We start from the raw sequence: 72,089 nt of genomic DNA, 5'->3' as shown, positions 1-72,089 counted from the left end.
TCCGGGAGGGCATCTCCTGGTTTGGGGTGAATCCCTCTGAGTAATGGGCTCACACTCTGGTATGCTTAGCTCAGATGCCAGAACAACCACTGTCTGCTCCCATGTATTGGCCCCAGTGAGTCAGTTACCCAAGGAATAAAAGCTTTGACCTCCCTGACTTTCCTCCCAAGAGACTGGATGCTTTGATGTGGACTGAAATTGCAGGCATTTCATAACGGACAAAGGCAAAAGAGTGATGAAAGAATATGGAGGCTAAACACGAACATTTAAGTATCCAGAGCCCGTATTTATAACAAAGATGGTATCAGCTCATGGTCTGCGCGTATGCTGCGGGCGTGGGGGAGGTCAGTGCCTTTCCTTAGTAGGACAAGATTTGAATAGTGCTATCATTATTCTGTGACCTGAGGCAACAAGTATTCATCGGAGAAATATTAAGACACAGGCAAGGGAGAGGCTGAAGAAAGAAATGGATATCACCAGTCGGTGCCAACCCCCAATTCCCCAGCTTGTTGATGGAAAAATCAGTCAAATGACTCTCTGTTGACCTCGTATTTGAGAGGGAGGTATTAGGTGGTAGTTATTCCTGAAAAGAGGTCACTATTAAAGACGACGAAAGGCAGCTGCTTGAGTCATTAACTACTGTGGTTTCAAAGCCTTGGTATTAATATAAAGCCTGGTGCTTCTTTCAAATGTAACCCAGCGTTCTAGAAAAGACAAAACAGTCTCTGTAGACATAAGAAGGTCCTGGTTGAAGAGACACGTAATCACAAATAAAGGGGATAGCATTTACCTATTACAACTGTCAGCCAAGAAGCTCATAGACTATGTTTCCAAATCATTTTCCTTGAGCACTTGAAGCAGTTGACAGCGGACATGTCTGATTATTACTCGGTGGCAGAGAGAAACTTGTAGACCATACCTCTAAAATAACTGTTTCTGGACTTCCCTGTGACAAAAGGATGCTTCTGGAGGTGGACACTATATGATACACTAGGGCCTGTGGCATCTATGAGAAGCGATCTTGATTTTGAACATGAAGATAACTTAAAGGAAAATGTGTTCTTTTGCAGAACATGCAGTAATCTTTGAACTCATTTTATATGTTGTACAGCCCCTGAGAGATACTTCCAGGGAAGGAGCCGAATGGGACAGACTTGTCACTTTGTTACATACAGTCCCCCAGTTCTCCAGCACTGACCATATCAAGCACCAGCAGATCTTAGCTTTTTCCCCAGATTCCTGATAATCAGTAATATCATAAGGGGAATGTACATCAAGATCAGTAAATAAGAAGGAAAGGAAATTAGTGACTTCTGGGTCTGGAAAGGACACCCATGTGTTCATGAGGAGGAAGAGACCAAGAGAAGGGAGCCCTCAGTCCCTATAGTTCATTAATGACAGACGCAGTGGCCCTGTTTGCTGATGGCCCTGTTGGCTGCTCCCCCAGCCAAACAGTCTCCAACTTCCCCTCTGTTGGTTGCTTCTGAAGCTTTTCTAGGGAAGAAAATCCATGAAGGGACCCAGGATGCATCCTGCCTGGGTGGTAGGACATTACTGTCTCCACACCCCCTCGGGTCTCAGCCTGTGAACAAACAATTTTCATTTCTCTGTCTACCCCTCCTCAAACCACCAGATCGGATTCTGGCTACAAGTGGAGCAGTTCCTTGTGCTTGGCCTGAGAGCTCCGGGGCCTCTCAGAAGCCTCTCCAGGCCCCCCGGGAGGGACATGGCCACGGGAGGCAGTGCGGAAGGCACATCTCCTGGGAGCGCCTGTGGACTCAAGGTTTACAACTTGTTTTCTCTGTTTGTTTTTTTTTTTTATTGTTGCTGTTTCAAAGTCCTAACTCTTAGACCACTGGCTCACTGACGGATCCTTGCTGAGCAGTGCTTGCCAAAACACAGTCCCTGTGGCCAGAAAGGGAGGGGCTGCCCAAAGTGGAATGTTGGAGGTTTTTAACATTTTATCTCTTCCCTCTCTGCTGTCATCTCCATCTAACCACAAAAATGCAGGAGCTTTGATCCTCTGATGCTATCTTTCTCCATCTTTCTCACTCTTTCTCAAAGGAGCCATCAGTTCCCCAGACTGTAAACTGGCTGGTTGACACGGTTGGGTTTCGGGCCCTTTCTGCTCCGCACAAACACCCTGAAGCTGAGACCCGGTTCAAAGGATTTCTACACCCAGTCACCACAGCTTGTAAGGCAATGGTGATTCCAGTAAGAACCTGAGCTCCCTAACACAGGTGCACTGAGCTCCCTGCACATGTGCAGGAACACACCTGCACGTGCATACACACGCGCGCGCCCATGCACACACACACACACACACACACACACACCCTAGTTTCCACCAAAGGGCTCTTTGTTGTGCAGGTCAGTGGTCCACCACGGCGACAGTTTCTGCCTCCCTACATGGAGACATTGTGAGACATCGGCATTTCCCCAGGTAAGAACTCTTTCCAGGAAGACAAACACAAAGAAAAAGCATGTTCAGTAGCCCATCCCCACTCAGTCATCTGCTTCCCTAACTGGCCTCAGAGTTGGCCCCCTTTTGTTACCATGCTAGTTCAGGTTCAGTTTCCCCTAGGAAGGATGCCCAACAGGCTACTTGACTAGCTTCCTCGGGTGAAAGGGGTACCTTAGAAATAAGGCTACAGAGGCTCTGGGTCCTCACAGCCTCCTGACTTCTACTAAAGGGGTCTTTTCTCTGATGGGGAAAAGAAATGCTTTTTTTCTTTTTCTTTCTTCTTTATTTTTTAAATATTTGCTACAAGCCGGTAGCTCACAATTCTGATCAAGTATTAAAGAAAACCTCCCCCATCCCAGGAACGTTCATCCTCAAATCTTAGATGTTTGTTCAAATACTTGACATCAACTTCCTCTTGGAATGTACTCTATCTCAAAGAGAAGGAAAAAATAAACCAAACAGTGTGTTGCTTATAAGTTGGTAGGAAAAGGCCTTCACATGATAAGCCTGGACTTCTATTTTAGGGCTTTATTTTTTCCAAATAAATCCATATAAACAATGGTTTTGGAACCTAAACTAGTCTCTGAAAAACTGCCCTTCATGGGCTGGCTGCAACCAAGGCTGGGGTTCCCTGGGTGGGATTTTGACAAGACAGATTTTAAACTGAAGTGAAAAGGGAAAAAAAAAAAAAAAGTAAAAAACAAAAAGCAAAATAAAATGTTCTCTCTATATATCTTCCTCCTGGAATCTTCCCCTATAGCTGACGGAGGGGACTGGATAAGCAAGAAGAGAGGGTGTCCAAGATCTTCTTTTCTTTATGGTTTCTGCATCTGCATGAAGCAGTGTCGGGGTGGGGGGTGATGCTATCTCTCAGGACAAAGGGGTGATGGCAAAGGATGAAATGTGGGTTTCCACGAAGCCATCAGTGGGGCATTCGATCCAAGTATGTTTGTATAATGGAACAGTATTCATGCTCATATATCTCTTTCAGTTCTGCCCTTCCTGGTAAAGAATCTCATCCTTTCCCTTCCATCCTGAGGGAGGAACTGGGGATTGGGTGGCTTTCTCCTGACTGCACCATGCTATGCTAGGGAAGGGCTGGGGCAGGGATACGCAAAACACCCCAATTTTGTCCGCCATCTTGAATGTGGTTTTTTTGTTGTTGTTAGGCGTTTGGTTTTTTTTGTTGTTTTTTTGGTTTTTTTTTTTTGGTTGCTGCAGATTCTTCACTGATTTCTAGAGCTACCCACAAAACTACTGCAGTCTGTTTGTTGCCATTTACTCGGCGTATCCACAAGGAAGCAAGGACCTAGAGCTTCCCAGTCTGCCATCTTGCTGACATCACTCCTACACCCATTTATTTTTTTAACTCTACCGTGTTGCTTCCCACCTGAAGATAGGTCAGACATACACAAAACAGAGGCACCTAAGCTCTTGAGTGATTAAGTAGAAAGTCATGAGGCAGTAGAGATCAAGGATGGAGGGATATGATTAGAGAGAACAGTACGTGTAAACCTCGTGGAAGAAGGAGGAATTGGTCTCACACACTCACGTGCATGCACAAGCACACACACAGACACACACACGTAGAAATGCACAGCACTGGACAGATTTTCATTGCTGAGGGTCTTCCCTAGAGAAAGAAAACCTGGGTCTTCAGATCTTTCTAAAAGAATGCTGCAGCCTGAGTCCAAAGATGAGGAATGCAAATTGGTTTTTTCAAAATAAAGGGCGGGACCAGTTTGCTTGTTGTTCCATTTTGTTGTCCTAGACTGACAACTGGCATGGAGAAGGAAGTGATAGGGTCCTTAGCACACTGCAGGGGGAAACACACTTTCAGAAAACCTACAGCTCCTGGGCATATTTCTTCAGCAAGAACCAACTGCCTGGACCAAGGCTGAGTTGACATTTGCAGTGTGACATGGTGCCATGGTTTAACAGCCAGTTTGAAAGGTTTGTGTTTTACTTCATATTGTTTTTAATTGTTCCATTTCCCAGATGTTTATTCCTAGATCATTTCCCACAAAAGTAGGGGAACTCCATTTGAAAACCTGGATGGCTCAGATCCCTTTGGGCCAAAGGTTTTAGACTAAACTAAATAAAACTGGGAGGGAAACCGTGCTTGCAATGTGTTTGAAGATTCTCAAGAAATCCTCTCTACAAAAACAACAAAGGCGGGACCAGGAAACAAAGTATTAATTTCATGTTCCCCCATTAGCTTACCACCTGTTCTTTCTGATGGTTACTCAGCAAGGAGAGGGGAAAAGGCTAATCTGTAGCACATTTATATCAACAAACTTGCACAAAACTCTCCCTAATTATCCCCTTGAACCTGTGTCCTCTCAATGGAAGGCAGTTTCCCGACCTGGCTGGGAGCCAACTGCAGCAAGCTGGTCTCCATAAGCCCGGCTAACGACAGCCCACTTTCACGCCAGGAGCTCCATAATTGCTTAGAGCAGTTTACAGATCCATTATTTTATGGCCATATTTCAGAAGGAGGGGTCGGAGGTTGGCAGAGTGGGATTCCTGCTAGTGCAATGTATTAGACCAGCTTCACTTCAGAGCCCAGATCATTTCCTGGTAAAAGCCTCATAAGCCTCCTCTCTAGTATAGCTGCTTTCCTCACAAAAAAACCTATCAAGAAACCATCGGAATGGGGAGATAGGGTGGGGAATAAAAGGAGCACTGGACAGAGAGTCAGAACCACTTTTTCAACCACTCACCAACCCTACATCCTGAGCAAGCCCCCAAATCACAGAGCTCAGAAGCCCATTTTCTTCCAGACTTGGACTTTTATTGGATACCATCCTCCTGAGTTAGGGAATTACTGAGTATATAAAAAAAAATAAAAATAAAAAATTGTGTGTATGAAGCCCTTTATGTGCCATGGACTGATCTCAATACCCAGACTACCCCTTTAGATAAAACAGATAAAATCCTTGCCCCTCACGAAGCATACAATCTCATAATGGACAATAAATAAACATACACATGACATGATTTTGAGCAAAATTAGTGATGTGAAAAAATAAAGACGAGGAAGCACAGGCTACAGAAAGAGAGGCGAGTGCTGTTTTATGCATGACTCTGAGGGAACATCTCTCAAGCTGCTATCTGAAGGACAGAAAAAGAACTAGGAGTAGATAAAGCAGGAGTGTCTGCTGTGCATGTCCTCAGAACAGCCAGAGAATTGGTGTGGTTGGGGCAGAGTAATCAAGGTAAGAGAAAAAAGGGACACTGCTATAATATGTAGGGTCTTCTAGGACATGTTCAGAACTTTTCATTTACCCTGAGATGGAGTCCCTGAATGACCTGGAAAAGTTAAGAAACCCACAATCGCATCTTAGATGTGAAGTTTGACTCCCGTTGCTCTGCATGCACAGATCACAAAGGCAGGAGTGGAAGACGGAGACCAGGAAGGTCTAGTTCTGCTAGGAGTCCCCACAATATGGGATAGGGCTTGGACTATGGCCGTAACCTTGGAGGCAGTTAAAAAGCACGTGAAGCAAAGAAACAATGTCTAAAGCCACCAGAAATCGCTTATTATGCCACTCAGTCTGGCTTTCTCTAACACTTTGTCCTTTTCTTAGATTCAGAAACATTCAAGCACTGTAAAAAGTATGTCATTTGGCTATCTCTTAGAAAATGCATGCTTTGTCTTTTCCTCTTAGCTTTTTTTTTTAAGATATTATTTATTTGAGAGAGAGAGTATGTGTGTGTACACATGAGTGAGGGCACAAGCAGAGGGAGAGAGAGAAGCAGGCTTCCCACTGAGCAGGGAATCCAACGTGAAACTCAATCCCAGGACCCTAAGATCATGACCTGAGATCCCAGGACCCTGAAATCATGACCTGAGCTGATGGCAGATGCTTAACTGGCTGAGCCCACCCAGGCATCCCTCCTCTTAGGTTTAATTCAGTCATTGACTGAATTATCACACTTCCATGGTCCTTCTTCCCTGCGGTGATGGTCAACTGCATCTCTGGTTTCTCCCTAGGTGCTGCTGAGCCACCCAGAGGAGGATGGCCAGCAACACAGTGATTACAAGTCTCAAAACTAGAGTCCAAGAGCCCGAGTTCAAGTCCCAGCTCTGACATTACTGGGCCATCTTGGACAAGTTATTCAATCTCTGTGTCTCAATTTCTTCATCTATAAATTGGAGATTATAATAGTATCTCCTCCTGGGCTTTTCTTGTGAGGATTACATAAAATCATATAAGTAATAGTCTTAGAAGAGTGTCCAGAACATTGTAAGTCTCTGATATACTACTAGACTAATAAAGTTAATGATTTCCCCCCATAAAGAGGACATCCAATCTTAGTGAGTCACAAAAGAACAAACCCAGTAAATAAGCCTTCTGGATATAACCTTACAGTTTACAGAATATAACACACCAATATCTTGATTTCCCCTGGTACCCATTAGAAATCCATCCTTCACTAATAAATATGGGTTAGCTTTTCTCAAAGTAAGTTTAACATTCTGTAGGTTGTTAGTAAGAGTTTGGGCAAAAGACATTTTTTTTGATAAAATAAGTGTGCGACACTGAGAGTTAAACAAGTTTCTTTTCCATAAGATTTCTCAGCATCTCTAATACTATAACATATATGGTAACTACCCAAGGGGCAAGTACATATATGGCTTTTTCTAAATTTGTAGAATATTGGAAACAATTTTTTCCTTATTTTAATAATATCAGACTAATACTGTTGGAACACATTAAGTAAGATGATAATGTCAAGTACATCAACCATTTTATTTTCATCCTGTGTCACTCTGAGGATATAATTAATTCCAAAAGCCAATTGTGCTTACAAATGAAACAAACAAAGCAAACATAAATGAGATAATGTATAAAAGCATTTAGTAATTGTAAAGTATACTTACTGTTATTATCCATTCCCTCAAATTTTAATAGATATCTCCTAATTCTATTCCCTGAATAAATATAATGGAAGCTATTTGTGTTAACTCTATCCAAATGCTTTATCCCCCATCATATTTTGTCTTCCCCAATAGGCATATCTGGTCTTTTAATTTTGTGTCCTGAGACAACATTTCTCCAAATCCTTCCCATACCTGTGCTAATGAGACTTGTCTTGCTTGAGACTTTCCTCCGTTTTCCTCTCTGTCCTAAAGTAGTGGTGATCACAGTGCCCTCTTGTGATGCCCTCTTGTGATGTCCTGTCCACTCACAATGGTGCCCTTCTCGAGGAGATATTTTGTGGGACCTTTGACTGAAGTCCCATAATGAGCTCATTTCCACAAGAATGACTTAATTTCCTTAGGTCACTTTTAATCCATCTCAACCTGTGTCCAGAGAAGAGATACAGGATGTGTAGGTTCAGGCAATGGTTATCCCAATGGTTGAGGCAAACACTACCGCTCTTAGTCATTGTAACTTTGTCACCCATCTCCTAAAGATATCAACCCTCTGAGAACAACCCAGGTAAGAATAAGATGTGATAGTCTCAGCTCTTAAAGCACGCACATTCCCATGGAAAAATAAGCACCTATGACGTTTGCTAATACAAGGTAGCAGCAGTGGTGTGAAAGTGGTAAGACCCAGTATCTGTGGTAAAATTCAATGAAATACAAAATACCAGGATGGGGTATGAGGTCCTCTGAGACAGAGTCCATGCCTTGTTCTCTGGCCTCATTTATGTCATTCCCTTGTTATATCCTGCTGTGCGAGGCTGCTGAGAGGTGGGAAGAGGGGGCAAAATAAGTGGAAGACAAGATCTTTGTCTCAAGGAGTTTGTGCTTGAGTTGCAAGGTTTGGTCTGAAAAAGAGATCCCCAAAATTTCAGCTTGCACGTTGGTCTGAAAAACAAATCAAAATTTTGGACTATCAGCTCCATGGTTCCAAAACGCAGCCAGATAAGACAAGCAAAAGTGATATTTATTTTCATATAAAGTCTCTCCTCCTTAGGTCAGTGTGGGTAACATTGATCACTGCTTCTGTCTCTCAGGAAACAGACTCGGTTTCAAACATGTTATTTGCCTCTGGTGAACCCAAGTCTCAAGTCAAACCAAAAGCAAACCTCTCCTTGTAGCATATTGGTGATAACTTGATAATTTTTCTGGCTGTTGGCTAGTCAAGTTAGATTTCAAGTCAAGTTAACCTAGTTTTAACTGAGCGCTCTCAAGAATAACACTGAGTCAAATGACAGCAAACTGTCTTTTTTTCCAAACCACATCAGACACTCGAATGCTAAAATCATAAGCTTAAATATACCGTTGAGCATAGGAGAGTCTGCAAAATCCATCAAGATCCCAAAAGTCTTCCAAGATATTTTCTCTCCTTCCTGATATGTGTAGCCAATGTTTCTACAAGAAGTTTGCAGTAGTGCAAAGGGTGTCACTTTTCTGTACAGCCCATCTTTTTCCTTTGACTTCATTCCACACTGATTCTGGGGAAATCGTAGTAATTTTACTGGGAAAATGCTTCAGCATTTTAAGGATCCATTTGGGGCTGTATCATAGGAGACACCTCCTTAAGGAATTGGGAGGTGAAATATTATTTTCAGTGATGATGTATTCAACTTTCTTCAAAAGTCAGGTTGCTTAGTGAAAATAAATGCTTCCAACAAACATGTCTTTGGTTCTTGGTATTTCAAAATATTCATCCATGAAAAGATCTCTTTTGCCTCTCCCAAAGATGCTGGGATTATAGTTACTGTAGTAAATCTCCAGGAGTTATATACTATACATAATAAAACTGATAGTTTATTAAGTTCAATAATAAAACTACGTGTAAAACAAAGCCCAACATATTAGGAAGGTAAACCGTGCTGACCCGGACTACACATTTATAGATTTTTAGCATCTGTAGGTCATTATGTAGGATTTTACTATCTCCAGTTCAATATAGTCTTCTGATTAAAAACCTACTTACTACTTATCTAGTTATTTTTTTACTAGCTTGCTGTCAGCGTGCATCACAAAATGTAATTTAGTCAGACACCTTGTCTTGGAGCAGATGTAGCAAATGCTTTGAAAAAAGGAGCAGTTATCCATTAAAAAATAAAGAAAGTTGAGAAGCCAAGGGGAACCATCCATCCTCTGAGAACTTTGGCTCTAGGAGAACTCAGTCCCTGGAGTAGAGGATCTGCTCCTTGCAGCATGAACAAGACCTTCCACTGGGTTCCACTGGGGCTAAGAAGAGAGATGTGGCTGGTGCCGAGGAATGGCGGAGCTGAAGACGGTGAATGTTGTATTCTGGAATCTGGTTGGATGTGCCCCAGTGTCTCCACACCTGTCCTTCCTGCCGGTGTTCCCTGCCGCACACTCAGGAGAGAAATGAGGGAGACCCTGGGGTCTGGTGGAAAAGGCACTGAACTACGACTAGACCTATGGGTAATAGAGAAATGGGGGTCTATGTCAAGGTAGCCTTCAAGGGAAAGAGCAAAAGGCTGGTCGGTTCAAAGGCCTTCTGTAACAGGCCTGCAGATTTTTACATGATGTGGATAAGAAGGAAGGAGATCTCCGTAGGGAACAGGGGAAGCAGCTGGAGTGAAAAGAACCTTGTATCCCTTGTTCTATTTTCAGTGCTTTTTTAAAAGAAACATTGAATTGAACAGGACCCCCAAAAGGTAATAATTGCTTATCTCCCCAATTCTGGGAGTGTTGACAGTGGACTAGGTTGGCACAGTAGCAAGATAGTGTTATCAAATCTTTCCATGAATAACGCTGGAATTTTTAGCGTTTTGAGACGAGTTGTTTGCAAGTAGCTGTTATATTAATATACTTAAAGAAAAGAACCAATTTTCATTTATCAGTTGTACCTAAAACATCGTTTTGAGCGTATATACAATTACATGAGTCCTTTGGAAGGTGAGTAAATATTGAGCCAAGTTCTTTATCCACTTTAACTGAAGTATTTTAGACGTGGGTGAATAAGTGAGTCATGACTCCTGTAGAGCCTTGAGAGACATTATGTTTCTGCTCTTGCTGAAGGAAAGGGAGAGATTTCATAGACATAGAAATGATTTAAATTCATTTGCATAGTACCTGTATTAGTCAGAGTCCCTCCAGAGAAACAGAATCAATAGTAGAAATATGCATATATTAATATTCATATTCATATTCACATACAAACAGAAAGAGAGAGAGGGATAGAGAAAGAGGGTTCTTGGGAGGAAGTGGCTCATACAGTTATGGATGCTAAGAAGCCCCATGATCTGCCCTCTGCAAGCTACAGACCCAAGAAGGCCAGTAATAATATAATATAATATAATATAATATAATATAATATAATATAATATAATATAATATTACTATACTGTAATATAATAGTCCAAAGGCCTGAGATCCAGGGGAGCAAATAGCATAAATCTCAGTTCACCACAGAAGAAAATCAGTGTCCCAGCTCAAACAGGCAGGCATGAAGACAATGAGGCGAATTTTTCCTTCCTCTGCCTTTTTGTTCTATTCAGGCCTTCCATAGATTGAATGATGCTCATCCACACAGAGAAACAAAATCTAATTTCTGATTCTAATTCAGATTTAGATTTTAATCTAAAGTCTGATCCAAATGCTAATCTCATCCAGAAACCCTCTCGCAGACACACACCTAGCGGAGTTTAAGCTAGACACCCTCTGGCTGGGTAGGTTGACACGTAAAATCCATTACCATGGGCTTTAAATCACATTTCCATCTATTATCAAACATGCACATCACCCCTTAAAGCTGAATATTCGTCTCATTTTACGGTTCAAAACGGAGCTTCAGGTGAGTTACATATGCATACACAGAGTTATTTTTATCAAATCGTAACATTTTTAGAAATTATCGACTTCAACGTCCTGCATTTACATGCAGACTAAGCCTCTGCCCCGACCCCAGCCAGAGTTTAAAGGTTTATGGTCAGAGGGTCTGTGGTCCTGCAATGACCCAGTGACTGATTCAGAATGGAGTCCAGACACCTGGACACTTGTCCAGGGACCCTGCCCATGGCCAGCCAACATTGTGATGAGCCAGCGTGGGCTCACGCATGCTTCCTTTGTCCTGGGCAGAGGAGTAGTAGAGGCTTAAGCAGGAGACATCAGACAAGATGGCAGTGGTGAGGGAACCATTCCAAATTTCCCACCTGCCACCTGGTCAGAAACAGCCCTACCCCACAGACACAAAAACTATACTACCTGGGGCTGGCTATATGGCTGTGCAGGTCCAGTTCCCTGAAAAGGTGACTCTCCGTGGGGATCCATACACCAGCAGGAGAAGGGAAGGCAGCAGGCCCGGGCAGAGGGAGAAATCAGACAGCAACATAGTCACTAGTCATGACATCCCACAACCTACTCCACAGGGGTCCTGCTGGAGCAGGGGTGGCCCTGCTGGGTGGCCCCAGATTGGGGAGGGACGGGGTTGCAGGCTTTTGTATCCCAACATCACCTGTCTAGTCATCGGATGTAAGTTCCCCGTGGGCGCAGCAGATCTCCTGAGCTGAGGTCAGTTCACAGGGAGGGCTATGACAGGGTTGTCAGCCAGCTGTTCTCCCATCCCCTGAGGAGCACCCCTGCCTCCTGAAGGCAGAGGGGGCGAGGCACCACAAGCTCCAGTGCAAGGGGAGACACAAACCCTGAGCAGGAGCCGATGCGGTGGACCCAATGTATCTTTCATGAGCCTGACTTCAGATGCTGAGAAGCTTTGAAAACTGTCTTTGTTGGGGCACCCAGGTGGCTCTGTGGGTTAAGTGTCCAAATTTTGATTTTGCCTCAGGTCGTGATCTCAGAGTCCTGAGATCGAGCCCTGCATGGGGCTACGTGCTTAGTGGGGAGTCTGCTTAAGATTCTCTCTTTCCTTCTCCCTCTGGCCCTCCCCCACACACTTTCTCTCTAAAATAAATAAATAAACACATTTTTTTTTTAAAGAAAACTCTCTTTGCTGATTACATGGCATGGTTAACATGGTACCTAGTAAGTACAGAGACATGTTACTTCCACATTGTAAACTTTCATTAAAATATTATTATTATTAATATTATTATTATTTTTATTATTATATGCCTTCTTCAAACTGCATGCCAAGTCAAAGGAGGCACATGGAACTCCCTGACAGTCTGTTCTCTCAATCCCAGACCCCCGGACCTGTGCGTGAGAGCTCACATGCGTCTGACCATAAGCTAACATGGCAGCACTCCACAGTACCGAGAGTCCCTATTTCCTTTGAATGGAGGTGGGGGGTGTGGTCACTGTGCTTTTATTTTGTGGGAAACTCAGATTAGTGGAGATAAATTAATTCATTCTATGCAGCTCCAGGCAAATACGTGCCAGGAAAAGCACACATGCCAACATTCATTATAAATTCCAAAATCCCCTTTATTACCAGGAAAGCATTTGTTTCTGACTAAAGGTCAGCAAACACTTGGCACAGGAGGCCATGCACTGGGGTTTAAAAACCTGTACAGGACACGTGTTGTTTCTGGCCACCCACCGTTCACTCCCCATTCATTCACTCCCCAGACTTTCCTCCCAGGACAAACCTTCCTGCCATTCCTTATCATCCAGTCCACCCCAGAGATGGTCCCCTACCCCAGCTAAGGGCAAGGCAAGAGCTCCAAGCCAGGCTAGACCATGCCAGCCCCCCTCTTTCTCTCCAGGGGTTTAATCTAGAGATGAATGAGACAAAGGCAGAAAAGACTTTAAGCTGATGCATCCTATTGGTGGTTGCCCAAATAAACATTCCATTAGTTCCTACGATCTCCGTATTTGGTTCCTGACCTTTCCAAAACCTAGTTCTCATTGATTCTGTGAGAGACCCTGTACCCTTCCAGTGAATTCCTTTTCTTTCTTAAGTCAAATAACGTTAATATGTATGGTATCCACCCAAGACACCAAAGGCCTTAACTGATAAGGACTAGATTTTTTAAAGTAACCCAGTTTTGTTTTGTTTTTAGATTTTACTTATTTGACAGAGAGAGAAAGAGAGAGAGAGAGGGCACGAGCAGGGAGAGTGGCAGAGGGACTACCAGACTCCCCAGTGAGCAGGGAGCCCTAGGCGGGGCTGGATCCCAAGGCCCTGGGACCATAGCCTGAGCCGAACCGAAGGCAGACATTTAACTGACTGAGCCACCCAAGCACCCTAACCAAGTTCTTTTCTAATATCCTAACCTTGGAAAATATACTTTCTTTCAATGAAGTTAAAGAACATAAAACCTTACCTTACGCTTGGTTTCTTCATCTGGAAGATTTTCCGAGTAAAGTTGAAAGGAGACCCTGAGAATGCAGGATACCACCATAAAACCCTTGAATGAACGCATGTTTTAACATGTTTTAAATATATTTTACTTTAAACAAGTCAGAATTTTTTTCCTTTACCCATGTATTAAAAAAAAAATGGATCAACTGAAATTTCATCAAAAAGGCCAACACTGTCTACCAACAGTGCAACATTTAGTGAATTAATCTGTAAATGTACCTAAGCTGGTCTCTTGGGCTGAAATCCTAAAAAGTCTAGATTTACCCATCAGAGAGAGCATCTTTTTCCAAACTGTCCTTTGCTTAAATGTTTGCTTGTATCCTGCTATGAATTATTTAATATGTTAAGAAACACATGATCTCAGATAAGATATGATGTAGAGGAAAGTCCCAACAACAAAATGACATTTCAAACCCCCTAATTTACAATGAAATTAATTTAGTAATCCTTTATCGAACATCTACTGGGTGTAATTTGCTAAACTAACTCTTTTAGGTGGTTTCTAAAGTGAATAAGACAACATCCTACCCTAAAAAGTTTGCAAGATGCTTATGAAAAGTCAGGATTATAAGGAAATATGACAGGTCAGTCAGCATGGGCTTCATGAAAGAAAGAGCATGTGATCTAGGACTTGACAGACAAATGGGACATCAGCAGATAAAGAAAAAGAATTGGAGTTTCCAGAAATAGGGAATAACATAAAGAATTACATGGTGAGAGGGAAAAAAATCAACTTCTCTGGATTATCTGGTATATTCAAGAAGTAATAATGAATTAAAGTGCAAGAGTTGACATGTACATTCCTGAAGAGGGTCATAAATGACTCAGTGATGCGCTTTGATGCATTTCTTCTTTGAGTAACACAAGGGCCTAGGCTGTCCACAAGATTTCACTAGAACAATTGATTCCAGTTGCTCTGGAGGTAGAAGTTAGACTAGGGGAAGGAGCCTCTCTGTCTGTCGTCACATACAAAAATTGACCTGAGATACAACATAGTCGTACATGTAAAAGGTAAACCTCATAAAGCTTCTAGAACAAGAAAAGAAGGCAATGATTTTTTAGACAAGACACAAAGAGACTACCCATAAAAACATTGAGCAATTCAACTTTATTGCAATCAAAAACTACTAATCAAAGGCACCATTAAAAATAACAAAGCAAAGCGGGGCACCTGGGTGGCTCAGTGGGTTAAAGCCGCTGCCTTGGGCTCCGGTCATGATCCCGGGGTCCTGGGATCGAGCCCCGCATCGGGACTCTGCTCCGCAAGCAGCTTGTTTCTTCCTCTCTCTCTGCTTCTTGTGATCTCTGTCAAATAGATAAATAAAATCTTTAAAAAAAAAAAATAACAAAGCAAAGGAATGCCTGGGTGGCTCATTTGGTTAAGCATCTGTCTTTGGCTCAGGTCATGATCCCAGGTCCCGCAATCGAGCCCCTCATTGGGCTCCGTGCTCAGCAGGAAGCCTGATTCTCCCACTCCCACTCCCCCTGTTTGTGTTCCCTCTCTTGCTGTGTCTCCCTGTCAAATAAATAAATAAAATCTTTAAAAAAATAATAAAGGAAAAACAAAAAGATTTGGAGAAAATATTTGCAATACCTATCTCTAAAACCTGACATTTATCCGGATAATATAAATAATCCCTATGATGAGATAACATAAAGACAAACAACAATAAAACATGACTTGAAATCCTTGACTGAACACAAAAGAAGTTGTATGAATGGCCAATTGGTATGTGAAAAATTACTTTTATTCATTGGGGAAAGACAAATCAAATTCACAAAGAAATGATAGTACAAGTCTATCTGAATGGCTTCAATTAGAAAGACTGACAACATCGAAAGTTGGGAAGGATGTGTAGGAACTGGACCTTTTCTCTGGGCTGGTGGGCTGTAGACCATATGACCACTGTAGAAAATAGCATGGCAGCCTATATCAAAAACACACTGACCTTGTGACTTGTCAATCGCACCCCTAAATGTTTATTCAATACAAATGAAAACATAGGTTCCTAAAAAGACATATACAAAAATGTTCATAGCATCTGTATACATAATAGCCTCCAACCAGAATAGGTTCCCCAAACTGGGGTCCAACAGAGAATGTATAAACAAATTGCCGTCTATGCCTTGAAAAGCTACTTGTTAATAAAAAAAGAATGAGCTCCTACAGTAATGAGCAAATCAACAGTAGAGGGAAAGAATACAATGATGGGCACATAGTGGGAAGCAGAGGTGCATTCGGTATCTTGAAATCCTCAAAATAAGCCAGATGGGTGGGTGGCAGAGGCAAGAAAGAGAAGAAAACAAACTGGACAAATAAAATCACAGAATAATATGATAGAAATTACATCATTGGCACACAGTAAATAGGTTAAGTCCATATCATTTCTTAACCCAATACTATATTCATTCGTATGAACTTGGACATACCACTTAATTTCCCTTTGTAAAACAGAGTTTGAATAAACTGCTCTCGGAGTTTTTTCCAGTCAACTTTGAGCCTAATGCAGGATAAATTCTTACTTAAAAGGGACAAAAAATCTCAACGTAGATAAATAATAACCCTAGTTTACATTGTTATATTCATCCATTTGAGAGTCAAAATGCCTCTTTTTTTTTTTTTAATAAGTGTAAACTCTGAAGCCCTCGGCTTATCTGAGATTCCACATCTTAGCGTGAAAGATTTGGCTTGAAAGTGCTTTCCACCCAAATGAGAGACCCTCACACTAACACTCCTTTACGAACCAGATAAATAAATCCTCCATTTCCTTCAGCTCAGTCAGTTTCTGGATTTGCACAGAGCCCTCCTCCCTTATCCTCTTTCCTAGGGTTTGGCTCATTAACAGACTCATTTGATACTTTCCCGGGGAACTTGCCACCTTCCCTGGGTGACTTGGGACAAACAGCTTGTAAGAGTCCTGCCTCCTTTCTGGATGGTACTGGACCGAGTTAGTGAGAAGCACAGCTCCCTTGAGGACCCTGATCGGCCCCTAATTAGTGGTAACGGAAAGACTGGAAACACTCCCAGATGGTATCAGGAAGTCAAATGAGCCCTTCTAACCGCTTACCTTTCAAGGCAAATAGGGGGAAGAGAAATGCGTCCCTAAAGGCAATTCAAAGAAGAAAGCACACAAGTGTTTGCTAAGAGCACTATGAATTTTTTTTGGATGCATCTTCTTGGTTATTTCTTTATTACAAAGAAAACGCATCCATGTCAGGGAGTCACAGTGCAATGCTACACGAAGGGACCAGAACTTCCATCCTTTTTATTTGTCTTTCTGGGAAAACATGGATCTGTCTTTCATGCATGTTTCCCTACAGAGAAAGATTTATAATTGGGGTTGCTGAGGGAGTCCCCGGGGATCGTTATTCTCAGAGAGAACTCCAGAAGCACTGCTGATTACCCATGCAAGTCTCCTCCTCTGGGTGGTCAACAACCCGGCCTCCAGGAGGATTAATCTTCTAAATTCTATTCTATCCCATTTATTTGACATATCCCATTAAGTTAGAAACTAGCACCGCCTAATCAGTATCCTATTGATAGGGAAGGCAGTCAATCCTATTCACTCTGGAAAGAGGCTTGGTGGGGACCCATTAGGGCCAGGTGGTCCAGAAATCTTTCCTCCCCCCAAAGTAACCTCCTAAGCAGAAAGGCTTAAGTGTCAATATTTTCAACAATAGTGGGATATCTTACACTCAGCTCTGAGTAAAATATGTAATGACAATTAACAGGTACTTGGTTGTTGTTTTGTTTTTAGCTTCTTGCAAGCACTATATTCACAGACATCCAAAAGTCAAACTGTATTACAAACTTTATTAAAAAAAAAAAGTCTGCTTCAGTGCCTCAGACCATTCTGCAGCCAGCAAATTAATTTAAAGAATATAGAGACACCATTGAGGGAGTGGGTGTGTGTTGGGGGGGGGGGGAGGGGGAGGCTGCTCCTAAAATACCAATTTGGGGAGGAAGGGGTTAAAAGGTCGAGGTTCTAAAGTACCTCTATACACTCAGCCAGGACCACAGGGTCTGGTCAGATTCCGGTCCAAAAGGGACTCCCAGGTATTTTTCCTTCTTTCTTGTTTTGCCGTCAAGGAGCAATTTCACAAAAGCCAGAGGACATACATAGGGTAATGGCTCAGGCCTGTTATGCGAGGTAGCAAGAAGAAAGTACTGGGCAAGCAGATGGTTTCCAGATCTGAGCCAGGCCAGGCCGTTTGGCTCCGCCCCAAAGCGCACCCTGCACTCCTCAGCCCTTACTGCCTGGTTCCTTGGCCTCACCCTTCCCCAACCCCATGCCTCACCCCCACCCCCGCCCCGTGGGGCAAGCACATTTTGAGGCTAATGAACAATGCCGACTAAACCCAGTTTCTGTCTGAAACATACATCGAGGAGCACCTGAACACACTGAAAAGAGTATTTTTTCTTTCTTTCTTTCTTTCTTTCTTTCTTTCTTTCTTTCTTTCTTTCTTTCCTTCCTTCCTTCCTTCTTTCTTTCTGTAGGCCACATGAGGCTTTTTTTCTCACTGCGTACTACCTCATTGAACAAACAGTATTCCAAATAGGAAGGACGGCCAAACATTTTGCCAAATACACTTTCATTGGAGGAGACATTACTGTCAGAAACAAAACATCATCTCTTTCCTTGGAAGCCTTTGTCTCCCTTTATCCAGCATTCCACTCTATGACCCGTTCCCCTATTTTTATAGGCCCACAAGGCACTGAAGGTGCAATGACGAATAGATCCCTGTCCAAACGCATTCCTTTCTATTCACATCTTCTTCCTCCCATACACCTCCAAGGGTGTCTTTCTACCAGCTGATTAATTTTGTGATTTTTAGCACTACGGTGCAGTAGAAAGCTGCTTAAACCAATGATGGATTTGTCTACCCTCAAGCTCACACGGGCCATAGTTATCAAGGCAATGAGAAGAAATTGGAACGTGACAGCAATTCTCAAAACCCACCTCGCACGCTTACACGCGTCTGGCTGATTCTGCGTCCGATAGGAGGTATTGCCATCAGACCGTGAAAAACTAGTGGGAAAATTCTTCCCAAGAGGTGAAGATATGTTCGGGCACTGATTCTGTTCTCCAGAAAATAGAACCGACCAACTGCATCTCAAAGAGAATTTATAGTTACCTCAAATCTCTGAGCCCAGTGGTCGCCATGGAAACACAGATAACATATGGACAATGCTCAGGAGGAGTGGAGGAACAGGACTTGCGGTCCCTTTGTGACTGTCCTAACACAGTCACGGTTTTGGTTTTCCATATCGTGTAGTTAAGCTCATGAGGTTTCACACACGGAGTTACTTCCAGTAGAAGGCATCACTGTGTCATGGAGATAGTCTCATTCACATCCAGACATTACCTCTGCTTCCCTCTTTGGTGCTCAAATTGCTTTCACTTACGATTCCTCGTTTACTTCTGATAACAAGGCCAGAAGGTGGTTATTATACCCATTTCACTGATGAGAGAGGAGGACAGAGTGTTCAAGTGATCTGCCTTATGCATCTTCCCATGCGCACCACTTGGGACTCCAACCTGTGAAATCGTCTTTAAGTTGCACCAGTGATTCCATTAAGGTTTATCAAGCAGGGTAAGTGGCAGACACCCTACGAGGTGTTCCCAACAGGGCAGATCTCAAGTCTTCGCAACCCAGAGTGGGCTGGTGACCCCCTCCCGAAGACCTCAGAGTGCTTTTTATGTAACACTTAACAGATTCTACTCAACTATTTTCATGTCATTCTCCCGGGACCTTGTGATTTACTCAAAATCAGGCACCCTGTCTTATTCAACTTTGTCCTCAGCATCTAGCCCAGTGCCTGGAACCCAGGAGGTTAAAAGCTATGCCAAATAAAGGAACACCACGGCTAATAAAATGTAGTCAAATACATATAGTGCTAGGACAGAAGCAACAGCAAGGTATTATGGAAACAGCAAGGGATGAGGGATTCAGTCTGCCTGGGAACTCCAGAAGGCTCCACGAGGAAGGTGGCATTTGAGCCAAGACCTCATCCAATAGAGGGAAGGGAAAGGCATTCCAGATGTGGGAACTTCACCAACTCATCAGTCTTATCCAGCGTGGCCCTGCACGGCCTGACTCAGAAGCCAGGGCCTGAGGGGGAGTCACAGAAGATCAGCACAGAAAACTACAGTAAAGAGATTATTTTATTCAACAAGTGAAATTTTAATTCACTTAAAGTCATTAAAATAATCTAAACAGATTGACTACTTTGAACAACTTGAACTGTTTTAATTCAAATTGCTGATCATTAATGCATTAGAGTAAAAAAAAAAAAAAAAAAAACAAACTCTGGTTCCTAAGAATATTGTCTGAAACCAGTTATTAAATAAGGCCCGGGCAGAGGGGAAGATCCACAGGCTGAAGGTTGAGAAGCAGAGGCTGAAGCGGGCGGCCCCGGGCACGGTCGCCCCGCCTCCCCGGCCCGGGGCTCCGCCCCTTCGTGGCCCGGGAGGAGCGCGCTCCGCAGGACCGCCGCACCTGGCGCGCATTCCCGGGCCTGCGGCCCCACCTCGGGGACGGGGACCGACGGGCGTCTGAGCTGCAGCACCTTTAGGGATCCCCGAGGCCCTCTCAATCAATAATCCCCGGGGTTTTTTATGAGGGTTGGATTATGAGGATTTGGAAAGGGGACGATTAAGCAGTACTTCAAAGAGGAGCCGCAGCTGCACCTGCAACATTTATGAAGATCTATTAATAGAAAGCACACGATCTAGCAGTAATCCCTAATTCATAGAAAATCGATGATTTATGCTTTGGGGCCCAAGAGGCACTGAGGACTTTAGTTCATGGGCTGCCTGGAGGCAGGGGGTGCTCGCTCCACATCTGGTCAAGACTGACATGGGTCACGGGAGGTTTGCATGGGACACTTTCGGTCCTACTAGTACATGGGAAACAAGCTTGCAGAACCACGGTCAGTCCCTGGAGGACCTAATCTCTTTTTTCTTCTTTCCGAGGATGTCAACTGCTTTGGTGCAGATTCTAGATGAACAACCAGGTTCTGGTGTTAGTAGGTACAACGCCAATTTGCTGGGAACTCAAAGGCAGACCAGGGCTCTGTTCCTAGCTAAGCTGCTCCCTTCTTCCTCCTCCTCACCTGGATCTCCCTTTTGTCATCTGGAGAATGGTGACAGTCACACCAGCGATCATCAGAATGGCTTGTGGGTGGCTTGGGAATTCGAGAATCCGTCTGGGTCCTATTTGATCCTAAAGGTTTATGTACGTGAATTTCTCATGAAAAGAGCCATGGAACAGATCCATTAATTAATGCCTTAGTTCACCTCAGAGAGCCAAAAGCCAGCTGCCTTCTGGGGATAGTTTTGCTGAATATAACAAAAAGACAAAAGCATGTTTCAGTTCAGAGGGAAGGATTCAGATTATATAACACTAAAGAGAAAACTCCACAAATAGTAAAGATAGTAAAATAATCTTTCGTCAGGAAAGGAACATTCAGTAGAAGACGAGGGGCAGGGACAGACCCAAAGATGTATTTCCCTGATGATCTATTGAACTGTTTATGAATGAACAAGCGTCGGCAGAACATCTCTCTGATTTAAAGGCTTCATATTCTTTTTCATTGTTGTTGTTCCTGGCTCACACACAAAAATATTCTCTACCTGTTATTATTTATGTCCAATTCTTTGCTTACATCGCCATGCTTATCTTACTTAGTTTCAGCCCCCAGGTAACACCTCTGCCTTGTGAACAGAAATCTGAGACACAAAACCAAAACTTCAAAGCACCGTAATTTAAGAGGTGATTAACCTTGCTGCAAAGAAGTCTCCAGCATCCCAGAGTTCACCACAGGGCTCCTTTCTGTGGACAGACATAAGTCGGTAGAGAGCTCGCATGGAATTGGAGGGAGGACAATGGATGGGCCAAAGGAGGGCCAGGAGGGCCAGGAGACCCCCTCCCCGTGGTGAAGAGCAGCCAGCAGCAGACACAGCGACCCCAGGGAAAAATGCCCTTCATGGAAAAGATGTCAAGATTCAACTGGATCATTTCCCTGTACAGTGAATTTTTTTCTCTATCGTAAATACATTGTCTTGGGTTCTGTTTTTGTTTTTGTTTTAGAAAAGGGGCAAACCTGTAAGTCTAAAGAAGAAAATACATATTGCCATTCATCTCATTGTCTGGAACTCACCACTGCAACTATTTTGGTGGATTTCTTTCTATTATTTCTGTTCTATGCCTCTCTCTTCAGAGATAGACCATATGGATACAGGTACAAGTTTTTTGTTGTTAAACAAAGCGGAGGTCACACCCTGTGTTATTTTATGTTGTCCTTTTTCGTTTGATACCACCTCATAGAGACTCTCTTGCACTATTAGATATTATTCTAAAACATAAATTTTCATGACTCTAAAACTTTGGTTATAAGTTAATTTACGTAAGCATGTCCCCCTTTTGCTGAAAGTGTTACGGACTTTTCACCATTTTAAATAACACAAGTACAAGCGTCCTTGTTTAGCTCAGGGAAGTAGTAAGATGGAGTGTAGGACAACACACTCCAGAGCCAGTTTGAGTCCCACCACGAGCTGTGTGTCTTTGGGCAAATGACATCAGTTCTCTGCACCTCAGTGTTCTCACCTGTAGAACACTATTAGAGCAACCCCCCCCCCCCAGCCCAGCCCAGAAGCTATTCTTGGGTGTTAATGATTGAGTATATGTAATGTCCTTAGAATTGTAAGGTAACACCTGATACATCGTAAGAACAATACAATTATTGGTTGTTGTTATTGTAATGAAGAAAGCTTGCTCAGTTTTCTCTGATTGTCCAGGACTCACCCCAGCCCTGCACTCAGGTTGGTGTTTTAGAGTACTTGTCCTTTCTCATCCTCCATACTGGGGTCAGCTGTGGGTCCGGTCCTGGCGAGGTGACAGTCATGGGGTTCACCAGCCTAAACTCCCTCCTTGTCATCTGTTCTGTGTTTAGTGACCTCACAATCCAAAATAGCATCTCTGAAGACACAGTCGTTTCTGTCTGTCTTTCCTCTCCCCACTCTCTGTCTCCCACATCCACTCCCTCACTCCTTCGGGCACAGGCCATTCTCTTCCCATCAGGCACAAACATAAATCCTTAACCCTACGTACATCAAGAGGAAATGGGGGCAACGCTGAATCCACAAGTCCTATCTTTGGAGTAATTTCTAACCATAACCTTCGAGGGTTTTTGCTTCTTTTTCTGTGTTTCTTTTGTTCTCAGGACTGTGACTTATGCTTTAGGCCGTATCAATGTGGAGGACATCTTTCCTCCTTTGTTGAAGGGATTTCAGGGAGAAGAGAAAAAATGGACTGTGTGTATCTACAGGAAATGAAGAGTTTTTTCTCTCTCTCTCTCACTCCCTCCCCTTTCTTTCTCCTTCTGAGAGCCACGGTTTGGCAAACACCTCACCTCAGAATTTCTGACATTAATGAGGTAGTGGGGAGTGGAGAGCTGTCTGCTGAGAGACAAACTTCGGGAAGATTGCTCAGAGCATCTTGCTCAGCAGAACTGATAAGCTGAAACCAACCGTAACCCAGTAAACAAACCACATAGGAAAGACCAGAACTATTTTAGAGTTTCGCTCCAAGAAATGGAACTCTGGTGTTCTGTGTGCTGGATGAACTGAGTTATGTGGAGAGGACTAGGTCAGAAAGCAAACCAAGGGGATGTTTTCCTGTTTAAAAATCTGCAGGCTGGGGTTAGCTTGTGGAATAAAACTTACAGGAAAGGAGATTCCTAAAATAGTACTTGTTGAGATCACTCTTTCCTGATGGCTCGCTCTCTCTCGTCTCTTTCCTTCCTTCTTTGCCTTCCACTGAGTTCCTACACCTCTCCATCGGCCTAACACTAAATTTCCAGCTGGCCATCATCCAGGCAGATATTTTTACAGGGTAATTCCACACGCTGCATGTTCTCTTCTGTCTAAATGAATCATCAAGCCTTTTCCAATTTTTTGTTTATTTGCTTGCTGATAAGGGAGGCCGTGTTCTTTCTCAAAGAGAATGTGCTGATATCTGTGGAGTGGCAGAAAGACTTGTGTTCCAGTACAGTTCCTGCCCACTGTCAATGATGCGGTGAGCGCAAGTCACCAACTTTGGACTTACTCATCTGTTAAATGGGAATCCTGCCAGTCTGGCCTACAGCCTGTGATTATTGTAAGGAAGAAAAGGGATAGTGTTTAAAAATAAAAATGAAAGAGATAACGTTTGTATGAAGTGCTTCATAAATTAAAAAGGGTTCTCTCACATAACATACCAACTGTTCCCAAACCCAGCTAAGTCTTCTGGGGTAAGTCAGTCCTACGGAAGAATTTAAATCACATTTCATTCCGAGCCAGATGACATGCCTGAGTCACTTGCCCAGTCGCAGTCTTAATTGGATGGCTCTGTAGGTTAGGTTTCTTCCTTTTGTTCCTAAAATGTTTGCTTTGTCTCTTTTCACAGAATTCTTTCTTTGCTTCTAATGAAATTTTTAAAGTCATCAGAAACCAGTTAGGTCTAGGTTAGCTCTAAATGTCAAATTTGCTGGTCTGTTGACTTCAGAAGACAATATATCTGCATACCTGGGAAGAAAAGCTAGAAGAAATGGTGACTAGCTGTGAGAGATTAATTTCTGGAGAGGCTTGTAACTTTCTTTGCCCGGGGCAGTAATTAGATGCCTAAGCCCATAAAAATTAGCAATAACAGCCCTGGTCACTTGTCAAGGTACTATCAGGGGAGTAAAAAGAGTATGGGGGGGGGCGCCTGGGTGGCTCAGGGGGTTAAAGCCTCTGCCTTTGGCTCAGGTTGTGATCCCAGGGTCCTGGAATCAAGCCCCACATCAGGCTCTCTGCTCTGTGGGGAGCCTGCTTCCTCCTCTCTCTCTCTCTGCCTGCCTCTCTGCCTACTTGTGATGTCTGTCAAATAAATAAATAAAATCTTAAAAAAAAAAAAAACAAACAACTTCTGTGGGGTGATAAGCTAATGAAAACCAGGAGATGCCTGACTACCCACACTTGAGTAGTCACTTCTACACCTCTTTCCCACCTGACACCCCCACATCCAACCCTAATAAATTATGAAGTCACTTGATGAATGACTAAAGTTAAATCCAGGATCAGAAGGCTTGCTTGGTGGAGTGGAAGCAATGGATGTGGTTGCGTATGTTTTCCTAGTGCCAACGGCTCTCCAGACTGGATCTCATCATCTTCCCTTCCTTTTAATTTGCAGGGAACGAGAGACACACCAGGACTTAACCTTTAGCCCATCGCTGGAGAATGCCACCTGACTGTGTAGGTGGCACATCCTGGGGAACGTGAACTTTCAGACTGCTACAGTTATTTACCTGAGGGATGGATCTACTACAGAATAAAACCACCAACCAAAGAAAATGTATCTCCTGAAACAGCATAACTGGGATGGACACATCAAAAATGTAAAACAAACACAACAAACAACTCCAAGAGACAAAGATATTTGTAAGTTCAATCAAGAGCAAGAGATCCTAAAAAGAACCAAGTAGATTTGCTAAGTATAAACAAACATAATAGCAGAAGTAAGGAACCCAATAGATGGTATAAATGACAGAAGAGGTAAAGCTGTGAAATTAGACACTGGGTAAGCAGACACTAAGAAAAGATTCCTTTCTTTTATACAAAATACACAAGAAAAGCTAAAAGATATGGAAGGTGTAAGTAGAAGTTTCAGTGTGCAGATAATGAAGCTGCCACAATAAAAGAAATGAATACAGAAGGAAGACATTTAAAAAATCATGATTAAACCTTCCAGTTTAACAAGAGATGAGCTTTTCATTAACAACAGATGAAAAAGTTTAGATTTAAAAGGCTTGTAGTATGCCTAAATGTGTTATAATGAGACCTAAGAGAAATCAAAGACAAAGAAATTATTTAAAATGCTTCCAAAAGAAAGAAAAAAATAACTTATATGGGAAAAAATCAAATTTCTATCATTTTAGTTGGCAGCAACTCAGAGGCAGGAAGTAGAAGAATTTTTTCAAAGGATAATAACTTAGGATCTTAAATTTCATATTAAAGGGTATTGTCACTTATATATGAGGATGTAACAAAAAATATTCTCAAACATATGGGCTTCAGATTATTTTTCCTTATTTCTCCTCACTTCGAGGGAAATTACTTAAGAAAATATACAAATAAAAATAAAAAGATAAGTAGATCAGAAACATCTATAAGATGCTAAGAATTGAAAGTGATCAAATAGTTCTCCTAAGTAGAAAAATTTTTTAAAAAGAGGGAGAAAGAGAAAGAAGCATTACACCTGTAAAAAGCAAAACTATTATTTTTGTTGTTGTTGTTGTTGTTTTAATTTTTATTTATTTTTTTAATTTCTTTTTAGTGTTCCAGAATTCATTGTTTATGCCCCACAGCCAGTGCTCCATGAAATACGTGCCCTTCAGACAAATTGATATAATGGAGTAAGGATGGGTGAAACATGCTAACAGACTTGCTTTATTAGAGTTAGATACAGATATTGATGTTCTTAAGGAATCTGTGGCAAAAACAAACATGGGAATGGATCTTGAGTTAAAAACAACTACTTTGTTGTTGTTTTTTTTACAAAAGAAAAGAATATGTAACTTTTAGTCAGAAAGAATAAAACTCAATAGATCTAATGGAAACAGGAAATAAGTTTTTAAAGAAATTTAAAGATATAAAAGGAAAGCATAATAAATGGAAAATATGAACTTAGATGGCAGAGATATGTTTTGCGTTAATAATAACCATAAGGAATATGGTTATATTGGTTAAAATCAAGCATGAGCTAACCATGTGTGGCTAAAAGAGACATAGTCTAAACAAAGGGATACCAAAATAGTGAAAATAAAAGAGCAGAAAAAAATGTACTAGCCACAAATAAACCAAAAATGTATATGATAGTCTTCATATTTGATCAAATAAAATATAAGACAATAACATTATAAGGCATACAGACAAATGTGATAGTCAGAAAAGAAACAATAGAGCAGGATGATACAATAATATAAACCTGTGTGTTCCAAATCACATGGTGCAAACATGTCAGTAGTAACAACTATCTGTATTGAAACTGGAGACTTGAGCATGTACCCCTCAGAAACTGATGATTCAAACAGATAAGAATAAGATGAAATAAGAATAAGATAAAAATAAAAAGATACAGAGCAGACCTGAAAAATGCAAATAATAACTTTGAACTACTATTGCTTATATATATACATATATATATATATTCAAATCACAAAGTACAGTATATATAATGTATGTTACATATATAACTCTACTTGCAAAAGGCAGAGACTGTACATTTTCATAGCACACATGGGATATTTACAAAAATGTACTGTGTTCTAAAACATAAAAGAATACTCAATATTATACCAAAGAAAGGAATCATACAAACTGTATTTTAAGGCCTTTATATGATAAAATAAAGGATAACACTTTAAACAACCCATATGTCAAGCAAGTATATAACATATTACTGAATAACCCTTTCGGGTGAAAGGAAAATCAGAAACTATTTCATTCAGAATAAACTAGGTTATGCTGAGATAATGAGAAATTGCCAAATTTCGGTGGCCCTGAACAGCAAAGGTTTGATTTTTCCTCATGTTAGAACATACCCACCATGGGTTGGCAAGAGTCCCTTCCCTAAATGATCCTCATGCAAGAATCCAGATTGAGAGAAATTTAATCTTTGCCTCTCTTCAATTGCTATGGCAGAGTAAAGAAATCATAGTGACTTAGAACCTCGTTCTTAATATTTCTGCCCAGAAATGAGGTTAATTCTGCTCACAGTTTACATGCTCAAAGCAAATCACATGGTTATATGTAACTTCAAAGGAATAGGAGAAATGCAGTTCTGCCATAAACTCAAAAGGAAGAGATCCAGAAATATGTGATGGAAAGCACTAATAATGTTATATTATATTATACTAGAACTAATCAACAATAGAAACATAATAAAATGTGTGAAATGCTGATACAGCTTTGAAAGATAAGTTTATAGCTTTACACACAATTATCAAGAAATTTTTTAAAAATTGAAAATGTATTAATTAGACATTCAATCCAAATAAATAAAAAAGAATTTAAGAAAGATAAATGCAAATGTTAATTAAAATGAGCCAGTTAAAGAATGGAAAAAAGGCAACAGATTGCTAAAAGTAAGGGTTTTTTTAAAAAGAATTAATAAAATAAAACTCTATGAAAGTTAATAGAAAAAAAAAGAGAAAATGTACAAAAAAGGGAGAGAAATGGAACTAGAAAACCAAGTGTCAAAATAACACTAAAAAGTATTATATATGAATATAATACTTAATACAATTTCTAGAAAAATATGATTTGGCAAAGTGGAGGAAAGAAAAATGGAGAACACAGTCTAATATGCATGAAGGAAAACTGAAGACTTCTCCAAAACACCCTGAGACTCAGATATCTCTACAGATGGGCTCTAACAAACTCTTGAATTGAATGACTTATTCTGTATTAATGGAAGTTTTTTCCAGAAGTTGGGAGTAAAGGCAAAACTTGTGCAGCTCATTTTATGAAGTTAGTCTTGGTTCTAACAACTGAATAAGGAAAATCAGAGAAAAAGTTCTATTCCATAGTCACATTTCAGTTTAAACATAGCTATAAGAAATCTTAAAGTATGGGGCGCCTAGGTGGTCAGTCAGTTAAGCATCTGACTCTCGATCTCAGCTCAGATCTTGATCTTGGGGTGGTTGGTTTAAGCCCTGCATTGGGTTCCATGCTGGATGTGGAGGCTACTTGAATTGAAACAAAACAAAACCTTAATTATTAACTAACTAAATCCAAGAGTGTACTTTTTTAATTACCTCAAGATTAAATAAAATTTATCTCACGGAGACAAGAATGGTTGAACAACAACAAGAAAAAAAAATCAATGAATGCAATTTGCCATATTAAAGATCAAGGAGAAAATTCATATACTGAGGTTAATTGGTCTGGGAAAAGTATTGAATAAACCTCAACATATATTTATGATTTTAAAAAAACCCATTTGGAACAGAAAGAAATTACCTTAATGACTCTTAATCTCACAAAACAAACTGAGGGGTGCTGGGGGGAGGGGGGTCGGAGAGGGGGGTGGGGTTATGGAAATTGGGGAGGATATGTGCTATGGTGAGTGCTGTGAAGTGTGTAAACCTGGTGATTCACAGACCTGTACCCCTGGGGATAAAAATACATTATATGTTTATAAAAAATAATAATAATAAATAAATAAATTTTTAAAAAAGAAATGACTTTAAATGTTAAAAGCTTATGTAGCAGAAATACAGCAAAAAGGTTCTCTTATAACAGAAATTTTAGACACAGTGATCAGTAGCAAGAATAGAATGCCAAATATTGCTACTATTATCGGACATCTGTAACTCATTAGCTATCTACTGCTTTCACTGGCAAATTGTGATAAAACTAGAAAGAAGTGAGGGGGGAAGGAGAGAAGGGGAGAAATGTAATAGTCATTACTTGCAGAGGAGTTTACATCATGGGCGAGCCAACTTTGCAGTGGCCCAGGGCTCTGAGCACAAAGGGCGCCACGCCTGGTTTAGTGCTCACTCAAAATTCTTAATAATCTTGTTTTTGACCTTTTGTAAATGAAATCTAATGGGACCATGAAGCATGCATGGGATCAGAGGGAAAGAGGCAGTTCACTCTTCTTACCACTCCATTTGCACACATGAAATCTCGTAAGCATGGAATTCTGGTGGGCCCAGGATGCCCAGGGGTTCAGCAACACTCACCGCACATATAAGGAAAAGTATGTTACACCATGACTGAGTAACAGGGGTTGTGACAGCAGGGACAGGACATGCTTTCAGCTCAAACCAGAACTTACTTCAAATGAAGAAAGAAGGCAGTGGCGTTCTCAGAAACATGAATGGCCAAGGAAACCTATGGATAGGGTTAGGATAGGATACTACAGGATATCCTCTCTTACTAATGTTCCTTCTCTGTGCTAACTAACAATTTCTGCTAAAGATAATGACACAGAAGAAAAGGAAAAGATAGGGCCACCTGTAGTCCCCTGTCTGTTGATGATGGTAAAATGCATTTAAAATAATTCCTTTCAATTAATTCAAAAAATTAAAAATTTAAATTTAAAAGCTGAAATTTAAAAATTAAAAATTAAATTTAAAAATTTAGTTTACTTGGTTTAGAGCAACATTCAAGGACAAAAATAAGATTCCATGACAAGACAAGAGAGACATTGCTGGAATAAAACTTCAAATTTAGTACCTTTAGCAGCCATTTTTTCCCTGCTTCTTAAAGAAGGAGTCCTGAATTTGAATTTTCTTTTTTTTTTAAAGATTTTATTTATTTATTTATTTATTTGAGAAAGCACACATGAGAGAGAGAGAGAGGGAGAGAGAATGCATTAGCAGGGGATAGGGGCAGAGGGAGAGATGGGGGCTTGATCCCAGGACCCTGAGATCATAACCTGAGCCTAAGGCAGATGCTTAACCAACTAAGACACCCAGCCATCCTGAATTTGCATTTCGTGGTGGGCTCTGCAAATTATATAGCAGACCTTATTTGCAGATGATATGATCATTTATATAGAGTTTTTTTAAAAAGGAATAACCAAATTCTTAGAAGTCATAAAAGGATTTGGAATACAAGATCAGTTTTTTTCTAATTAATATGGTTTCTTCAAACTATCAATAATCAATTAGAAAATATAAAATATTTCTATTTTATTAAAAAAAACACAAGGCAATACTCATAAAACCAATAAAATATCCAAGATCTAACTTAACCTAAAGTACACAAGGCCTCTAGAAAAAATGTCAGCACTCTTATAAAGGATTTAAAAGAAAATCTAATTAGATAGTCCACATTCTGGGGTGGATGAAAAAATATTACAAAGGTACCAATTCTCTCTTTAATTCATCTACAAATTTAGCATAGTCCTTATTACAATCCCTGCTAGATTTTTTTAAAGGTACTTGAGAAACTTACTCTAAAATTGTATATGAGAAATAAATGTCCATGAATTGCAAAGGCAAATTAGATAAAAGTGAGAACTAGCCAAAGTAATGAAAACAAAAACAAAACAATACAAACTACTAATCAGTGGAACTGAACAGAAAGTCCAGAGTGCGACCCACACAGAACCCAATATGTGAGAAGGATGGCCCCCCTGGAATAGTAAGGGCGGAAGAGGCTCATTTTAGTGGATAATTCGGGGGGAAATGACTCACCTTATGGAGGAACAAAGGCATTAAACCTCTATTTACCACTTTATACAACTGTATACTCTAGAAAGATTTAAACCTTAAATCTGAAAAGCAAAATAGTTGTATTCATAAATGGTACCGGAACTCAGCTGGCTTCATGGGTATCTGGTGTACATCAGGGCCAACACTCAGAAGAGCCCAGCACTTGATTGAATGCTCTACTGCTGCCATCTTGAAATTCTTAATTTTACAAAGGGTCCCCCACTTTCATTTTGCAATGGGCTGGCAATTTATGTGACTTAGAAACAGTGAAGGACTTCTTACAAAAAGCCCAAGTTAGAAGGAAACATTATTTTTGCCGCATAAAGAACAGCATGGGTAAAGTAATCAGACATCACCACAGATGGAGAAGTTCTTTGGGAGGTCCCAAGCTGGTGACATTTAATACCTAAATGATATAAGATACAACACCGCCAGCTACCTTAATTCTTTCCAAACTTTCAGCTTAGTTTTCATAGGAACAATGATTTTGTCTTATATTATTGTTTGTAACTGGTTTACATTCTGTTTTTATTACCTATTTTCAATAAAAAGTACAGGTGACATAAACAGGCGAGCAGATAAATACAGTCGCCTCTTGGAAAGCTTTGGTCTCCTAGAAGTTCAGAGCAGCTCAGGCTTCAGAATTAGATTTTACAGAGATTTTACAGAGAGACTCGAGTGTCAGCTAATCCCATGAGTCAGCTAAGTGGAAGTCATTTAATTAACTGCTTCAATTATAGGTGAAAAAAAAAAATTCTTAGATTTCTAAAAGCTTGTGCTGGTTCCCCAAATTTCCCTTTGGAGACACTGACTTGTTAATTTTAAGAGTGTGTTGACTTCCAATATGGCTGCATTAGACTCAAAGATCAATGGTCACTGTCAATTGCGTGGCTCTCATAGAGCATAAGAACCAGCAGAAACATCTGGTGATGCATTTAAAGTGTTTTCCTGCAAGAATACATGTACTTAAAGCCAAGTATTAATTTATTCACTGAGTATCACTCCTGTCCTATGAGCTATGCTCTGTAGGAATGTGTTTAGGAATGTGTTTAGCAAATTATAATTATGAGGAAAAAAAATGAGAGAGAGAGAGAATTACCTAAAAATAACTGTCCTTCCTTAGAAGGGAGCATTTTTAGCAATATAAAAAAAAAAAAAAACCAGATAATTACTTTGGTTAAAAAGTATGCGCAAGTCTCTTCTGGAAGACGGGTCTGAAAGAAGAATGTTCTGCGGAAATACCGGCTAACTCCAGACTTTTTCTCCGATCAGCAAGTTATCTCCTGACAAATGTCATTTGGGGGTCTCTCACACATTATCCTGCTCTTACTGCCAATGGGAAAGTTTCTGAAGTTCCAGTGTGTCATTTGATGTTTACAGCGTTGCCTGGTAAATAGCCTTTACCAAACTAACGATGATCTCTTTCTACTCTTATTAGAAATTTTTATCAGAATGTCTGAGGGGTGCAGTCGGGTAAGTGTCTAAATCTTGATTTGGGCTCATGCCAGGATCTCAGGGTCTTGAGATCAAGCCCCAGTCAGGCTCTGCCATCAGCAGAGAGTCTGTCCTGTCCCCCACTCACCTGTGTGTGCTCTCTCTCTCTCAACTAAATACATAAATCTTGTAAAAACAATTTTTTTTTATTAGGTAGGGTTGTTGGGGTCTCTATTAAGATTGTCATGTAGTTTGGTTTCTTTTAATCTGCAACCGTAAAACATTTCATTAATAGATTTCCTATGTTGCACTGTTCTTGCACGACATATTACTTTTTTTGCAAGCTGCCAGGTTTTACTTGCATGTGTTTATTCATGATTTTTACATCTGTACCCATGAGTGAGATTCATCTATAGCTTTTTGCTCCTCTCCTCCAGTTTTAGTGTCAGAATTATGCCAGCCTTGAAAAGGGGCTTGGAAAATATTCATATTTTTTAATGCTCCAAAATGATTTAAATAACGGAGAAATGACATGGTTCTGGGAGCTTAATGGAACATGCCAGGAAAACCACTTTAAGCTTTTCTATAAAGATAGACCAGTCTTTTATAATTACTTCGGCTTCTTTTATGATTATTGTTCTTTTCAGGTTTTACATATCTCCTGAAGTCAGTATTCTTACTTTGTATTTTTCTAGAAAGTCATTGATTTCATCTACATTCTGAATTCAATGATATAAAAGTAATAAGTATATTCCCTGCTTTTGAATTCGTATTGTGTTTGGTTATTTTTCTTTTGTTGATTTATAAGGTAATATTTTTAGCTTTAAGTAGCTAAATACTCTTTTTTTTTAAAATGTTCTTTCTTTATTTTTTTATTTTTTTTTAAAGATTTTATTTATTTATTTGACAGAGAGAAATCACAAGTAGATGGAGAGAGGCAGGCAGAGAGAAAGAGAGGGAAGCAGGCTCCCTGCTGAGCAGAGAGCCCAATGCGGGACTCGATCGCAGGACCCTGAGATCATGACCTGAGCCGAAGGCAGCGGCTTAACCCACTGAGCCACCCAGGCGCCCTAAATACTCTTTTTTATGGACTTTTTTTAAAAAAGCTTTTTGTTTAATTTGAGGTTGTGTTATTTGTGTTAATTTCATAGTTTTATGTTTCACCAATTTCTGCTTTATGTTTATTAATGTCTTTATTTTTATAGGTTTGTTTTATATTTTTAATCAAATGCATAATTATTTTATTTTCATTCTTTCCTGTTTTCTAAAAAATTCACTTAAAATAATATGTAGTCACTTGAGTACTGTTTTACATTTGCATACTGTCATATTTTAATACAGAATTCCATCCTCATATATTCTAAATGTTCTGTAATTCTATATCGAGTTTTATCGCATGTTAGAGAATATGCTCCTCTTTGTATTATAGAACTTGTAACAGGGCCAATTCTTTAAAAAAAAATCTATTTGAGAAAAATGTATTTTCCTGGTTGTGGTTAGTAAGTTATATATATGTATATTTAACCTATGTATTAATTCAATTTTTAAATTTGTAACTTTTAGCTATGACTATTTAACAATTCCTGAAAGGCCAAGTTAAAACAACTCACCATTTTATTTCTGGATTTTTCCTTGTATTCCTAGCAGTTTTTGCTTCATCTATTTCAAAGCTGTCTGGGGGGACTGTTCTTGACTCAGAACCTCTGATAGAGTGTATGTATGCCTTGTGTACTGAGATTACATGATGCCCTTTACTCTACTAGGAAACAGTTTCCCTCCCACTGCACCCCTCCACCAGTCACATGACTTGCTCATTCCAGAAAGGCCACTTACTCAGAAAGGCATTCCTGACCATCCTGACAAAGTAAAAAAGTCTCATCACGCTCAATGTCTAGACCCCCATATGTGTATTCATAGCCTTAATCACTACCAACTATATGTATACATCCATAATTTTTTTAATCTTCTGTCGGTAGAATGTAAGATGGTTGAACGGTAGAATGTAAGATGGCTGAATGCAGCAAACGTATCTGTCTTGAGAGTATTACTTTCCCAGGGCTTTGACAATGGCCAACACATTGCAGATGCTCAAGAAATACATTCATGTGTTCATTAACAAATAAGGGAGTGGATGTACACATTTCCCATAAGATTTCTGTTTAACTCATATAATGATTTTTATTTGAGTTTTATTTTATCTGCTATTAATAGTTGAAACATTCTGTCCCTATTCAAGATTTTGGTAACATTTTTGTTTCAGATAAATTTCTTGTGAGCAACCTGTAATCTGATTTTTACATCTTTACTCACTTCACAACTCCATGTTTTAACATGGAAGAGTAACCCATTCATCTTCTTTCTTTTTTTTAAGATTTTATGTATTTATTTGACAGCAAGAGAGGGAACACAAGTAGAGAGAGTGGGAGATGGAGAAACATGCTCCCGGCTGAGCAGGGAGTCCAATGTGGGGCTCGATCCCAGGACTCTGGGATCATGACCCAAGCCCAAGGGAGACACTCAACCAACTGAGATACCCAGGAGCCCAACCTATTCATTCGTCTTTACTGTGATCGCTAATATGTTTGGACTTACTGCTTTCACTTAAATTATCTGTTTCTATTTATCCCACATTTGCAGTCTTAATTAATAGCTGACATACAGGAATATCTTACAATGCACAGATTCATATTCCAAGTACTTGTTGGCTGTCATCTCATTTAATGTTCAAAATAACCCAAGGCTTAGGAATATTCTGTAACTTGTCCAAGATTCCACAACAGCTTCTGATAAACCAGGACTTAGACATCAGCAATCTCTTGAGGCTAGGATCTTAACCTCCAGGTTATGCTGCTTCTCTTACCTGAATTTTCTTCACCTTTTTCTGTCTTTCTCACAAATTATTTAGACATCTCATTATCTAATGATAATATGCAAATTCTAATTAACCATATTTCAACGTATTTTTAAAAAAATGGATAATTATTTGGCATCTATAAACACATTCCTTCCCAAAAATGCAAGATCAGTAGGCTTCCATTACTTCCATTCCATTCAGTTTATACTGAAAGGTTTATTGACATACTTAGAATTTTTTATTCTAGGTTGCCCTATTGTTATTAGCTTTATTTTTCACTATGTTTCTTCAAGTTTCTGGCCAATAATTTCTGTTTCATATTCTGGAAAGTTTCTTCCACTTACTTTCTATATAACTAATATACCCTTCATCCATGCCCATTCTATTACTTGGCTCCTTTCAGTTAATTTTGGGGAGCTCATCACAAGACCATCAATGTTCTAACTTCTTGGGTTTTTTTGTTTATTTGTTTTGGTTTGGTTTTTTTTGGTCTTCTCTGTCATAGCATTCTGTTCTCGGTTTGAATGAAATAAACTCTTAAATTTTCCTAAAGTTATTTGGTAGAATTTTTTTTTCTGATGAATTCTCCTTTTCTTGTACACTATTTCTATTTTTTTCCCAATGTCCGGTCTTTCTTTATCATGTCTTTCTTACATGATATATATTGTCCTGAGGTAATTCTTATAGTCCATTCCAATATACAACTAAGGCGATTAGCACCGGTGGCTACTATGCGTTTCTTAGCCTTGTGGAAGTCTGTTTCACAAACCTGTACCGGGAAGGATGACTTTAGCTTTTGTGTGCATGGCTAGGAATGCTAATAGGCAGGTTTCCCTTTAGGTGCATGAACATATAGCAGGAAATCCTCAATTGCCAAAGTGAAAAACACTTTCCTTGAGGAGCATAATATTTTATGGAATAATTCACTTTTGATATATAATAATATAATCAAGTTTACTTTTGTCACCCACTGCAATTTTTTTTTTTTATTTCTAAAGTTAACCCAGGTCCTGCTTCACTTTTTCTTGAGTCCCCTCAACATGGGTGTACCAGGATCTCCCCAGATGATATATGCTATTAATCATCATGGAAATAACTTTTATCAAGTATTTTCCCTAGAGTATATGTTAAGTGTTCTGCTTGAATTATCTCCCGTTAGTCTCTAGACCATTTTATGAAGTTGGTACTTTTATTACCCATGTTTTGCAGATAATGGGACCAAGGCTAAGGATATTAATGAAGCCCATGATGATTAAATATCTTGTCCAAGGTTACACACCTAGTAAAGGATGGAGTCAGGATGTGAATCCAGACAGGCTAGCTTAAACACAGGTCCACACTCCCTCCCTCTGATATGTTGCCACTTTTCTCTAATGTAGTGTGGTATATGGAATCCTCTTTAAACCTTGATGGGGTCAGAGAGCTTGAAGGGAAATTCCAGGAAAAAAAAAAGTCTGGATGAGACAGAAGGATGGATTTTAGGAAGGTGTGCCTTATGCATTGAGGCATGGAATTCTTATATCTGAGAAGGCAGACTTCTCATAATGGCTTACCCAGGCCACACTTTGGAGATTTAAGGGGTCTGTGATAGCTCAGTTTCAGGCTTCTGTTGCTATGATTTATAGCCAGGATTCTGCCCTGCGCCCAGCAGTCATGTGCCATGCCTTTAAGACGCTAGTGCTCAAAAGTTTGCCCCCTGTCATTTCAGCCCCAGTTCAACAGGAAACACAAGCCACCCTTGAGATGACAGACCTATCTCCTAGCCATTGACTGGATGTTCGACTCCTTGCCCCAGCAGAACCTGAGCTTTCTATTTTTAGTTTGGTGCGACTGAAGATATGCTGGGTAAGCCTTGTTTAGGGTCCCCTGCCAGACTCCGCTTACCACGCAAACCAGGCAAAGAGGCAACACAGCAGGCCAATTAGCCAGCAGCTGTCTGTGAACTGAATAAACGAGGTGAGTGGACAGCAAGGGGCTGTCTTTGCCACAGACAGTAAGCAGAACACAAGGATTAACTTTCTTGGTCAGAGCTCTGCCGGGAAGCCTGCCATTTGCTCTGTCTGTATGGTGAGACTCCTTGTTTTCTTCAGAAGAACTAAACCAAACTACCTTTTGGCAGAATTAAATGGATCTCCTCTTAATGGTCACAGAGAAAATATCTGTTTTCCAGGTCACCAAAATAAATGTTAACATGAACCTACTATCACAATTCTGGTTTTGAGAAATGATTTTTATCAAAAGATGTCTTAAAGTTGTATAATATTATGGAACAAAATGCTTTAAAATATGGACTCCACAGTCTGTGTGGTTGGGCTGGTGGTACTTCAGCTGCCTTCTTCCTAGCTCTGTGGTTTTGGACAGGTTGTCTTACCTCTCTGGTCTTAGTTTCCTAGTTGGTAGATGGGAATAACAGTATCCACATAATGGACTTGCTTTGAGAATTAAATCAGGTAATCCATGTAAAGTGTTTTGAATAGTCCTGGCATAGAAAATGAGTTGAATGGATATTGATTACTATTACTGAATAATTCTCAGTTTTAGCTCAGCTATTAAAACCGAAGAGTGAGTATTCTCAGTTTTCACAAATGATCAAACAAAAGAAGAGGAAGTACCAGGATTGAGTTCATACATTTTGTGCTGAACTGAAACTGAATTCAATCCTCAGCTGTTCGATTATAAAGTCTTGGAATCTTCTGTGAGCTACACTGAAATTTTCTCTTTATAGAACAGCTTTTACTGACTTGTTCTTTTTCTTTTCTTTTTTTTTTTTAACTGACTTGTTCTTTGGCACTATGCCAACCTCCTGCAGGAAAGGATGTGATGAGACAGACTCATTACGTCAGTGACTGGGGTTCTGGAAGGGGTCGTGTTAGGACCACTGTCTGCCACATCACACATCACACAGTGGTTTCTGCATTCAGGGGAGAAATTCCCTGGAAATCAGTTTTCGATAAAACTGTGCTCCTTCTGAGCAAGAAGTTTTATTTTTCTTCTGGAGAACTGTGACTAATCAGGATCATTTTTTGTTTTGACTGAAGAAGCTTAGAGTCAAATTCATTGCCTTTCTCTAGTACTTCTGTGTACTAATCTTATTCCGAATTTAGGATAATCCTTTTCTTATTTCCCCTTTACTCTTGGTCCCTTGATAATATATTTTATACCACTGAATTGTGTATATACACTCCTACAATGTCTTTTTGGAATAAAACAAGAATACAAGTATAAAATAATCTAAAAATATAACTCACTTCATGTTTCCCTTTTTTCTTGGGATTGGTCTTTGCCGGTTCTGTTGGATCAGATGCCATTATTTTCCCAGGATTGGATAAGTCCTACTGGAACATATGAATGCATTACTCAGAGCTTCATGATATCTAGTATGTAAATAATAGGCAGAGGCTAGGCTGATTTAAGCAACAGAAATTTATGAAGAAAACATTTAATAACCAACCATATGCTGATTTTTTTTTCATACACAGCTAATTGGCTCTTAGAGGAATGGAAAATCAGGGATAAGGGACCAGAAGAGGAAGCAATTACATTGACTTATGGACAACCTCCTCAGAAAGCCCTCTGTGTTCATTCAAGTCTCATTCAGGTTCCCCTTCACTGTGCTTTCTGTTATCTTTGTACTTTTTACGTTCAATGTAATAAGGATTATTTCTTAACTTTTTACTACTTTTCTGATGCTCAGGATAGTGCTACAAAGATAGATAGATAGATAGATAGACAGACATACAGACAGATAGGTAGATAATACCGACCCAATATGTGTTTTTTGAATGAATCAATCAAGGGTGCAGAGGAAGGGCACTCAACAGAGTGGGGTAGGTGGAAGACTTGGAGGATTTCTGGGGAAGTAACATGTATGTTGTATCTATTAAATAAAAATACGTAAGCCAGACAGAGAAGAGGAAGGAACTTCTAAGCAAAGGAAACAGTTTGTGTGCAAAGTTACAAAAATTGTAGAAAGCAAGACCTGCTTGGGGAATTACAAATATTTCAATTTGTCTCCAGTCTGGATTAAGAGGGAAGAGAAAAGATGAACTTGGAATGTGAATTTTATCTTGAGCCCTATAGAGAGGCATTGACGAATTTTAGGTAGGGGAAGGGGCAGGTTATGAGATGAAGGCAGATGTGTTTTAGAGAGATTACTTTGACTCCAGTGAGGCCGTGGATTGATGGTAGACATTTAGGAGACTATTACATCAATCCAGGAGAAAAATGATGATGCTTTTAATTAATTAGGTAGTGGGAGTGTGATGGCGAGGAGGGGCACACTTGGTGGTGGAAGCAACAAACAGTGATTTTTAATTGCATGGGGAAGATGTGGGAGAGAGAGGGGTCTGTAATGCTTCCCACATTTCTATATTGGTTAACGGGATGGATGTTGATGTCATTTCCCAAACAAAAAGTAAAAGAAGAAGGTAAAAGGAGGGTTATTAAGTCAACTTTGAATATATGTGCTTATTATGCTAGGGGTACAGCCAAATAAAACAGGCCTGTAGATACAAGGATCCAGAGCTCCAAAGACAGATTCGCCTAGACACTGCATAATTTGGGAGGCATGAGTGTATCATTGGCAACTCAAGGCATGAGTAAGATGTGTTTTCTAAGCAGATGAGAAGAGGTTGAAGGATAGAACAGTATGAGACATTGAACTTTGGGAGATGAGCAGAAACAGAGGCTTCAATGAAGAAAGCTAAGAAAGATGGCCAGAGGACAGGGAAAAATTAGTGAGGTCTCAAACCCAGGAAGAAAAAAAAAAATCAGGAAATCAGAAGAATCTTGCATTTCCAGCAATTTGACAGACTAGATATCCTGAAGAATTCTCCCTCTTGTTTTAAGTTTAGAGTCCTCTGAGTTTATTTATAGGCTAAGGCCGGTTGACTGGGAATCGTCGAAAATGGAAAAAGAAAGATAATTGAAGAAGAGGATAGGTGAGAAAGGTGACATCCCTCCACTAAAACACGATAGAAGGAGAGCAAAGACTCAAGTAAATAAAATCAGAAGTGAATGAGGAGATGTTACAAATGCAATACAAAAGATTACAGTACACTACAACAATAAATAATTATACACCAATAAATTTGACAACCTGGGAGAAATGGATACATTTCTAGGAATATACTTTTCAATGCTAAAACATGAAGAAATAGGAAACCTGAACAATCTAATTATAGGTAAGAACATTGAATCATTCACCCAAAACCTCCCAACAAATAAAAGTCTAGGACCAGGGGCACCTGGGTGACTCAGTGGTTTAAGCCTCTGCCTTCGGCTTCAGTCATGGTCTCAGGGTCCTGGGATGGAGCCTCAAATCGGGCTCTCTGCTCATCGGGGAGCCTGCTTTCCCCTCTCTCTCTGCCTGCCTCTCTGCCTACTTGTGATCTCTCTCTCTCTCTCTCTCTCTCTCTGTTAAATAAATAAATAAAATCTTAAAAAAAAAAAAAAAGTCTAGGACCGAACAACTTTATTGTTGAATTCTACCAAACATTCAAAGAATTAATACTGATCCTCAAGCTCTTCCAAAAAAGAGAGAACACTTCCAAACTCATCTTATGATGTTAGCCTTACCTGATACCAAAATGAGATAAGGAGGCCATTTGAAAATAACAGGGTAATATCGTTAGTGAGTATATATACAGAAATCTTCAACAAAATATCAGCAAACCAAATTAAATAATACATCAAAAGTATTATACACCATGATCAAGTAGGATTTATCCCAAGGGTGCGAGAATGGTTCAACATCTTCGAATCAGTCAGTGTGATACCTCGTATTAACAAAAGGAAGGATAAAAACCATGATAATCTTAACATATGCAGAAAAGACACTTAACAACATTCATCACCCATTTATGATAAAAACTCTCGGCCAAATTGGTACGGAGGGAATATGCCTCAGCGTAACAAAGACTGTATGTGACAAGCCCGCAGCTAACATCATATTTAATGGGAAAAAGCTGAAAGTTTTTCCTTTAAAATCAGGAACAAGATAAGGATGCCCTATCTCAACCCTTCTGGTATTGAAGTCCTATCCAGGGCCATTAGAAAAGAAAAAGGAATAGAAGGCATCCATATTGGAAAGAAAGAATTAGAACTGTCACTATTTGCAGATGACATGACCTTATATATATATAAAACCCTGAAGATTCTACCAAAAAAATTAAAAAAACTGTTAAAACTGATTAAAGAATTAAGTTTGCAGGGTACAAATCAATATACAAAAATCTGTTGCATTTTTATATACTAACAATGAACTATCAGGAGATTTTTTTTTTAATCCCATTTGCAATTGCATCAAAAAGAATAAAATTCCTGGAAATAAATTTAACCTAGGAAGAAGACCTATACACTGAATACAACATAAGTAAAAGAAATTAAGGACACAAATAAATGGAAAGACTGCCCATGTTACGTGATTGGAAGAATTAGCATTGTTAATATGTCCATAATACCCAAAGCAATCTACAGATTCAATGCGATCCTTATCAGAATTCGAATGGTATTTTTCACAGAAATAGAGCAAACAATCCTAAAATGTATACCGAAGTGCAAAGTAATCTTGAGGAAGAAGAACATAGTTGGAGGTATCACACTTTCTGATTTCAAGCTACATTACAAAGCTGTAGTCAACAAACAGTATGGTATTGGTATAAAAACAAACACATAGATCACTGAACAGATCAGAGAGCCCAGAAATAAATCCACACATCAATGGCCTCTTAACAAATATGCCAAGAATATGCAATGGGGAAAGGAGGGTCTCTACTGTAAATGGAGCTGGGAAAACGGGATGGTCACCTGCAAAAGGATGAATCATCCACTATCTTACACCATATGCAAAAAGTAACTTAAAATTAAAGGCTTGACCATAAGACCCGAAATCATAAAACTCTTAATAAGAAAACAAGGAAAGCTCCTTGACGTAAGTGTCAGGATGATTTTTTTGAATCTGATGCCAAAAGCAAAACAAAAATAAAAAAAGCAAAAATAAACAGGTGGTACCACACCAAACTAAAAAGCTCCTGCACAGCAAAGCAAACCATCAACAAAATGAAAAGACAACTTACTGATTGGGAGAAAATATTTACAAATTGTATGTCTGATAAGGGGTTAATATCTTAAAAAAAAAAGAACTCATATTATTCAGTGGCAAAAAAAAAAAGGCAAACAATCCTATTTAAAAATGGACAGAAGATCCAAATATAAATTTTCCAAAGAAGATACAAAGATGACCAAGATTCTCAAATCACTCATCATTAGGGAAATGCATATCAAAACCACAATGAGATATCTTCTCACACCCACTGGAATGGCTATGATAAAAGAACAGGAAATAACAAGTGTTAGCAAGGAATCAGAGGACAGGGAACCCTGTGCATTGTGGTAGGAATGTTAATTGGTGTTGCTATTGTGGAAAACATTATGAAGGTTCTTCAAAAAATTACAGAGATAAGGTGTGTAGGTGGCTAAGTCTGTTAAGTATCTGACTCTTGATCTTAGCTCAGGTCTTGATCTTGAGTTCGAGCCCTGAGTTGGGCTCCATGCTGCGTATGAATTTTTTTTTATTTAAATTTTTAATTTAATTAAAAAAAATTTAAAATAGAACTATCATATGTCAGTAATTTTGCTTTTGGATATTAAACTGAAGAAAACAAAAACACTAACTCAAAAAGGTATATTCATTCCTTGTTCGTTGTGACATTACTTATAATAACCAAGATATGGAAAATGTAAGTATCTATCAATGGATGAATGCATAAAGAAAATGGGATTTATCTACTTCTATCCATCTCTGTATATAATACTCAATTGTTAATATTATTATTGAAACATTATTAAGCCATAGCAAAAAATGAAATCTTGCCATTTGCAACAACATGGATAGATCTTAAGGTTATTATGCTAAATAAAACAAGTCAGAGAAAGACAAATACTATATTATCTTACTTATATGGGGAATCTAAAAAAATAACAACAACAAAACAAAATTCGTAGATACAGGGAACAGATTGCTAGCTGCCAGAAGAGTGGTTATGGGGAAGGGAGAAATGGGTAAAGGAAGTCAAAATTGGAAAACATCCAGGTATAAAATAAATAAGTCATGAGGATGTAATGGACAGCCTGGTGACTATAGTTAACAATACTGTATCACAAATTTGAAAGCTGCTAAGAGAGTAGATCTTTAAAAAAGGGATACATGGTAACAATAGGTATAGATAATTACATATATTATATATAATTATATGTTAAATATATAGTTTTGTATTATGTTATTGTATGTAAATATATAATCAGTATATTATATTATATATATAATTTTATAAGGATATTAAAATGAGAAAGAGTGAAAGCAGTCAAAGATAAGTATTTAAGAACAGTGAGGAATGTTCAGAACAGCTGTTTAGGAAAGTGAAGATGGAACTAATTCAAGACTTGTAGAATCATGGGGCATGATTCACAGCCTAACTGGGCTTCAAAATACCAGATTTGCAGGGAAAATGTCATGCATACTAGTATGATTTTTCTCCAGCAGTGCTCAGCAGGATATTAATGGAGGAAATAGAAGTTTGAATTCAGAGTTGGGATTTTGTTCGGTTTGGGGTCAGAAGTACAAGAAGTTGAGTAGGAATAGAAGGGCATTAATGGTGAAACAAAGAAATATAAGCGGACAGCCTCTGACGTGTGTAGCTGGGAGGGCCAAGCAGAGTGCTCACGTGTTCACAAGGCTTCTTCAGTTTTACAAAAGTGAAGTATTGAAATGGTTCAAGCCACCTTCTTTTTCCACTCTAGCTGCCACACTTCTCTTGTCGGGTCACCAGCATTTTCGTGATCAAGCTTAAGGGAAGCTGAGTGAAGTGTTGGGTTTAGTAAAATACGTTTATGTGATTTCCAGACATTTTCAGGTACAGTTCAGTTACTGTTATATAATTAATTCCAAGGTAGGATTCGCTTCCAGAAAGTTTCCACTGCTCCTCATTACCTGACACTGTGAGATAGATTCAGAGCCAAGAGTTTCCCTGGGGTATTTGTGGGTCCTAGGGGGCCTGGTACCTAAAGGTTGTAGGGAGTAGCTAATGAGTGTGGACAGTTTGTGGAGCACGGAAGATCAGTCATTGCACAAGAAAACCTGAATAGCCAGGAAATCTTAATGCTCACAAGTAAAAGAAGTTTGAAGAAAACTTCCCCAAACTGGACCATAATCTTAAAATTGACATGATATTACCATAACAAGTTGTAAAGCTGGAGGAATATTTTCTAAATTATTGATGATTAATAGTCAGTTTAATCCACTCAACTAGGTGTCAGCCGGCAGGGGTAGTCATTCACAGTGACTCAACCTGCTGGCCACTGACTCTTGTCTCTTCCAGCATACTTGGGCCAGCATATTTATGCATGGACATTATTTTAGTATAAACATTTCCCTTGGGGTTCCTGGCTGCCTCAGTTGGTAGAGCATGCAACTCTTGATCTTAGGGTTATAGGTTCGAGCCCCAAGCTGGGTGAAGGTCTACTTAAAAATAAAATCTTGGGGCGCTTGGTTGGCTCCATGGGTTAAACCTCCACCTTTAGCTCAGGTCATGGTCTCAGGGTTCTGAAATCAAGTCCCACATGGGGCTACCTGCTCAACAGGGAGCCTTCTTCCCCCTCTCTCTCTGCTTGCCTCTCGGCCTATTTGTGATCTCTCTCTCTCTCTGTCAAATAAATAAATAAAATATATATTTTTTAAGATTTTATTTATTTATTTCACAGACAGAGATCACAAGTAGGCAGAGAGGCAGGCAGAGAGAGAGGGGGGAAGCAGGCTCCCCACTGAGCAGAGATCCCGATGTGGAGCTCTATCCCAGAACCCTGGGATCATGACCTGAGCCGAGGGCAGAGGCTTTAACCCACTGAGTCACCCGGGTGCCCCAATAAATAAAATCTTTTTAAAAATTACTAAAAATAAAATCTTAAAACAAGATAAAATAAATGTTTCCTTTTTATTATAGTTATAGCATTATATTGATTTTTTAAAATTATGCATTGAGATAAGTCACATTATTTATGATGATTGATAATGAAAAGGATGGGAATGATGAAAAGGTTCTTATACAATATTTGCTTTAAAAAGAGGCGTTAATTCTGGTCAGGTTGAGAACCAGTTATCCAGGCCAACTAGGCAGGTAGACCTCAGATTCCTTCATCAGGATTCTGTTCTGTGTCTTTCACCTCTCTAGATACCTTCTTCAGTTCCTGACCCTGCTGGCTTTGAGGACGCAAGAGCTGTGTAGCTGGCCACGCTTGTCCCTCGTTTCAATAGACATAAATCCATCTGTAACCACTATTCTCTCACTCCTCCTGGCTTTCTGTTCCTCAAAGACATCAATTTGTTCCTGCCCAAGACCTTTTGCACACTCTCCTCCTTAGGTCTTTGTGCAGGTAATATCTTATTTTCAGGCCTCAGCTCAAATATGGTCCCTGAAAACCCTTCTTCTGATTGCCCTATCCAAAGCTGCTCCCTCATACTCTCCATTACACAATCCTGTTCTGTCTCCTTCATAACACTGACCATTCTCTCAAATTAACTTGTTCATTCCTTTACGTCTTTAGTGACCTTCCCCTCCCACCAAAATGTAAACCCTATGACAGCAGGAACCAGGGTTCTTCTTCACTCTGTATTTGCTGCCCCCTAAAAAATATCTGGCACCTAGTGAATGTTCAACAAATAGCTGTTGAGTAAATTAATGAACCCATGTGTATTCGTCTGCTTGAAGGCCATAACAAAATACCACAGACTGGGTGGCTGAAACAACAGACATTTATTTTCTCCTAGTTTAGGAAGCTGAAAGTCCAAGGTCAAGGTGTCTGTGCCATTGGTTTCCCTTGAGACCTCCCTGGTTGACGTGCAGATGGCTGCCCTCTGGATGCCTCTTCATGTGATCAATCCTCTGTTCACAGGCATCTGTAGAATCTCCATCTGTGTCCTAATTTCGCCTTCTCATCAGGACACCAGTCAGTTTGGATGAAGGCCTCACCCGAAACTTAGTGGCCTCATTCAAACGTCGGCTCTTCAAACTTTGCCTCCAATACCATTACATTTGAGGTGTGAGGGGTTGGGATTTTAACATATGAACTTGGTGGATACACAATTCATCCCATAGTCTCATCCCTGGGAACCGGCCATCCCTACACTTAAAGCACTTTCAGGATTGAAGGCAGGAATGACTCCAGTCTCAGGAAGCCTTTGGGAAACATCCGGGGCCAAGTAGTCATCAAGTCTCCCCAAGTACCTAGAATGAGGACAGGGGATGCCTTGGTTGGTTACAAATGCACCTGAAGCACACAGAAGGGGTTTTCTAGAGATGGTCCTAAAGCACAAAGAGGAACATCACGATTGCTCCTATCCAGCAGTTGTCTCCTGGGCTGGAATCTATAATATTTGCCCCTGGGTGGCTCTCTGTGTGCTTGTCCATGTCTAAAACAGATGGGGCCAGCTTGCCAGGCCGTAAGAAGTTGTGAGGGGCCACCCACTGCAGAAAGCAGCCAGAAGAGGGGAGGTCTGGTGGGCAGGATACAATCAGCCTACGCCATCTGCAGCTGTCTGAGGATCGGGTTTCCAGATCACCTGCTCTGGCCCAGGCTGCAGGAACTGAGCTGTCAGACAAAGACTGGTAATTACCCCAGACTCATCTACACCTTCTCTGTCTATGTCCTAATTGAGGTTTAATGGCTTTGGTCACAGGAGGGGTCTTTTCCTGCCTTTCCAGCCATAGATTCTTTCATCTGAGCATCAAGCCAATTAGTTTTAGCATCTGGGGTAATTGACAGAAGTCAGGCCTGACTGCACAGAATTCCCAGGCCAAGAAGGTCTTTGTGGTGATGGTTGTTGTTGTTGGTGGTGGTGGTGATGTGTGTGAATGTGTGTGTGTGTGTGTGTGTGTGTGTGTGTGTGTGTGTGTGTTTTCAATGTTATTTGGATACAATTTACAAGATGGAGACTGAGGTGGACATGAAGAAGTTCAAGCATATGAGGCACCTATGATTGAAGTCACACATGAATTTTATTGACACTTTCTTTTTTTTAAGATTGGTTGATTGACTGATTAATTTAAGAGGCAAAAAGTGAGAGAGAGAGAGAGAGGGAGAGAGAGAGTTCACAAGCAGGAGGGCTAGTGGCATGGGAGAGAGAATCTTGAGCAGACTCCCCACTGACCATAGAGCCTAACGCAGGGCTCAATCTCAAGACCCTCTCAGATCACAACCTGAGCTGAAATTAAGAGTCCCTCAACCAACTGTGCCACCCAGGTGCCCCATATTTATACTTTCTATCTTAAATGTTTCTTCTACCCGGTAGGCAATAGATTTACCATATAAGATTGAGAATGAAGACTCATTTGAGTCTCCTGAGACCTTATCCTTTTAGCACGGTTTATGATCTATTTAGGTATAGATTTGGAAACTTGATTACCCACCAAGTGGGCTTTCTTCTTGAAATTACTTAGTTTCATTATTCTAACCCATTTCCTTTCCCTTTTGCCCCTCTCCCCTCTGCTGCCTGGTCACCTACTCCGGCAAAGGCAGTTCCACTAAATAGATTGAGATTAGATGGTCTGACCAAGGACTAAGCAGCACCAAACTCTAATGAAACAGCCTGGAGACAGAGACTGTTTCTTCTTGGTTTTCTTACCTGCCAACCAAGGACACCTGTAGAAACACTTGGCCTCCTAGAACCTTTGGAAACCATGTGATAAATGGAAATGTGGTCTCAGGGGTTGGCAAGCACATGTTAGGGGTTCAGGCCAGTCTTCTGGGCCCCCTTTGTTTAGACTGGATTGACTTCACCCCAGAGGCAAGCAATAGCTAGGGAGATGGATTACTGGCAGAGAGATGCCCTATAGCCAGCAACTGATGGGATTTTAGCTCTGCTGTGGACTCTGGAACCCAAACCATGGCTTTACACAAACCCTAAAATAGTCTCACCAAGAGTGAGATGATTATCACCATTAGAACTTGGCTGTGGAGCAGCTGGTTAGCTCAGATTTTCCTTAAAGTGTGAAATAGAAGATTATAACCTTTTAAGAAGGGAGAGGTGAGCATGCTTATTGAGTTATTAGGTGATGTTCTAGTACTGAATGGAAAAAGGAAGTGGTGAGTGGACTTTGGAAAGCCTGTGAATGATCATGTCCTCTGCTGATCTGTATATTTCAACTCTGAGCCCAAGGTGACCTTCTCCTAAGTCATATTATGGGAGGAAAGTAACAGACATACACAGGACATTTTTTTAGACATTCAGACACACCTGAGTGGAAAACTCATGGGGGTCATATATAGTTCATTCTTGAAAAGATTATTCCAATCAATCAACCTATAAGTACTTCTTAAGCTCTTCAAATACACTTGAGGTGTTGCAGAGCATACAAAGGATCACATACACGCCCGCCCTTGACTTGTTTACAACATCATGGAGGTGAGAGAAGAAGTGCAATTGAAAAAATAGCAAAAAATTACAGAACCAGCCAAGGCCCAATTAAATGTTGGATTAGAGTTTATAGCAAAAGTACTCTTAGGAGCTCAGAAGGAAGAGAGAGGTAAAGATAATCACTGATATTTATTGAGCACTTACTATGTGTCAAGCACTTTGTAAGTACTCGCTAGGCATCGACTTAATTACCAATTCTCACAACTCTATAAGGGGGTGTTATTTTCATTTCATTTTACAAATGGGGTACTGGTGCTTAAAGAAGTTAAATAACTTGAATGAGGTACATACTTAATAAGTGACATACTATTTTTCTTCAGTCAAATAATTCAGCCAGACAAAAACAACTATGTTTAAAAAAAAAAAAACAAACAAAAAGCCCTGTATATGCCCATCACCCAGCTTGAGAAATAGCTGTTGCCAATTGCTCTGTGAACTCCCTTCCCCAATCACATATCTTCCTCTCCCTAGAGCTAACCTCTTTTAACTTCTTTAAACCATATCCCAAAGAAATAAAAAAAAGAACGCTAGCTATCAGAAAGATTTCATGAGGCAGCTCCCTTGAATGGTGATTGGGATTTGGATTTGCAAGGAGAAGGGCTCTGAGGCAGAGAGAACGACCCTCAGGCTGGGTTAGAGGAAGGAGATTGGGTACAAGCCTTGACCAGAGGAGAGGAGACACACTGGTGAATGTTAGGAAAAAGATACCACCAAGACAAAGTCAGATCACGAATGGCCTTGATCAAAGCCTATGTGTGATATAGAAGCTATGATAGAGTGAAATGAGAGAGCCATGAATAAAGCTGCACCAGTGATTCACTCTTGTTTAGCATTACATGGAGGGACTAGCCCAGGGCCTGATACATAGAAGACGTTCAACAAATGTTCGTTCAGTGAAAAACCACTCAATAAACTTCTAGAAAGTCAGTGTTCCCTCTGGTTCATCAGAGATGCCAGATGTGTGTAAGAGAGAAAATGGAGAGGTGAGCAGAGCACAAGACAGAAGACTGGCTTTAGCAGACATGAGAAACTGTACTGGATGGTCAGAGAAGTTTGCTTTGAGGCAGAGGCAGTAAACACAGACCACATCACAAGGAATATCAGCACATCCCAAGCACAAATCTGAAAGAGATGAATCTTTGGTTCCATTGATGAGAATGCCTTGACAGCCATTGGTATCACAATGGGGACAGCCATTCTCCTGAAGAACCAAGCCACTTTGCTTCCTAGAAAGACCTAAAGAGGGAATGCAGCCATTCCTCCAAGGGGCTCCCCGTCCAGAGAGTTCCAGTCCGGTTTGGTTGCTTGTACTTTTCCTGATATTATATTCTGTTATCAGATTTTCTATCAGGAGCTTTAGTCAATACCTCCTCTTCATGACTTTCCATTGTTTATGGACTAAAGTCTAAAAGTCCTAGCACGACATGTAGGGAAGCATTTCTTTCTTTCTTTCTTTTTTTCTTTTTTAAAAGATCTTATTTACTTATTTGACAAAGACAGTGGGAGAGGGAACACAAACAGGGGGAGTGGGAGAGGGAGAAGCAGGCTCCCCACCGAGCAGGGAGCCTGATGCAGGGCTCTATTCCAGACCCTGGGATCATGACCTGAGCCAAAGGCAGACTCTTAACAACTGAGCCACCCAGGCACCCCTAGGGAAGCATTTCTATACTTCAGCCAGTGTTTACCTTTCCAGCCTCACTGGCCGTCCCTACCTTTACGCCGCACCAGGGACCCTCACTCTTCCCCAAGTAGGCTAGATACTTTCCTACCTTCAGATGTTCCCACATATGATTTTCTCTAGCCCATATGCTCCCCAATTCCTTGACCATCTACAGCAATCCTACATCTTTCCTAAGGTACAAATCAGATATCATACCCTCTATGACATCTCCCTCAAAGTTAAATTCATTTCTTCCTCCTCTGGATACATATTTCTATCATAGCAAATATTCCATTGTGTGGTAATTATGGTCTATGTATTTTCACAGCTAGACTATAAATTCCTAAGAGCAGAGACCTTATCTCTGAAACACCAGTGACTCTCAGAATATAAAACTTTACACACTATTTCTAATTATGTATCTTTATTTAGTTAAGTGCAGTATTGAAGAAGTTTAGATATACATTCAATGTCAGTTTTTACTCACTTGGTCAACCTTCAGTCTAATCCAAGATGGTACCAGCTTTGGAAAAATATCTCCGTGGTCTGGGACAGGGTGCACCTGTGCATTTGTATCAGAAAGTTAATGTGCACACTACCACTGCCCCCATCAGGCACAAAGAGAGTCGAGACTGTCCTCTCCCTGAGTCATTACAGAATGAGGGACTTCTGTTCCAGGGTACTCTTCATGATTCAGACATGATTCCGAGTCTCTGGAAGATTCACGAAGTCCTGGAATTTGGTTATGATCAAACAAATGCCAACAAACTACACAGTCCATTTGTTCCCCAAATGCAATATTGAAGTAACAAATTTTTAAAATAATCTGTATATGAAGCCAGACAAATTGTGTTGTGCACCCCCCCGCCAAGAATACATCTCTATATCCATTTCTTGGAGGCTTTAGATATGGCCATAAATTCTTAAATTTTTGTAAGGACAAAGTTTTTCAATTACAAACACATAAGATCTTCATGGAGGCAATTAGATAACAAGCTGTATACAGTAGTCCCCCTTTATATGCAGGGGATACATTCCAAGACCCCTGGTGGATGCCTGAAACCATGGACGGTACTAAACCTTATATATAGTATGTTTTTTCCAAGCGGATATATCTATGATAAGGTTTAATGTATAGATGAAGCACAGTTAAAGAATAACAATAACTAAGAGTAAAATGCAACAATTTTAGCAGTACACTGTAATAAATATACTTAAGTGTGGCCTTTTTCTCTCAAAAAACATTGTTGTATTTACTCACCCTTCTTGCTGTGGTGATGTAAGACGACAAAATGCCTCTGAGGTGAGAAGACGTGATATGAATCATGCAAGCATCGTGACGCAGCCTTAGGCCACTATGGACCTTCTGTTTCCACAAGGAGGATCATCTGCTTCCAGACCGCGGCAGACCACAGGTCACTGAAACCATGGAAAGAAAACCTCAGATGAAGGGGCTGTATTGTTTTTTCGGGGTTCTTTAAGGGGCCATATTGTAATGAGAAGTACGAGGTCTATAGAATGCTGATCACTTCCGATTTCCTGATGACCTTAGCAAACATAATAGAAGCCATGAAACTCTCTATTTGTTCTCTCCGCCTTTGCCCCCAGTTCTGTGCAGCTACCCATCCCCCACCTCCTCTTCACTATCTCAGCAGTAACTGAAACCTTAGAGGCCTCAGGGACTCAGGGACTCAGTGCTGGGACAGAAGATTGCTTACATGGATTAGTGGCTATAAATGACAAAACTTCAGCTTTGCTTTCAGTAACTTCTCAAGGGTGACTTCAGAAACCTATCCTGGACTTTTGGTACTGTCATTATTGGAAGATGCCTTTTCAGTTGCAAACAAGAGGCTTATCAAATAACCCTTTCAAATCACCCATTTGTAGGGCTGCATCCAGCTCAGGCTGAAGAACCATGCAGGAAAATAAATTCTCATGTCTCTTGCACCATATACTGGAGAAAATCTATCCTAATAAGACATGAGGTAGCTGATTCCTGCAGTACATTCCTATGTGACAGACAGTTGTTCGTTTTGGCAGCAGTTAATACTTCGGCCCAGAAGCAGATTTCTACATTGCTAATGAGACATATGATGCATTATTGAGGTTCCCAACACTTCACTAAGTCCATGACTTGTAATATAGCTAAATATGGAGCAACCAGTTCAAGATAAATGACTCTATTTGCTATCATAGAAGATATGCATCTTTAGAGGAAGACAAATGGCCAATTAAAAAAAGATGAAGACATCTGGGCCTCTGGTTCCCTTTGGGAGCTTATTGACTTCACAAATAAACATGCCTATCCATTTTCAATTAGCAATAATTTTGAGAGAGATTCATCGGAGTGAGGACTGCACTATGGGCTCAGAATGTTCCCTCTGAATACTGTACTGTCTGTCAAAGGTCCTCCTAGACATCAAAGGAAAGACCATCTGCAGATTTGAAAGTTAATCACCTTATGAGAGAGGAAGAAAGAATGTGAATAAAGCTTCTCCAATCATAATTTCCAAAAGAAGGGATGGAAGTTGTCTTGCTCAACTTGATAAGCCCATTGCTTCTTTGACACGTCTTTATTAATGTCTAACTAGGAGAAGGAAGAAAACAAAAAGGAGATGGAGGAAGTAGAGGAGGAAGAAGAAGGGAAGGAAGAAAAGAAGGAAGGCAGGAAGGAAGGAAGGAAGGGGGAAAAAATGGGCCCTAAATAAAAATGTTTAATCATATACTTCTTCACATTTTTCTTCTGGAAGCTGTCACTAAATAACATAATAGTCCCTCACTTTTCAGGCTCTATTTTATTTAAAAGAGTTCTAGGAGTTCATCATTTTCATTATATTTCTCAGAAAGAGAATCTTGCCTTTGTGACGTGTGGTAGTAAGGCCTGGTGGGTCCCAGCTCATCCATCACTGGTTGTAGAAGAGTTGAGCCCTTCATTTTTAGGAAGTGATAGTGTTTTGAGAGAGGTCTCCAAGCCAGGTGGTGGCAAATTATACTTATTTCTCAATTAGATCATGTTTTTTGAGGAAAGATCAGATCTTCCACTCATCTTTGAACTTGTGACATGCTCACACTGCGTTTTATCTATCGGATAGGACTAACAAAATCCCACTGAATGAGCAGAGATACACTTCTGATTTGATCCACTCCAGAAAGCTATCAAAATGCAATTAAGACTGAGGAGGTCAGCCTTTCTGAGAGGAGACGGAATATCTAACTCATGACATCATATATTTGCCAATAGTTCTTACATTTGAGCTACTGTTCCAAGTGCTTCAGGTATGATAAAGCATTTAATCCTCACGACAACCTATGAGGTGGGCACATTTATCATCATCACCACGATCAGCATCATCAACGATGATCAGTTTTACAAATGAGGTTGGAGGAAAAAAGCATTGAATTTGTCCAAGACCACATGGTGACTAAGTGCACAACCAGGATTTGGGCATCAACAGCCTCGCTCTGAGGGTCGTGCTCTTAAATACCACACTTCATTGCCTTCTGATATGACATGTGTGAGGATGGAAATATTGTCAGAACAATGCCAATAGCAACACCAAATCTCTAACCTAGTCCTGATGAGACAGTGGGTGAGTGTGTAAAATTATAGTTCACCCTATGAAATTTCTCTGCCGGAGATTGACACCTGTTGTTGAACTTGCCTGTTCCTTTGCTTGTCTAGTTTTGCTATAGTGCTTAGTCCATACAGGGTGCCGACCACACTCAGTGTTTACTGACTTAGGAAACATGACAATGGGTGATGCTAGTAGAATCCAAGTTTAGAAATGTAGCCAATGTCAGTATCTTCAACATATTGTCTTGTTCTAGTGGATAATTTGAAGAATCAAATTTTCTAATTTATATAATATATGTATATTATTATATACATGTATATTTTATACATGTATATTCTAATATGTATCTTATATATGTGTGTGTGTATATATATATAAATATATACTCTTTGCCCAGTAGATGCTGTGTGTTTGCATACATTATGTTTTTCATTCCTCATTTATTAGTTGACAAAGTCAATAAGCAACACACAAAGATGCACAGTGCATGCTGACATCAGACTCCATGGGTCCCCAATCACCATATGAGTGAGGAGGAGATATGGTCCCTATCAATTGTTTAGTACTCTGTGCCTTTACTAACTCTGTCAGCTCAACCATGTTACCTAATCACAGAGAGACAGGTTTTCTCATGTGACTTGTAAATGGTAAAAGCTAGTCTATCATATTTTTATGAGACTTGCATAAGATAAAATGGAATAACATCCAGCATGTAAAAACCACTTAACGAGTTTTAGTCCTCTTCCTTATAAATAAGATATTTGAAATTTCCGAACTTCTTACTTTCTCCCAAGTGTCTCCCTTCATCTCACTTTCCAGCTGTTCTACCCAGAAAAACTTACATAGGAGGATGCTCTTTACAGTCTCTGAAAACCTTCATCTCAATTCTTTGCTCCAATGTGAATTCAAAGGCACAAAGATAAGATTTCAGTCAGTGGGCCCTGATTCATTGGTGGGCTATTCCATTCATTTCCAGGGCTACAACCAGCATCTTTAAAAAATAAAGTAGAGGGCGCCTGGGTGGCTCAGTGGGTTAAGCCGCTGCCTTCGGCTCAGGTCATGATCTCAGGGTCCTGGGATCGAGGCCCGCATCGGGCTCTCTGCTCAGCAGGGAGCCTGCTTCCCCCTCTCTCTCTCTGCCTGCCTCTCCATCTACTTGTGATTTCTCTCTGTCAAATAAATAAATAAAATCTTTAAAAAAAAAAAAATAATAAAATAAATTAAAAAAATAAAAAATAAAGTAGAATACAAAAAATAAATAAATAAACAATTAAATCAACAACAACAAAAAAAAACACATAGATTTTGAATTATCAGTTTATTATACATTGATAGGGAACAGATAGAAAGTTTCATTTTGTACAACTCTCATTTCCATTGTTTTTCATCTGTGCACAGCACTTGTCATTGTAATTATTATTTCAACTCATTGATGGTTTCTTGGAGGTAAGTGTCACAATCAAGGGACTCTTAAGGAACTTCTTTGGTAGTGGATGCTAATTGATCTTACATTAACTTGGTTCAGAAGTTGCCTACATCTTTTTAGCAGTATTAACGGAGTTTCAAATCCAAAATTAATTTATCAAAGAATTGGAATCCAAAGGCACAGGAGGATGGATGTCTGCCTTCCCCTTTACTGATTGCTGGTACGGTTCTTGTCCATAGCTCCTGTCGCTTCACCCTCAGTGTTTGTCAGTAAACTTGAGATGGCTTTGTACTTTAATGGACTTGATAAAGGCACTATGAGAACCCAACACAAACGTCTTTGTAAGAGGTGCTTTAAGACCCACAACTGTTAAATTTCACAAGGAAAAGTCCACGTTTTGCTTAGTCATCCCGCATCCCCACCCCATATTCGTTCTGCCTTCGCAAAGCCCAGCACAGTGCCTGGTACAGTACGAGATGACATTAATACATACTGAATGAATTAAGAGTTAAGTCCAGCTCCAGATGGCAAAGCAAACTGATGATGGCCCCTAATAGTCTGATCCATTTAGCCAGCTAAGTGTGTCTTACTCATTTTAAGACTGAGGAACTCAGCCACAATTTTCTCTGTCAGAAATAACCCTAACAGTATAAGAAGAAGTGAAGGGACACCACAAGGAAGTGATCAGTCAAATCCCTGGTGTGGGACATTCCTACAGAACCAAAATCTGAACATCACCAAGTCTATGCCATAAGATTTCAAAAGAAGCAGAAGGAGAGGAATAAAATGAGTTGTAGAATAAGAGAGATTTAAGGATAAAACAACTAGTACGAAGACTGGACCTTGCTTGGATTCTGAACAAAAACACAGATGGCAGGAATCTGGGAAAAATTAATACGGACTGGCTATTAGATGATTTTAAGGAATTCTCATTAATTTTGTTAGGTGTGATATTGACACAGTGATTATGGTTAAAGAGGAAACCCCTATCAATCAACCGTACATACAGAACTGTGTACAGGGAAAAAGACTTAACATCTGTACTTGTTTTTAAATCTCCAAGTAAAAAGGATGTGGACATGTGTGAGGAGGATTAGATAAAACAGGACAGGTCAGATGTTGATCACCATGACAGTTAAGGATGGACTCACGGAGCTCTACTTTCGCATTCATTTAAAAATTTCCGCAAGTACAAGTTAAAGGCAGTTAGCCCCAGCAGAACAGAAAGACAACATAAAAGTTCAAGACTACGATTTCATGCTCCCTTGTAGAGCCACATACTAGGGGGACCCATGTCGGCATTTACTGGGTTTTGTGCGCTGCCTTTGAACAGTTTCCAAATGTGATAATCTGGTGCTCATTATTTTTTTTTTTTTAAACAGAAGATCATATGCACTGTTAGAAGCATCAAAACTTCATTCTATTCATCTTGAGCAAAATATTCCTCCCAGTACAGCTTTTTCCTTGAAAGAGGAGGAGGGCAGACAGAGGGCCGGGTGAGAGGTCGGTGAGGAGAAACAACCAGTGAGTTTTCCACTTTCGGGAGAATGGCAAGATCCTTGGGGAGACAGTAAATTGAAATTAAGGCTGTTTCAGGCAGCCTACAGGATGTGCCTGCAAATGTAGACATATCTAAATGGTGAAAAAGTCTGTTTGTGCCCATTCATATGAAGTGAATGCCTTGTAATGTGCTCCAGCCCCTGGGAATGGTGGCTGGATTCAGGAACGGAGGCCGGAAGAATGGGATGGATTTGACATAAGTACTTTTAAGTGCTCTGAAGGCTGGGCTCCTCCCTGCGGTTTAATAGCAAGGTCCACTGGGAGCTACAAGGAAGGAGCCCAGTGAATCCCTACAGCTTTTCGTTTCAAGGATAACAAATCTTAAAACAGGTGTGAGCTCAGAAAGCTCCTTCTCCTTCTCGTTTTGGGTCTGTTGTGGCCAGCCAGCTCTCCGCGTATTACTATCATTCCACAGAACGAAGTTAAGGGAAGGGAGGAGAGGTAAGAGAAGCTGAATAAACAAATCGCTTTGAGTGACGAATATTCATTAAGTCCGCTGGTCATGCGCTATGAAATTTATTAAACTGTGGTTTCCAAGAGAATGTATTCGCAGAGCTAATGAACACAAATAAAAAAGAGGCCTCCAGGAAATGGTTTCCCGGGCCTGGATGAGGCTGCTGAGTAATGTGACAAGAGATTATAACGTTAAAAGCTTCTCTTATGGTCTAGAAGGCTGATTATTGGAAGGGGCTGCCCTCGGTGGGGAAGGGAAGATAGGAGGGAGACTGAAAGTCTGACTTGCCTGAAAAAGGGGCCTAATGCTTTTCATTTATATTCATTAAGGAAGAGGCTTTGTGCTGAAGGCCTCTGAACCTCTGTGCTGCCATCTGGTGGAGAAGGTTCCTGAGAGGCCACGGAACACACAGGACCGCCGCCATCTTTGAGATGTACTGTTTCCTGAGTAATGGCTGTGGAAACCCTTTGTAACTATGGTGTCAGGAGCAAGGATGAACACTCATAAAGTAACCACTGAATGTAATCGGATTTAAATACTGCGTGAGGAGAGCTCAGTTACCCGTCCTGCTCTCCTAATCCATCAGGACTTTAGCAATGAATCCTATCTGGTCCTACCAGCAGTACTAGGCTACACTGTGACCCGTCCTAAGGACAACATCTGCTTCATAACCTAGTCTAGTTTCTCCCCGCAGAAACCTTGGGGCCATCCTTGACTCTCCTCTTTCTCCTACACCTATCATTCAATCCAACAGCAAATACTGTGGCCTCTCTGGTCACCATATCCTAGGACCCACTTACTTCTCATGTACACTGCTGTCAACCTGATTGGAGCCTTTGGTGTCCCTCTCCCAGGTGACTGTGAATAGCCTCTAACTGAGCTCCTTGCTTCCAGCTTTGCAGTCCAGAGCCCGTTCTCCACCAGCAGCCAGATGACCCATTAGAACATGTTAGATCAATTCACTTCTCTGCTCAAAACAGAGTAGGCCCTTCAGCTCACTCAGAGTAAAATTTAAAGTCAGACAATATGTTTCAGGCTTTTACTGGCTCTGACCCAGCTCCCTCTAACTTCATCTCTTATGCTCTCCACTCACTCAGTCAGGTCCAACCACACTGGCCTCCTTGCCAGTCCTCAAAGAGGCCACACACCCCTGACTCAGCTCCCTCCACCAGGAAAGCTCTTTGCCCAGACTTTGGCATGGCTCTCCCTTTCGCATTCTCCTGGGTCTCCTGCCAAAGGTTACCTTACCAAGGAGGCCTTCCACTACCATCCTACATAAAAGAATACCTCTTTTTCCTCCTTCAGCATTTTTATTACTTTTTCTTATTCTATTAGCAGCATTTATCACCTCCTGAAATGTTCTGTATTTATGTGTTTATGTCCTTATTTTCATCTTCCCCAAATCCCTTACAATAGAATGTTAGTTCCATGGAATATTCCTTGGGGGGGGGGGGAAGAGATAGAATATTTTTAACACAGTTCAAGATTTTTCTGAAATTTCAGAAGCTGGCAATTCTAACGTGCTCCAAATCCTTACAGACTCCTGGGAACTATAAGCCCCATGGAGGCAGGTGTTTCATCTTACTTAGTCTCCCTCAATTGCCAGTGCCTAGTACTGTGTCTGGTCAATGGCGCACATACAATAAGACTTTGTGGAATTTTTTGGTAGCACTAGGGTTTATTAAGCTATGCCTCAGAAAGTATGAAACACTTCACGAATTTGCATGTCATCCTTGCTCACGAGCCATGCCAACCTTCTCTGTATCCTTCCAATTTTAGTACATGTGCTGCTGAAGTGATACCAAGATTTTTACGTACCAAACTCACTTATTATAATTGTCTAATGCAGGGTTCCTGGGTGGCTCAATGGGTTAAAGCCTCTGCCTTCAGCTCAGGTCATGATCCCAGGGTCCTGGGATGGAGCCCCACATCTGTTCAGCGGGGACCCTGCTTCCCCCTCTCTTTGTCTCGGCCTGCTTCTCTGCCTACTTGTGATCTCTTCAAATAAGTAAATAAAATCTTTAAAAAAATAATTGTCCAGTGCAGTGATTTTTAACCAGATGAGTTGTACGACCAATACCATAATCCAGTTTTAGAATCCTCTCAAAATGACAAAAAGTACACTCATGTCCATTTGTAGCTTAATCTCACAACACCCTCAGCCCCAGGCAACCAATGATCTGCTTCTGATCTCTTTTAAATTTGCCTTTTCTGGAGATTTCCCAGATACAGCATCATACAAAATGTAGTTATTTACATGTGGCCTCTTTAAGTCAGTATAATGTTTTTGAGGTTTATCCACATTATAGCATGAATCAGTATGATTTTCATTTCCTTTTTATGCCAAATAGTACTCCTTTCTATGCATATAACATTTTTAATCCATTTATTACTTGATGGAAGTTTGAATTGTTTCTGTTTCTTGCTATGAACATTCACATACTCATCTTTGTATGAACGTGATTTCCTGCCCCCATTAGGTAGGTTCCTAGCAGTGAAATTGCTGAGTTATATAAGGTTATGTCTTTCTAAGAAACTGCCAGACTGTTTTCCAAAGTGACTGTACCATTTTGTATTGCCATCAGCAATGCAGGACCCATTGTCAGTATTGCCTGTTTTTTAGTTTATAGCCACTATAGTAGGTACGCAGAAGTATATTATTATGATTTTAGTTTGCATTTTTCTTACAGCTACTGGTGCTGAACATCTAATTCACAATAATTATTACCAGTTTTAATATCTTCATTGTCAATATCTTCAAACGTCCATTTGAATTTCATGAATTTCACTCATTTTGATATCAGATTGTTTATCTTCTTGATATTGAGTTATATGAGTTCTTTACATATTTTAGATTCTGGTACTTCACTAAAACTATGACTTGCAAATATTTTCTTCCTGTGTGTGGCCTGTCTTTCCATTAGCTTAAAAGTGTCTTTTGTAACACAAACATTTTAAATTGTGATAAAGCTCAATTTATCAGTTTTTTATGGATCATGCTTTTGGGGGTCATATTTAAGAATTCCTTACCTATTCATGAACACAAAACGTTCTCCAATATTTTCTTGAAGAAATTGTGTAATTTTAGCCCTTACACTTTGGTCTATAATCCATTTTGAGTCAATTTTTTGCATGGTGTGAGGTAAGCCTCTAAATCCATTTTTTTGTCACAGAAATCCAACTGTCCCAGCACTATTGTTGAAAAGACAATTCTCTCCCCATTGATTGTCTTGGCATCTTTGTTGAAAATTAATTATTCTTTAAAGAAATGGGTTACTTCTGAACTCTCAGTTCTGTTTCATGGATCTATTAACTGTATCCTTCCATAATGCCACACTGGCTTTGTCACTATGATGTTACAGCAAGTTTTGAAATCAGGTAGAGTAATGCCTCTAATTTTGTTCTTCTTTTCAAACCTTGTTTTAGCTATCTAGATCCTTTATATTTACATACAAACTTTAGAAAAATTTTTGGAATTTTTAACAAAAATGTCTGCTAGTATTTTGACAGAGATTGCATTGATTTCATATAACAATTTACGTGAATTGCCACTTAACCATACTGGATTTTTTTATTGCTATTAAGTATCAAATTACTTTGTTCATTTTATTTTAAACTATTTATTGCTAACATATAGGAACACTTTTTGGTATACATATAACTGGTAGATTAATTCTAGTATTTTTGTGGATTCCTTGGCATCTTCTACAGTCATATCACAACATCTGCTTGAAAAGATACACATTTTGCAAATACATAGAACAGAGTATTTTGGGTAGAGTGTTCTTAAAACAGAAGTTGAGTTTGTTGAAAGTATAGCACAATTCTTTCATGTTAGATGATTTATTCTGGAACTGTTCTTTCAATTTTTAAGAGTACAGTACTGAGTAGGTACTCTCCAACTATTTAAACTGTCAATTATTTCAATTCTAGTTGGCTTTGCCTCATTTATTTTGAGGCTTTGTTGTTAGGTGTGCATATAATTGTTACATATTCTTGATGTATTGACATTTTTACCATTACAAAATGTCCCTCTTTGTCTCTAGTAATAATTCTTACCTGAGACTCAATTCTGTCTGATGTTAAAAATGATCATTTCAAATCTTTCATTTTTACTCTTTACCTGGTATATTATTCCCATCCTTTATTTTCAACCTACTTCTATCTTTGAATCTAAAATGTATTCTTGTAGTCAGAATAGAGTTTTTGCTTTTTGTTCCATTCTGATAACCTCTTCCTTTCCATCAGGGCATTCAGACCTTTCCACATTTAATGTAATTATTGATACAATTGGATTTATACCTGCCATTTTGCTGTTTGTTTTCTGTTTCCTATATTTTTGGTCCTCTGTTCCTCTTTTAATACTTTCTCTAGTGTTAAAAAAATATTTTTATTGTGGGGAGCCTGGGTGGCTCAGTTGGTTAAGCATCTGCCTTCAGCCCAGATTATGTTCCCAGTCTCCCCGGATCAAGCCCCACATCAGGCTCCCTGCCAAGCGGGGAGTCTGCTTCTCCCCTTTCCTCTGTCCCTCTTCCTGCCTGTTCTCTCTCTTTTGCGCTTTCTCAAATAAATAAATACATAAAGCTTTTTAAAAAAATATTTTATTGTATCATTTAAATTTCTCTGATGATTTTTATTCTAATACTATTTTATTAGTGACTATTTTAAAAATTACGATGTACATTTTAATTTACCTATAATACAGTACATAGATCAACACTAAGTCTGATAAAATATAGAAACTTTAATAAACACATTTTTTTTCTCCTCATCTGCACTATAATTGTCATATATACTGCACCTAGATATACTTGAAACCTAAACCATCCTGTGTTGTACTTAAGGCTTCATGAAATCACGACAGCAACTTCAGGCTAGGAGAGACACAGGCCCTCTCTCTATCTACCTGATCACTTTCACAAGGCTTAGCATAGTTATTGTCCATCATTCAAAATCAAATGACACCCCTTCAACTATGGCAATAAAGCTGAATGTTTTCTTGGTTTGCCTGACTCCGCCAACTTCTCCATGAAGACTGAACTGGGCTCTGGGTAAGGTGAAATGGGTATAGCCCCAAGTAAGAAATGACAGACTCTCACTATTCTTCAAGTCCACCAGTGTTCCAAGCATGAAGGATTTGCTGACTATTGCATGCTTTTGGTTGAGTTACAGAATAGTCGCTTTTATAAGTTTCGTACAGCTTTATAGTTGCCTTTGGAGAAAGGAACTGCTGATCTCCCTCACACAACAATGTATGTGAATTTTGTAATTCCACCTAAGCTCTCAGCTGTAGGAAGCTGCTACCACGTTTTTCACTACATATGCACTCCTTAAGTAAGGCAAATGGCCTTTCCTTATTACATAATGTCTCGAGATGGAAAGGACTTAATGCAACCTCGCAATATGACAGATGTTATTGCTTGGAGATAGGGCAGGAAGAATCACAAAATAAACACTATCACCATTGTTCTCTTCTGAAAGGAAGAAATGTCTGACAAGCTTCACTGACTAAGGTTGGGCAGGTCAGGCAAGGAGAGCCATGGGTAACAATCCAGTGTTTCAGAATTTGTTCTCTGCAAAGACAAGAAAAAGGAAAGTAAACTTCAATTTCCATAAAATAGAATTTGATTTTTTTAATATTTATTTTTTAATTTTATAAACATATATTTCTATCCCCAGGAGTACAGGTCTGTGAATTGCCAGGTTTACACACTTCACAGCACTCACCAAAGCACATACCCTCCCCAGTGTCCATAACCCCACCCCCCTTCTCCCAACCCCCCTCCCCCCAGCATCCCTCAGTTTGTTTTGTGAGATTAAGAGTCACTTATGGTTTGTCTCCTTCCCAATCCCATCTTGTTTCATTGATTCTTCTCCTGAATTTGATTATTTTTAAGGGAACTTCTGTACAGGGGAAAACATAGAAATATTTTTCTGAAGTATGTTGAAGAAACTTTTCTAAGGCAGTATTTAAGAAATGAGACTATAATTATGTTTCTGTCATGTTTTATGTTGAGATATGTCTGAGACTTGGGAATGGGTTAGAGGGCCCTTTAAAAGTCCCTCTAAAGTATCTTCAAATCTTGATTTATGGATCCCTCTACAACATCTATATCCATAGTGGTATCTTCTGAGTTAAAGCACAGAAGATTTATCAGTTTTCAACATACAAGAACCTCACATATTCGTCTCTCAAGTGTCAGGACAGTGGACTCTCACAAGGCCTAAAAGCTTGGCACAGACTTTAAATTCTGTTTTCATTTTTATACCTTTCCTATATTGAAAGACAAATAGTAGAGAGGAAAGCTAACTCTGTAAGAGAAGGAACACAACTGATACCCAGAGTGGGCCACCCAGAATGCACAAGAATTAATGACAACTTGGCCTGACAGCATCCTGACCACAAGAGATGAAGTCACCCCAGGAAGTGTTTTGTAAAAGAAAATAAGATCAACAGAACAAAAAAGAGAAGAAAAAGCATGAAGTCTGAAATATACATTGTCCAACTATTTTCCCCCATTAATTTTGGAAGCCCTTGCATGTTTTCAGGGAAATTTAATCTGCATGTTTCTGAGCCATTTACACTTAACTCACCACAATGTTGTTTTGTAAGAGTCATTTGTTGTCCAAGAAGCCCTCTGAACCTTGTTCATAAAGACTTTTATTAAAGCGATTGTTTTCTTTTTCCTTAAAATGAAATTATGCATTTCCAGATCGAAAGGAACATTTAAGTGAACCCTAAATTCAAAACTTCGGAGGCACAAGACAGATCGGTTGTGATCAAAGTGTATCCCCATACAGATTTCAAACCCAAGGTGTTTGGGTTTTGGCAGCATCACAGTAAAGGGTTCAGTTGAAAAGACATAGGTTTATTGCTCCTTGGATAGCCAAAGAGAACTCTCTGAGGGCTTTTTTTTTTTTTTTTTAAAGCAAGACTTCTAAGGAACTCAGCCAATCTAACAATCATCTCTGCTTTAGAATCTGTCATGGATAAAGCTTAAACTTGAACAGGGAGGTGAGACACTGGAAATACTAGAAAGGTTTCATGATCTAAAGGACTTTGCAGTCCAAGGAACTAACCTGTAAAATGCAGGCAAAAACACCTTCTGCCTCAGAGGACTGCAGCGAGGGCTCAGTGAGATAACTGGGTAAGGTGCTAAGCATTACCTAGAACACAGTAGCAGGGCTTCAGTGTACTTCAGCTAAAAAAAAAAAATTATTATAATGTATCTTTATGAATCTTTGCATTTATGATCAGACCCTAAAACAGGCATCCCAAAACCTTCATTAAAATATAAAGGTCACTCTACACAAATGCTCATTCACACATTAGCTCACCTGCAAGCTCCAAATGTCCCTGGTGAGAATAAATGACTTCTGGGGCTCCAAATGTTTTTGTACTGAATTTTTAGGTCATTATTGAAAGCCTAACTAGAAAACCACCATGAGGAAGCCATTCTCGTATTATGGGGATGAAGTTGAATCCGGCTTATGAACTGACTGATATAATGTGTAACAAATGTCAAAAGATTACATGAATTTGAGGCCATTTTTACCATATAATCTCTAATACCAATAAAGACTATTTGAAGAGCCCTTTGTTAAATCAACTACAGGATTGTTCTCTTCTTACCATATGTGCCATGGTTAATTTTATGTATCCACTTGGCTGGAAAATGACTAATGATATAATCAAACTCTAATCTAGATGTTGCTGTGAAGGTATTTCGTAGATGGGGTTAACATCTACAGTCAGTTGTCTCTAAGTAAAGAATATTACCCTAGGGGCACCTGGGTGGCTTTGTTGGTTAAGCGTCTGCCTTCAGCTCAGGTCATAATCCCAGGGTACTGGGATCGATCCCCAAGTTGGGCTTCCTGCTCAGAGGGGAGTCTGCTTCTCCCTCTGACCGTCCACCTACTCATGTTCTATCTCTCTCACTCTCTCTCAAAAAAAAAATAAATAAATCTTAAAAAATAAAGAATAATGTGGGTGAGCCTCACTTAATCAGGAGAGAAGAGCACAAAGTTAGGTTTCCTGGAGATCAAATTCTGCTTTAAGACTTCAGCATTAACTCTTGTCCCAGTTTCTAGCCTTTGGACTTGCCCTATGGATTTCAGACCTGCCAGCGCCCACGTCCTGATACAATACCCATCTATCTTTAAACATGCTGATGATTACTCTGTCAGAGTCATGACATGACCCAGAAAGTAATAGGCTGTTTTGCCCAATAACTTCTTTCTATTAGTTTCAGAAATAGAATCTAGTGATTCATCAGTTGACAGAACACCCAGTACTCATTACATCAGGTGCCCTCCTTAATGCCCATCACCTAATTATACCTTCCCCTCACCTACTTCCCTCCAGCAACCCTCAGTTTGCTTCCTAAGTTCAGTGTCTCTCGTGGTTTGTCTCCTTCTCAATTTTCATTTCATTTTATTTTTTCTTCCTTTCCCCTATGTTCATCTGTTTCATTTCTTAAAATCCACATATGAGTGAGATCATATGGTATTTCTCTTTCTCTGACTGACTTATTTTGCTTAGCATAACACCCTCTAGTTCCATCCATGTCATTACAAATGACAACATTTCATTCTTTTTGATGGCTAATATTCCATATACACTACATCTTCTTTATAGCAACAATGTCCACAATAGCCAAAATGTGGAAAGAGTGCAGATGCCCAATAACTTCTGAAGCAACCTAAATTATTTCAATTTCTCATCTAGAGAAAGTGGCACCTGTCATTGCTGCCCATCCTCAGTAATTCAAGAGTATAGACATGTGCCTACCCTAACTGTTTTGCAGTATTACCAGCAGCACATGATACAACATTTATTCAGTCAACATATATGTTTTGACTATCTGCTCTGGGCCAGGTACTCATCTAGGTATAGTAGAATGTGGCTGTAAAAGAGGCAAAAAAAAAATCCTTCCCCCCATGAAGCTTACATTCTCATGTGGGTGGCAGAAGACAACACATAAATAAACAAAGAAGGAAAATATAAAGATCTGATGGTGGTAAGTCCTTTGGTGAAAAAAGAAGTCAAGGGAGGATACAGGAGATGCCAGAGGTAGGTGTAATTTTAGATGGGTTGGCCAATGGAGACTTCCTTAAAAATATGGCCTTGGGGACACCTGGGTAGCTCTATCAGTTAGGCATCCAACTCTTGATTTTGGCTCAGGTCATCATCTCAAGGCTGTGAGCTCAAGCACCATGATAGGCTCTGCACTCAGCACAGAGTCTGCTTGAGATTCTTTCCTTTGTCCTCTCCCTCTAACTCTGCTTCTCCCCCTCATCCCTTGTCCCTCACCCTCTGGCTCGTAAGCTCTTTCTCTAAAATCCAACCATCCATCAATTAATCAATCAAATATTAAAAAAAATAAGGAAAACTATTTTTCATGTAACAAAAATAAGAATAGCTAACATTTATCGAGTATCTACCATGTGCCAGACACTCTTTTAAGTACGTTTCATATATTAATTCACTTAAGGCCCGCAATAGCTCTTATAAGCTACGCACTTTTTTATCCCTGTTACATAGATGGGGAGATGAAGGCTCAGAGACAGTAAGAATTTTCCAAAATTTTTGTAGACTCAGAAATGGCAGTGTTCTGCAAGCTTGTCCTTACCCAAGCTTCCCTCCCTGGCTCAGACTCCAGCCTACCAGAGGAAGGCAGGTTCCAAGTAGAAGGCATCAGGGCTCTGTCTTCCACCTTCAATATCTCTCCTAGCTCAGATCTCCTCTCTGTGCTGCCTTATCCTCAGCTGGAGTGACACAGCTGAGCATTTCCATGGGCCACACCAAAGACAAGGAAGAAAGAGACAGTCTCTCCTGGGTCCCACCTGGGCAGGAGGCAGTCTTGCTTCCCTTCACAGAGCACAGGCTCACAGTGGTCATGGGCCGATTCTTAAACCAATTATATATATTGGTTATATATAGCCATTATTAACCATAACTTCAACTATTATATGTATTTTATATATATATACTGAGGGGAATGGGATGAACAGGATGAGGTCAAACTAATTTTTTTCAGGGGAGGAAGGGAAGCTGCCAGTTCACATATAAAGACTTCAGCATTAGGTAATGAGGTAATGAGGACTTGCTTATGTTCCTTTCATCCTCTGAGTCCCAGAAAGAGAAAAGCCAATGTCAAGTCTTCCACAGCTGGAGTGCATGACTCCATCTTACTACTGCCCACCCTGGAGAAACTGAATATTTGATTTATCCCTTTAGTGGATCTCAGACACGAATCCAAGGGTAGGCAGAGAATGGGGTCTCGTAGAAAAGGCCCCAGCTCTGTTTGGGGACACATCCTGCAAATCCTGTTTGCAATCCTCAAGATTTCAATGCTGACCCATGTTACAGTATTCTCTTTTAACTGACATCACCGGGAGTGCGGATACCAAGAGGGCTGTTTTTGTCTGTTTGCTTTTGTTTGCTCGTTTCTTTACTTCATGTTTCCAAGTAGTTAAATTTCTTGTCAGATATTTTCCAAAGGTTTTAGTCTCACTAAAGACCATCAAGAGATGTTTGTCTATATGCTAAAAGGGAGAGAAGAGAAAGGCCTCAGGCACATTTCTGAAGCCAAACTTCTGTACAAAAGCAGTAATCATCCAACTGGAAATTATTTTGAAATTTACTTAAGATAATACATGACTATTTCAAAAATAACTAAATTTAGAGATGATGCTTGATAATGTTTGTCTGTTCCATTATAAAGCCAACCAGTTAAAATGCCTAGTCACACATCCAATTACATTTGATACTAAATACTGATAGGGAGATTTTTCGTTATTAAACAAACTTGGGTTTTAGCCCTGTTCAGCATTTGTCTCCAATCAAACTTACTATCTCCCTTCTCAGTTTGGCATGGGAGTATGAGTATTACAAATATCTATATTGTCCCAGCACCCTATAATGGTATTACAATGACAATTTTATTAGGTCCATAAAAATTTTGCAACTTCCCTGCAGCACACTGTAATTTCACCAAGAGTTGTAAAAGGTCTTAAATTATATTTGCGCAAAATTGAGATGAATGGGTTTGAGCATTAATGCATTTCTCATTGTGTAATAGGGACTTTTTTCTTCCCTCTGTCTTTGCCAAGTACAGAGAAAACGCTATCCCACTCAACTATTTGTCAACTCCCATTAGAAACATTTAATACTAATAAAATTTATGGATTCAGTTTCCAAAGGATACTGCCAGAAGACTTCATGATTACTACATCAGTACTAAAATACAGCCATTGTTCACCTTATAAAAATCTATATGCAGCCTGACAGGTATAAAATGTAGCTTTGTGTGCTGAGTCAGCATCAGAAAGGTTTTTTTTTTTTTTTGGTTGAAGTAGAGTTCATGAAATAAAAGTAAATGTGTTCTCAAGTCAGTGAGGAAAGATTGATCTGAGAACATTCCCCCAATAAATATGAAACTGACAGACTAGGATGCTTATGCTCCTTCTCAACAGAAAAAATAATAATAATAATAAAGCTAGATTTAATCAACTCCATAGGTAAGAAATAGTTTCCTTCATTTTAAAGATTTTATGTAAGCGCACTCGTCAATATAAACAAGAGCATGCAAATTACAAACTTTAAGTGAAGCGCCCACTACCTTTCGAATAGGAAGACTGAGCTGACAGGCCCTTTGGTTTCCATTTCTAGAATGTCATAATGGCTTTGCATATGTCTGCATAGTCGTGCCCGCTGTCCCTTCGTGGGGCCTGATTCTTTAAGCCACAGCTAATGTCTCCCTCCTTAACCCCGCACATGTGTCACTTTCTGATTTGTACCATAGTTATTTGTGCGCAAGCTTTCTCATTCCTACAGCATGTGATCTCCTTATTTTGTGCATTTTTTATCTTCTGCTGAGCCACAATGACTTGCAGATGGTAGGTGTTTATCATGTATGTGCCCAATTAACAAATGAAAAAAAAAAGAAAAAGGAACGAATGAGGTGTCTGTCGCTCAAGGTAACCAATCTGTAATCCCTGTAATTAACCAGTTTGTGAAAGTAAGGAATTTACAGCCATGAGGTCTCCATAAATATGGGCGTGTGTTCAGCTAAACGGTGAGGACTCAGAGAAGCCTGAGACAGTGAGCAGGAAGCTACAGTGTGGGGAATCCCTGGACATACATGCTTTCCAAGGGGCAACTGGCCTGGGTACTTTGAAGAGAATACAGTTTCTCATCCTCAGCTTCCATATCTGTTCTTGTAGAAAGGTGTCTGCTTGAGGAAATGTCTGGAATTGTGATTTCCTGTCAGTTCTCCCTTCCGCCGGTTGACAAAAGACAGACATCCTTCTGATGCTGCGCATTATGCTGGTGTGTTATCCTGAGGTAGAAACTGCCCACCCCTGGCCCGTTGAACAGACCATTTGAAATACTGGCATGGGTGAAGGCTTCTGTGTCCATCAAAGCCACCTCAGACCAATGAGAGGGCTTCCTGTATTTCTCTATTATATGCATACATTTATAAAAGCAAAATGCAGCATCAGACAGAAGGTATTATCTACCCATTCGAGCTGTTCTGAATTCAGATATGTTTTAGAGTGGAACAGCAAATGGGTAAAGGCTTTTATTTAATGACTTTGTCTTCTCCATCTCCCCAGTCTTTTCAAAAGATGCATAGCTTATGATATCTATGGTGTAAACATATCAATAAATATACACATAAATACAGATTATATATACATATATACTATCTGTATTATATAGATAATATCTATATATGGAAGCCGTATCTTTGTAGACCCAGACCAACTTATGACGAGATTTCATGCCTTACTTACACATCTTAAAATAAGAATACAGAAGGGAAACAGTGATCAAAAGGAAGTGAATGAACACATTGATTTGAATTGAAGTATGAAATTAAACTTTTTTATAGTTAATCTGATTTGGAGAGTTTGGCAAGGACTGAAATGGCCAAAAGAATATACAGAAGATGGTTTTTACAAATTGATAAAACTACACATGCAGCTCAAAGGTCTTGATAAAAGTACATTTACATTTGTGAGGGCACAAAATAATCTTACCTAAACATATTGTATGAGAAAAAAGAGGTATATTTAAGTTCACATTGTGTTTATTCTTCTAACATCTTCTAAATAATATTAGGTTAAATCGGTGCCTCTCAGTGAAAGAGCAACAAGTAGAATTAATAACCTTATTAAAATTCTTTTTTGAGGGGCACCTGGATGGCTTAGTCAGTTAAGCATCTGCCTTTGGCTCAGGTCAGGATCCCGGGGTCCTGCACTTGAACCCTGCATCAGGCTCCCTACCCAGGGAGGGCTCTCCGCCTCCCTCTGCTTGTGTTCCCTCTCTCGCTGTGTCTCTCTCTGTCAAATAAATAAATACAATCTTTAAAAAAAAAAAGAGAGAGAGAGCACATATTACACTGAACAGTGGGTGTTACATGTAAACAATGAATCATGAAACACTGTATCAAAAACTAATGAACTACTGTACGGTGACTAACATAACATAATAAAAAAAAAAGAAAAAGCAATTCCCACAAAATTTTGTATGACTGTATAAAATGATAATTATGAAGTGTCATATTACAAATAATTATAAAATTGTAATATAATCATTTTTATTGACTAAGCACTAATAATAAAGTGATGACTCAATCCAGCAGAAATTGTTTCCAACATTGATCCTTATGGTCACAAAAAATTAAATTAAAAATTAAAATTAAACACTTTGAACGTATAATGTTGTTAAGAAGAATGCTAGGGTGCTTAATAAATTATTTTCAATCATTAAACAATTATTAAAAGGATAAAATTCTGTGAGGGAAATGGATTGAAAACGTAAGTTCAAGGGAAAAACAAGGAACAATGTAAAATTTCCAGCTGTTATAATAGGGATTATTTAGGTATTTTTAAGTAGATGATGGTAGAGTCACATTGCTGTTGCTTATAAAACCCCATGGACATATATGAAAGAGGGATATAATCATTTATACCAACTGTCAATATTAGCAACATACAAGAAATTTCCTTAGCATTGATTAACTGTTGCAAAATTTTGGTGTCAATATAAAAATGACCAAAGAGGTATTTATTTCAATATTCTTGTAAAATATGTTAAAATTTTAATGTCCACTCATTTCAAACCAGTCCTTACTCAGGAAACATCTCATCTAGTGGGAAAGACATAGACAAAAATTGGCCGATAGTAAACCTGCTCAGCAATCCAACTTTACCCCCTTCTCTTCTCTGGGGGGCTGCATGTGCCAATCAGACCATGAAGTCCAGTCAGTCTGTTCAATCACACTTCACCCCATCATCTCTGGACCAGTCCTATGCCAGAAGCCACGGATGTAACAAGACAAGAGTGTTACTCTAGCAGAGTTTTGTAGGCTGGTGAGTGAACTTCCCAGCATGAAAAACACTGAGCAGGGAACAGCCTAGGCTCAGCTATGTAAATGGACTTAAAGGATTTCTATAGTACAGATTTTTTCTGAGCAATGTTGGTAAAATTTGTACCAGGTGTCATGTTCATAACAGCATTATCCACAATAGCCAAAACATGGAAACCATCCCAATATTCACCTGTGAGTGCATGCATAAACAAAAGGCGGTATATACCTACAGGGGAATAGTACTCAGCCTTACAAAAGGAACAAAATTCTGATACATGCTAAAGACACACTAACAGAAATAAGCCAAACACAAAGGATAACTACTCTATCATCCCACTTATACGAGGTCCTGAGAGTAGTCAAA

General features: G+C 39.7%; 3 long non-coding RNA genes and 1 other non-coding gene across 4 annotated transcripts; 1 reads left to right on the top strand and 3 right to left on the bottom strand.

Moving 5' to 3' along the window:
* Positions 1-11,629: 11,629 nt before the first annotated feature.
* LOC116576720 lies at positions 11,630-22,574 on the bottom strand. Its single transcript, XR_004280257.1, has 3 exons — positions 22,474-22,574; positions 13,628-13,682; positions 11,630-11,657 (listed from the first exon to the last, which is right to left on the bottom strand). It is a non-coding gene; the product is annotated as an uncharacterized LOC116576720 (long non-coding RNA).
* Positions 22,575-32,115: 9,541 nt separating this feature from the next.
* LOC116576719 lies at positions 32,116-37,412 on the top strand. The gene is made up of 3 exons (XR_004280256.1): positions 32,116-32,302; positions 32,995-33,013; positions 36,910-37,412. It is a non-coding gene; the product is annotated as an uncharacterized LOC116576719 (long non-coding RNA).
* An 8,601-nt stretch (positions 37,413-46,013) lies between these two features.
* On the bottom strand, positions 46,014-54,889 carry LOC116576721. Its single transcript, XR_004280258.1, has 3 exons — positions 54,747-54,889; positions 51,591-51,748; positions 46,014-46,480 (listed from the first exon to the last, which is right to left on the bottom strand). It is a non-coding gene; the product is annotated as an uncharacterized LOC116576721 (long non-coding RNA).
* Positions 54,890-59,040: 4,151 nt separating this feature from the next.
* Positions 59,041-59,146, bottom strand: LOC116576868. The gene has a single exon (XR_004280327.1). It is a non-coding gene; the product is annotated as a U6 spliceosomal RNA (small nuclear RNA).
* Between the last annotated feature and the right edge of the window lie 12,943 nt (positions 59,147-72,089).

The sequence above is a fragment of the Mustela erminea genome, chromosome 17, assembly GCF_009829155.1.
Source record: "Mustela erminea isolate mMusErm1 chromosome 17, mMusErm1.Pri, whole genome shotgun sequence".
Lineage (NCBI taxonomy): Eukaryota > Metazoa > Chordata > Mammalia > Carnivora > Mustelidae > Mustela > Mustela erminea.
This window is presented reverse-complemented; position numbering and strand designations above follow the sequence as displayed.